Below are 66,859 nucleotides of genomic sequence, written 5' to 3'. Positions count from 1 at the left end.
ATGTAGGGGCGTCTGGGTGGCTCAGTCCATTAAGCATCCGCCTTCAGCTCAGGTCATGATCTCAGGGTCCTGGGATCGAGCCCCACATCAGGCTTCCTGCTCAGCGGGGAGTCTGCTTCTCCCTCAGCTTCTGCCTCTGCTCCTCTCCCTGGTTGTGCTCACTCTCTCTTTCACTCTCTCTCTCCCTAAAATAAATAAAATCTTAAAAACAAAAAGACTTAACTGTAGAAGCTGAAACCATAAAACTCCTAGAAGAAAACAAAGTTTCATGACATTGGTCTTCGAATGATTTCATGGATATAACCCTAAAAGCACAGACAAGAAAAAGTAAAATAAGTGAGACTACATCAAACTAAAAAGTATCAGCATAGCAAGGGAAACAGTCAACAAAATAAAAAGACAACCTACAAAATGGGAGAAAATATTTGCAAGCCATATATCTGATAAGAGGTTACTATTCAAAATATATAAGGAACTCTTACAACTCAAAAGCAATAATAATAACAACAACAATAATACCCATTTTAAAAATGGGCTAAAGACCTAAGTAGACATTTTTCCAAAGAAGTCATACAAATGTCCCATAGGTTCATAAAAAGGTGCTCAACATCACTAATCATCAGAGAAATGCAAAACAAAACCATAATGAGATGTCACTTTACACTTATTAGGATGTCTATTATTGAAAAGATGACAAATGTTAGCAAGGTTAAAAGGGAACCATTGTACACTGCTGTTAGGAATGTAAATTGGTACAGCCATTATGGAAAACAGTATGGAGGTCCTCAAAAAATTAAAAATAGAACTACCATGTGACCCAGAAATCTCTGCTATATTTCTGAAGGGTATGAAATCATTATTTTGGTTGATATGTGCCCTCCCATGTTCACTGCAGCATTATTCAGAATAGTCAAGATAATGAAACCATCTAAATGTCAACAGATAATGGGTAAAGAAAAAATATATATGCAATGGAATATTATTTAACCATAAAAAGAAGAAAATTCTGTAATTTATGAGAACATGTATGAACCTGGAGGGCATTATGCTGACTGAAATAAGCCAGGCAGACAAATACTGCATGGTATCACTTATATATGAAATCTAAAAAAAAATAAAGCTGAACTCACAGAAACAGAAAGTGGAAATGGTAATTGTCAGGGCATGGGGGTAGAGAATGAAATGTAAGGTAAATGATATCAACTTCTATTTGTAAGATGAATAAGTTCTAAGAATCTAATGTACAGCAAGGTGACTATAGTTAATAATAGGGTATTGTGTTACTTGAAATTTTCTGAGAATAGATCTTAATAGTTCTCACACACACAAAAAAAGTTAATTATGTGAGGTGATGAATGTGGTAATTAACTTGATCTTGGTAATTATTTCACAATGTATATCAAAGCATCACGTTGTACACTTGAAATATATACAATTTTGTCAATTATTCCTCAGTAAAGCTGGAAACAAAATCATGGAGAAGTCAAGTACTTTAGCAAAATCCCATCATGTTTTCAGGATCTTTAAGTTATAAGAGCAGTCAATTTTTTTGGTAAACTATCCCCCTCTTTTGTCAACATAGTATTCTTAAAACAGGAAAAATGATGCCACATTGATCTGGATATAACACATTTTAAATCCATTTATGCTATGTTCTTAGTGATTTCTCATACTTAAGAACTTAACAGTTTATTCCTTTAGATGTATCACTTTTATGTATAGAAGCAATTCTGCCTGTGAATCCTGAGCTATTTCTCTTCTCATGGAAGGGAAAATCTGTTGAAGAATCATTGTTCATGATTAGACTCTCACTTGCAAGTCAAAACTGAACCACTAAACATCATCATGGAATATGATCACAGAGAATGATTGAAACAAGCTCAGTGCCCTTCCAGACTAATCTCAACATTGTGATTAATAGTAGCATTATTATTATCATTAAGCTTCCAAATAAAGTACATCTAGGTGTTGGACCAATAAATGATAAAAGTTTCCAAAAAGACACTTATGTTCAATAAACCAAATCTCTAAAGAGATCACTCTCTGTGGTATTAAGAGATAAATGAAACAGTTTGTGCAAAGATAGAAAAATCTCTGAGTATTTAAACCAAAGTTTTTGAACACTTGTATTTTGTTCTTATGGATATATTAAAGTAAATTCCTTCTTCCAATTTGGAATTGACTGGAAAAAAATTCAGGGGCCTAACTCAGGGCTAGTTTGAGTGAGTGTTAGTTTTTCTTCTGTTTCATTTGCCCTTGCAAGTCTTTCTACCCACACACACACACACACACACACACACACACAAAAGTAGATATAAAGCAGAAAAATCCAGATAATTCAGATGTAGCTCACATTTTTTTTTGCAGAAAATCCCAAGGTTTTAGATGAAATAATCTAAGAACTCTAGTAAAAATAGAAATTAAAAAAAAAAACCAACGGAAGTAAAGTGATATATTAAAAGACCTTTAAAGGTCTTTCACAAGAAATGGAACAGATGGGCAAATACAATCTGTTTGCTCTTTTTGTCCTTGAACATAAGTCTGAGGGGGAAAAAAAAATAAAAACACAACGTGTGGCCTGGAGCCATTCACATAACCTATTTAGGAAGAAATAGTTGTGTTGAAAGGGTTTAGGTTCAAACAGCACCACTTACACTAGAATATAAGGTGATGTTTATTATTTCCTTATAATTGCAAATCTGTCAAATCCAACTCAATATTTTTCTTTGATATTTTTAAAGATTTTTGAGTCATGAAATAATTATATTTTCATAATCAATTCAATGGACATTTTAAAAACACCTCTCTGAACCTCAGTTTCCTCATCTATAAAAGGAAAGTAATATCTACTTTTTTAGTTTGGTGTATTGAATGAGAAATTGTATATAATACACTAACCACTATTTCTGGTTAAATGCACACTTCATCTCCTCAGTAAAGATGTGTCCTTAACGCTGAGGGCTAACAACTTGATACTCTCCTAAAATGTAACTCAAAAAAGGAGAAAAAAAATCCCACAAAACATTGGAATTGGAACAGAAAATAACATCTATTCTAATTTGAAAGTTTGCCAGGTTCAACCTATGTGCCGTTCACTGAAAGTTAGTTTACAGAAAATCCTTGTCTTGAATATAGTGTTTCTAATTCAGTTCTAGGTCCTGTATAAGATCTGTAGAAATTCCTCTATCAGAAACTTCAGTCTCAGCTTTGTATATTATAATCTTACATGTGTTATAAGAGCTATAAGTAAAGATTAAACAAATCTGTATGTTACAGTGAAAATGCACATCAGGGGGGGGGATGAACCATGAGAGGCTACGGACTCTGGGAAACAAACCGAGGATTTTAGAGGGGAGTGGGTGGGGGGATGGGTTAGCCCGGTGATGGGTATTAAAGAGGGCACGTATAGCATGGAGCACTGGGTGTTATACGCAAATAAAGAATCATGGAACACTACATCAAAAACTAATGATGTACTGTATGGTGACTAACATAACATAATAAAAAGATTAAAAAAACAAAGATTAGGAAAAAAAAGAAAATGCACATCAATCAATCCAACACATTAATTAAGTGCACAGCACTCTTTTAAGTACTTTGAAATATGTTACCCACGTTTAAGTACAAAGTATGGTTGGGAAAACAAAATATAACTACATGATACATTAATGAAATTAGAAGAAAATATTTAAAGTTATGCATAATAAAGTATGGATAATAGGTTGTTTGATTTCAAAGGGGGAAGATAATGCATGTGCTGAAATGGTCTGAGACAGCTTAATGGAAAAGGAAGGTCTTGATATGGGTAAGAACAATTCGTAAGGAAGAGAAAAGAGGCAGGGATATTCCAAGAAGAAAAAAGGCACAACAAAAGCACAAAGAAATGAGACTACATAGCAAGGAATAGATTAGTTGATTAGTTCTGGAGAGGGGGACTTATGGGATACTAATGGAACATAGGTTAGAAAGGTAAAGTAAGACTAAAAACAATACATTTTTCTCTCAAGACTTTCCTATTAGGTTTTATATATTGATATGAGCAATGACATTTCTGAATATAAAGGATATCACTATCTATGCAAGATAATGAAATTCTAGGAACTATCATTCCTTATATTAATACAGAATTAGTTTATTAAGTTTTAGTGTATAAACTTTATGGTTTGCTTCCCTCCTCCCACCATCTCCCAGCTATGTAGTTTAAGATTTTATTTATTTATTTATTTGACAGATAAAGACACAGCGAGAAAGGGAACACAAGCAGGAGGAGAAGGAGAGGGAGAAGCAGGCTTCCTGCAGAGCAGGGAGCCCGATGCGGGACTCGATCCCAGGACCCTGGGACCATGACCTGAGCCGAAGGCAGACGCTTAACGACTGAGCCACCGAGGCGTCCCTCCCAGCTATGTAGATTAAATGAAACTGAATTCTGCAGTCCACTAGCTCATAAGTCTGCCAGTCTTTGAATTTTTTCAGATTTGCATGAACCTGTATTTGTCAGTCTTCACTCCAGGCTTCTATTGTCATATGTTGAAATAATTGATTTTGAATGACAAACTGCTTCCTGCTTACTATTTTTACATGTTTGGGATGGAAATAATAGAACTATCTTGATTTAACTGTCAGTCAAGTGGTACCTCAAACATACTATAAACCAAACAAAGCCCCTCAATCTGCCAGGAACTAATGATTTTTGTAATACTCCTGGCTTTGTAGAAGAATGTTCATATATAAAATGCTTCCCTATAATATAATGAGTATTAATATGTTTTAAAATTAAAATATGGAATTATGTCCAGTAAAATTCCCCTTCAGTGAAAGTAAACCTATAATTTTCATTTGAGAGGAAAAGCATTTGGTATATTGTCTGCCTTTTATTCTAAAGGTAACAAACCAATGAAGAAATGTGTATGCATTTAACAAAAGCAGCTTAAAAAGGGTAGAAAAAAAGGACTGATATCTCAGTAGAAATTTTTCTTAGAAAGTGAATGTTTCAGCAAAATGCAGTGTTATTTTACAGAGGTTTAATTTTAGAGATACTATATGGAAATATTTTAGAGGTACTCTATGCAGGCTTAAATGCTTCCCAATATGTAGTACATTTTTCTGGGTCCTGGGGTCAAACTAAAAAGCAAACAAGAATAAGGAAGATGGAAACCAAAACATCACCTTTATTAACAAGCTGATATAGGAGAATGCAATTTGTATCAATGGGCAAGTGGCATTTCTAATGGTGAACCTAAGACTTAATTAGGCATTCCCACTCAACAGCCTGAAATGGGGCAGAGTTCTCCCAAAGAGATGAGCAAAGCATCTCTAGAAAACAAAAAAGCAGAATGTCTTTATCAGCAGAATATCTGAATTCCTCCCAAGGGAAAGAGAAGAAGGAGCTGGGCTACATGTGTCCAATATTTCTTTCCAAACATCAAGAAGATGCTACCCTCTTCCACTAGTGAGTGAAGTACCACAGTGAAGCCAGAGTGTTCTGTGACTGTAACTATTCCTTAGGAAAAGAAACAAGGAGTAGGGAAAAATCATATTCATGCTTTTTGGTATTTTAGAAGGGTAATAAGTATTTTATGTTAAAATCAACAATTTTAAAGGAGAAAAGAAGGAAGGAGAAGAAAAAATACGAAAAAAAATTCTGAATTATAGTTTCTTTCTCTATTCTTTCATTATTCTTTGCTAGTGACATTTTAAATAGAATTTCAGTGCTTTCTAGAGTAGTAAATTGCTTTTGAATTCCCCATGATTGTGGTTGGTCTTCTTTTGTTTTTTGGAACCCTCCTACCCTTATGGAACAAGAAGAGCATCCTGAAATTATACAATTTTACTCTCCAAAATTCTTTCATTAAAACATTTTTCCTTTTTGTTAAGTAATCTCAAAGTAACATGTTTGTCATTCAAAGGAGATTCTAACTTCATTATAGTAAATATAAAAAAGGGATTACTGAAGAGTGTTACAAACACATATTATAGACATTTTATTATTCCACTGAGAGTTATGCTTTGACTAGCACAGTACTCCAGTAAAAAGGGGCCCCCACTCCTAACAATGTGACATAAATATGGAGAGGTAAGAGTAGATAAGTGACTCTGTTAGAAAAAGTGGCTTCTGGAGTCCAGTTTCTGGTAATAGCTTTTCTCCCACTGAGTTTGCTCAGACCTGTGGTGTCAGCTTGTTGGTAAGCTATCAAAACAGAAGAAATGAGTCTTCAAAGAAAATTGAATTTATCTCTCTTCACTGCCTCAAAGATTTAGTTGATGTTAATGGCTTAATATAGTTTTTATTAAATAAATTAACTTTTTAACTGAATTAAATTTTAATAATTATTTAAAAATCTGGAGATAATGTCTTAACTCAAAGGTGTGACTTCAGTGGTAGTAATTATTGACATCATAATGGGGAAGATATGTAAGTAGGCTCTGGGTAGTCTTCCAATCTCTAAATGTCAATCACTCCCTACTATTTCATTTTCCACTTAAGGTTAAAGAATGCTCTGAATGTCAAAATCTGTCATAATCATTTCTACCCATACATCAACTGAAAAGTGGCATGAAAATATTTTTTTAATTTTTTAAATTATTAGTAGCATATATTTTCCACAGGTGTAGACCTTTCAGAGTGCAAATGACAGAGAATGTTTCATTTCCTCCCTCAAAAGTATCCTTCCCAAGGAATACAAATTTTTAAAATAGACCATTTTTAACCTGAGACATATTCTGGTAAAGGCATGATTAAAGGGGTGATAATAAAAACACCTGCTTTTCATAACATGATTATTTAGGCTGTGGGGGAAAAGAGGATTTCCTCCATGATGCACAATTTAGCATAATTATTTATTATTTTTAAACTATTTATATTTGGATTTAATTACAGTATATATAAACAAATTACTTTTACGAGTAGGGAGAAAAATTTTTATTTTTCTAGGTAAGATGATTGTGTAGTGAATAGATTACAAACTTGTTTTTTAACATAGCAGAAGAATTCCCTCCCCCTCCTTAAAAACTAAAACTTTATGTGGAATCTCAGTGTATAAAAAATCTAGCAATGAGATTTCTCTAAAGTTGCAGGGGGATGGGGTGAGGGACTGGATAGCTTGCCTCCATCTTCTCCCTCCCTATTCAGAACAGCTTGACAGCACCTAGAGGGGCACGATACATTGTTTTTAAACTTAAGTATGGGAAGAAATTTGTAAAATTCATTTTTTATATCTTTTAAATTTCACTATCTTATATGGAAATTGTTTTTGAGCAGTTTAAGAGTTAAATTGTGTTAAATCGTATTTTAAAATAAATGTTACATGTCAAAATTTTTTACTATTTTTAACAGCACCATTTTTTTAACAGCACCATTTTTATACAATATACTATGTTGAAAATAAGTGGACTATAACTCACAGGTAGTGTAGCAGGGAAGTTTAATATTTAGTTTTCTGCTGCAATAATGCTGTACAATCAACAGTTTCAAAATATCAGTAACTTAAAAACAACAAATGATTATTTTTCTTATCTGCAGGTTATTTGGGGAAACTGGTTCATGCTGCAATTACCTGGGCTTGACTCCAGGCTGTGAGGTAAAGTTAAGTCTGATCTATTTTCTTTAATCAGTGGCTACTCAAGGTATGTTCTTTTCATGGTACAAGGGACCAAGTCGTTGAAAGGACACTTTAGGCTTTGCTTGCCTCAATATGCAAAAATTCCACTGGTCAAAAGAAGACACATGAACAACCCCAGTATGAGTTGATTGAGTGGGAAAATACTCTGTATATTCCAATAGGAATTGCAAAGTCATATAGCAAGAGACATGGGTACGTATTTCTTTAACAGTGACAACTAAAGAGTTTGGAATAGCAATCCAAATGAAAAATATCAAAAGCAAACAAAATATAAAACCAAACTCAGGTTTTATCATGGATACTTCAGGACAAAAATGATTCTGAATTCTGAACATATTAGACAGCATTACATGCATGTACACACTTTCCACTACCATAATTCTAAGATTTTATAGTTCCCTTTTATAATTATTTTGGTTAGCAATAACTTTTGGTGATAGTATCTTCTAGGATCAACTGAACCAGAAGTTTTCAACATGTGCATGTGATGAATATTTATTTTTTATAGCTGTCAAACATCATTTCTTTACTGGTAACAGTACATCACCTTCCCGCTAATAAACCACCCAGAGACCATGTTTCACCCATGCTGGGAAGGCACAGTTGACCTCATTTCTCATCTCCAGGGGTAGGAACGTGATCTATGCTGATTGTTTTCACAACATTCCCTTCCCTTGTCACAAAGTTTGGGTTCCAGGATGGGCTTATAAATCGAGCCAAATCAATTAAGAGTCACCCTTCGGTCTTTGGCTTAAATTGTTGGGAAAGAGGTGCTTACTTTTTTTTCCCTGAGTTTGCCAATCTGTTAGGAAGTAAGCCTGACACTATGTTTGAACAGCTTTGCCACTCATGGGAAAAGCATGACCAAATATAGCCAAGACATAGGAAGGCAGAGCCAAGAGATGGAAAGAGAAAATGTTTTGAGGTTTTTCGGAGCTACTAATTCCAGTCTGAAGCCATCTGTATTCCTGTATTTCCCGGTTATAAAACTAACAAATTTTCATTGTGCTTGAGTCAGTTTGTTACTTGAAATCCATACCATTCATACTAACATCTCTTGCTGTTTTTTCTTCTGTAGTCTTTCTCCAAAATCCTCCTTCTCTGGACTCACTTGCCATTATCACCTTGCTTGCACACACATGTCCCTGTATCTTTCAAGAATCATCTACTTTCTTATGATCTTAATTTTTCACCATAGTCCTAATGTATTTGTTATTTTTCCTAAAAGTGCCGACTTGCTGAATAAAATGGCTATTTAACCAATACTTTCATTTCCTCAGTTAAGCATTCATATTAACCTCCAGATCTCAGTGAAAGTGTATCCCAAACTTTATGTACTTCATTGTATATCTTAGACTCTGACTATATCTTATTGTGTCATTGACAGCTTCCCTTCAAAGTCTCCTAAATTCTGTGTCTGGAAGACTTGATGCCATATCTCATGGCTGAACGTATTCTTCTAAACCATGTGGTACCTGCCATTTTTCTGGCTTCCTCAGTGCTTGTTAAGATACCATGTGAAATTGCTTTTTGATCAATATAGATGGCCAGCCCCTTCCCTGCTGATGCTAAGTCTCCTTGTAAAAAGGCCATGATGTAGTGAAGCCACACTTCTATGCCAAAACTACTAATAGAGCTCTTGTGCTTACTGATGGATGGGAGCTCTTGATGTGCCAAAGTCTTGTTTTGAATCCCTTTCTCCCACTCCCAACAATGATAAACATACCATAAGTCTCAAATCAGTATTGCCTTTTAATTAAAATATATCACAAAGATTATCAATTTACATGCATAGTTTCCTTCTCTAGACCTTACCAATTAATCTATGGGTACTTGTCAAAAAAACATTTGAGAGATGGAGGCAATATTATGGTACTCAGAATTATTCCTTTCCTTTAACCCTTTGATCAGGTTTTGCCTTTCTTTTTCTTTCTTGAGATTTTATTTATATATATATAGAGAGAGAGAGCAGGGGTAGGGGCAGAGGGAGAGGGAGAGAGAGAATCTTAAGTAGTCTCCATACTCAGCATGGAGCCCGATGTGTGGCTCGATCTCACGACCGTGAGATCATGACCTGAGCTGAAATCAAGAGTCAGATGCTTAACTGACTGAGCCATCCAGGTGCTCCAGGTTTTGTTTTTCTTTCTATGAGTTCTCTCCTCAAGCTTTCTTGATTTTTTGGGAAAGAGAGAGGACTTGCCCCTTGCAGTCTTCTTCATTGGTAGAATTCTATCATGATTACAGCTTCTGATTATGTTGAAAATCCACCACAAAAAATAAAACCTTTCAGATTGGATATATTGGCTTCATGGATTCTTACAGGCATTGAACTTACAGGCTAAATTTTCTTCATTATCCCATCCTATTCTCAGAATACAAGCAAATAGATCAATGCAGGTTAAGATCACAGAAGCTTAACACTAAAATATAATGGAGTAATGCAGGCAATCAGAAACACTTCAGATTTCTCAACGGATCCGTCATTCTTTGATAGAAATTAGGGAGCTATTAGAATTTATTTATTTATTTATTTATTTATTTATTTATTTATTTATGCACACGAGCCGGGGGAGGGAGCAGAGGGAGAACAAGACTCCCCCCTTGGGCAGGGAGCCTGATGTGGGGTTGGATCCCAGGGACCCTGGGATCATGACCTGAGCTGAAGGCAGAGGCTTAACTGCCTGAGACACCCAGGTGCCCTATTAGAATTATTTCGATCATCAGACTTACCCTTTGCTTCCTTTTTTGACTACCTGGGATGGTTATTTTGGAAACACGTTAGCACCTAACTCTGCTCCAAGCCCCCTACTCTTGAGCACATATATTTAAGTAATTCTACTGGGAATTGACTTGTTGTTTCACTTATTTTAATGTATTTATTTGGTTACCAATACAGTTGTTATAACATTTAAATACACCAATGCTTATATTTTGAAATATACTTTAACTCAGTACTGTGATAATTCTTAGCATTTAGTAACGTATCTTATTTAAACCCCAAATCTTTTTGCAATGACACTGTTTTTGATGGTACACCTATAGGTTCCAAACTTTTGTTCCTATGAAGTTCTGTGAGAGAGCAAACTAAGTCAGGAAAGATGTACAGTAAAACACTGTCACTGAGGGGCTTGCTCAGATGCTCTATAGTGCCATAGTGGACTGAGTGAATTAAAGTGTAAAGATCTTACCTCTGGTCAGATTTGGGCCCTGTGATAGTGTCCTAATGGAATAGAAGCCACAGAATTACCTTCTCTATATTTAGTGTCTTGTTGTAGCTGATATTCTGTAGTTGTATGTATTATTAATATCTATTAACCTCAGAATAAAATGTCATATTGAAATTGAAAAGGGATGTTGGGACTCTGCTAAAGAAGATTGCTTTTTCAGATGCAATGAGATGTAAAATGGAACCTCTGTTTCCTAGTGGTACATTTTGTAAGAATTGGGTGTTACTTTAGGAATTTTGCACAATTCTATCTTAGACACTTGTATTCTATCAATGTCAATCCTCTCTGTAATTTAATTTGACTGGGATATTTCTTTTTCTCTTTCTTTCCCTCTCTCTCTCTCTCTTTTCTTTTTTTTGACAAGTGTTATTTTGCTGAAGATTTTCTATTTGCCTTCCAAGAAAGAATAGTTTGTTTTCTTTTAACTCATTGAAAATAACATTTAGAGTCCATAGAGACTAATGAGATGGCGCATATGAAAAAAATACTGATGTTATAATTGACATATAACAATTATTGGAATAATGATAATAATAAAAGGATATTGTTTAAATATTTCTAGCACATTTTTTACAGCAGTTCAATGCACACATATTGGAAGAGTGACTACCACCAGCAAGATAAAATGCTAGGTTTGAGAGGTAGAAAGATAAGGTGCTCTGAAGAGCCTGTCATTTCCTGAAATCTGGCTAGTAGTTCCCTGCAGATCAAAGAATTTTGCATCTTATTCTCTTGTTAATGCAAAAATATATAGGAAGTTTAATTAAAAAAAAAAAGAACCATATAGTAAAATACAATATTTTCCACTGTATCCTTGAAATGAATTAAATCCCTTATTGCTGCAGATAAAATTTTACACTGTAGATACTGATTTGAAATAGTTGAAAATGAATCAAATTTTAGTTCTGTTTGCATTTATTTACCCTTATATTTGTCTGCCAATTATTGACAGGTAACATCCAAAAATTATTTTAAAATTTAAACATTTACTTTCCAAAAATTTTTTGCATATTTTAAAAGTTAAATTGATAGGGTTTTGTTGATTGTAAATTTTTAAAAACTGATTTACAAAAAAATCAAACACATGAGTTTGAAGCAAATTTTGTTTTTGGAAACTTCTTCAAATCATAGAACTTTGAGTCACAGCAATAGAAGGCTTTTAAGACAATATTTCATTTTCTTATGTTTGAAGATTACAAAGTTATTCCCACTCCAAACCTCCCCCCCTTGGTGAAAACAGAAAATAACAAGAACAAAAATCATAGGAAAAAAATCCCCTTCATCTCTAATAAAACTGTGGGATTTCCAGACCAAATAATAAACAATAAAACTGGCACAGAGATGCCAATCAAGTGGGATTTGGAATAACCTATAGAGGAAGTAGTACCACCAGATTTTGTGCATGGCACAAACCTCTTAGAAATCTAGTGGCCTCTGACCTTAAAGATCTAATCGAAGATTTCTTTCTTTGAACAGTGAGTTACTAGAATGTAGTGGGGGGTTTGAAACTATACACAAATCCTATTCCATTGTGGGAGAATAGAAGAAACACAAAGAGAACCTATCTTTTCCAGAAGAAGTTAATTAGATTTGCAAGTAGTAGCAAGGAACATGTCTGATGATCAGCCTGATAATTGTATCAAGTCCATTTAGGGCTGTCTAGAAGTAATTAAAGCAGTTCACCTGAAATCTATTAACTCTCTTGACTGTCAGATGCCCTGCGAGGAAGAATAGGAGGTAGGTGCCCTGGCATCCCTTTGCCAGCTATATTTCTGGGGAAAGATTCTACTGATATTTGGTGGGAGGAAGAAACCTTATCTTTGAAATGCCCTTTGTAGAATGTCTCTGGCTAAGGGTTACCTATAATAACTGGAATCTATAATCTATGAGGCATGGTGATGTCTTATAAGTTATACAATGCTCAGATTTAAAATGGAGATATTTTATATCTTAAAATCTCCTGTGTGTGACGTGACTCTATGATCCTTATTTAGAGACCTGATCTATCATTCTGATCCAGTGCAGGAAGATGGGACCTGGGGAGCTGTTGTGGATATCTGAGGCCTTTCTCTGTTTTGTCTAAACCTCCTGACTGACTATATCTTTGAAATTACTAGTAAGGGTAACGCTGAAATAAGATCTCTGACTTGATAATCCAGTTCTACATTTGACTTGGGGGAACAAAATGCACAAATACTACAGAGGAAACCTATAACATAAAAAACTTCATAATGAGCCATACAGATTTTCTGTTCATTCCAAAAACATATTTAGAAACAGGCAAAAGTACAAAGAAGAAAATAAATGATCTTAGAGCTGACACAGAAAAGTTGATGAAAAAAGTGCCCTGAAACAATGTACACAAAATGATGCTATCCCAGCTCACATGGGCCACCTAAACCCAAACACACACATGCAAAGCTTTAGCTAGATTGAGACCCACTCATAATAAAAATGGTTAATAATAAAAAACTAAATGACATATGGCCCATGTTAAATAATTATAAGAGAAGGAAAGGAATATAAACAAAAGACAGCAGTACAAAATCAATGGCATTCTTAAAAAACACCAAAAAATTTGGAAAAAGTACTTTAAAAACATGATTTACAATAACAACAAAACCATAAGGAATGTAAGAATAAATGTAACAAAGATGGAAATTGATACTATAAAGAAAATTCTAGAATGTTTTAAGATACACAAAAATGAAATGGAAATATATTTATACATATGAGTAGAAAAATTAAATTTTCAGAGAATTAAATATTTTGAAATTAAAAATGTGATAACTGAAATAAAAAACTCAATAGAATGTTGGAATGTAAAACTAAGGAAATATCTTAGGAAACAGAGGAAAAAGACAAGAGAGAGAAAATAAAATAAAGTAGATAGAAAATTAGAGGATTATTCCAGGAATTTCAGCATTTAATTATGGTGATTTCTGAAGAGACTATAGGGAAAACAGACAAAAGATAATTGTGAGTTCAAGCATATGAGCATATAGATTAAAAATTGAAATGTTGAAAGCGATGCATATTGTAATATTTCAGAAAATTAAGGGGGAAAAGGGAAACTTAATTTCTTTGGACTTCAATTTCCTTGTCTGTCATTAAGGATATTACTTTTTCATAAGTTTGTTGTAAGGAATGAACAGGCTAGTATAGAACTTGGAATAGAATTTAGAATTTAGGAATGTTAAATTAATGTTGGGTATTATTAGAAAACTTATTAACAATGGGTTAGCCCGGTGATGGGTATTAAAGAGGGCACGTACTGCATGGAGCACTGGGTGTTATACGCAAACAATGAATCATGGAACACTACATCAAAAACTAATGATGTAATGTATGGTGATTAACATAACATAATAAAAAAAAAAAACTTATTAACAGCAGCACTGGAAACTTGAACATAGTAGAACAATATCTTCAAAATCCTGAGGAGAATTTCTAACTTAGAATTTTGTAGCCAGCCAAACTATCAGTCATAACTTGTGGGAGAGCATAGATATTTATCACATGTGAAAACCTAAAAAATTGTAACTCCCATGTACTTTTTTTTCACCAAAATGAGGTAGTAAACTCAGAAGGAGGAAAATTTCTGAGATAGAATTAAATACCAAAAAGAGACTAAAGAAGTGTTCAATATAATGACAGAAAGTCTCCAAACAGTAGGGTTCCAGCAGGCTAGAGGTAAACAAGTAACTACTGGATCAGGACATTAGTGGGATTTGTGAGAAAGGTGTGTTTAGAAAAATAAACTTGATCCATTATCTGACAGTTATGGCCATGTGAATAATTTGATTAAAAGGCATTATATAGAGAACTGTTGGAAGTTTGAGAAGACTTTAGTGGATATTTGTGTTTTTTTGTTTTGTTTTGTTTTAAAGATTTTATTTATTTATTTGAGAGAGGAGAAAGAGAGCATGGGCGGGGGGAGGTCAGAGGGAGAGGGAGAAGCAGACTCCCTGTGGAGTGGTGAGCCTGACATGGGGCCTGAACACAGGACCCAGAGATCATGAGCTGAGCTGAAGGCAGACACTTCATTGACTGAGCCACCCAGGCGCTTCATTAGTAGGTGTTTGAAACTGTCAAACAAGTAAAAGTAAATTAAAAAATTAACCTGGAAAAGTAAAAATTATTGTCCAAGGAAGATAATGAAATGCTTGGCTCAGAATGAAAAATGTTTACATAGACATAATATTGGATTTAACTAATAAAACCAAATTGGGAGGATGGGAAACAGAAAATGTGCATATGTGAAGGATGTATCATATTGCTAAATTATAGTCTTTTAAATTTAGAAGTCAATGCATAATATCCACAATAGAGAGAGAGAGAGAGAATACAGACATTTTTGTAATAGGTATACCCTAAACAAATAGAAGAATCCTTATTTTCACTTCAGGTTTATTTCTAAATATCAAAGGCCACCTGAATTAGAGTGCTAAAGCCATTGCTAGATTCAAACTTTTGGAGTCATTAACTACTAAAATCATTTTGAAACCCACATTCCTTTGTAATAATAATTTTTTTAAAGATTTTATTTATTTATTTATTTGAGAGAGAGCGAGAGAGAGCACACAAGCAGTGGGAAGGAGGGCAGAGGGAAAAGCAGACTCCCCGCTAAGCAGGGAGCTTGACGTGGTGCTCAATCCCAGGACCCTGAGATCAGGACCCTGAGCTGAAGGCAGAGGCTTAATCACCTGAGCCACCCAGGGGTCCCTATGATAATAAATTTTTAAAAAGAAACAAATGAAATATTGAAGTGCATATAAATGCAAGGAACTCTAACAAAGTTATGGGTTTTGTATTATATTTAAATATTTTTCTTTTTAAAAATACAAATATAAAATTTTCCAAGCTATATATATATTTTTTCCTATTTCACTTTTTCCAAAGCCACAAGCATAGACTAATTTGCCTATTGCATGATCAGTCTTAGGTTAAAACCTAGGCAGTCCTGCTGTAGTCTCCTCAGAGTATTAAACAGACTTTGGAAAATTCTAGGGATCTATGTCACACTGCATAATGGGGATTTGGAAAAACATGCATTCTTAGAGCATGATCAACATATTAGACAGAGTTGGATTTTACTGAGTGTTATAGATCTGTAATATGGTACTTTAAAGAAATAGGTACTCCTCGTGAAGAGTTAGCTTGATGAATGGCTTAGTCTTTAAGAATGAGCCATGTCTGGGAAAAAACTCTGTATTTAGTGTTTATCTGGTTTCGTACCTTTTCTTTGAACTATGAGGAAAATCAAATTTACTGTCTTGAATTCTTCCTCTCCTATATTTGCTCTAATTTCTCCCACTCTTCAGTAATGACTGAATTATACAGGAGAGGAAAAAGGTTCAGGGCAATAACAGGCAAGTGTGGCCAGTCCTTACTTCTGCCATTTAAGTGGAAGGGGCAATATTCTTCAAAAGAATTCTGAAAGGATAAACATGAATAGTGGCCTACAATGGAGTTTGAGGCAGTAAGGATGAGAATTTGTATGGTGGACCATCCAGGGATAGATGTGGGACAACTGTTCTTTTCCTTTATATACCATAAAATGGTGACACTGGTATTTGGATGTATATTAGAATTATCCCTATAAGGATTTTGTATTCTCTCTTTTTCTCACATGTCTCAGACAATACCTTATATCATTTTGTCTTTGATGTGGAAGGAGGTGCACAAGCTAATATGGAGGCCCTGGTGTGGGTCCTAGACAATTCCCAAAATTGAGGGTTTCTCTGAAATCTCCTAGCTTAGGCAAAATTAAAGTAGGTACAAAAAGGTTTCTGCTCCTCTTGACCTTCTATCTCCCATCAAATTAACTGAAGTCATATTCGATTTTGGAACAGATTTGTATCATTTAGCTTACCCTTGATAGATGATTAAAGTCAAATCTGTATTTTAATACATGAGTTTAAAACTTTAAAAAATGACTACTTTATTTTGGAAAAAAAAGATTGATGCTGGGAATGTTGGCTGTTCATATAGTTAAATCATCTGTGTTACATGAGTGCTTTACATGCTGCTAGGTCAGTTATGCCCATGCTCTTACTGCTGCCGAGTCCCTCATTACATTCACCCAGAAAAATGCTGACATATTGCCAATTAGGTAGAGTCTTCCCGTCACCCCATCCTAGACTTTATTGCCTAAAGATGAATACTGTGCAAGTATGAACCAATATGTTAGGGACAGTCAAAAAAGCTAAGAAAATAGGTTCAATATAATTGGGTCCATGTACAGGTCAGGCAAAACTGCATTCTCATTATTCCAGAGATTTTGGGGAAAAAAAATTTAAATGAGGAACTGGCAAGGCTTATAAGAGGAAAAATATCTCAGACAGCTTAGAAAAAGATTTTCAAAGTTTATTATTGCATTAAGTATTTCTAGTTATCTATTTTAATAAATATATATAATTTGAGAAAAGCTCATAAAATGTTGTTAGGAGGACAAATCTTTATAATTATTTAAATACCTATATACATCTAAAGATATACTAAATCTCTAGCACCTAACATGATACCTGATACAAAATAGGTTTTGTATTATTTTTTTAAAGATTTTATTTATTTATTCGAGAGAGAGAGAGAGAGAAAGAGAGAGAGCAAGCACAAGTGGGTGGAGGGCCAGAGGGAGAAGCAGACTCCCCGCTGAGCAGGGAGCCCATACAGGGCTTTATCGATCCCGGGACCCGGGGATCATGACCTGAGCTGAAGGCAGACGCTTAACCAACTGAGCTACCCAGGCACTCCACAAAATAAGCTTTAAATAAATATATGTTGAGTGAATTGATGAGTAATTGAAAGAAAATATAATTCTTCATTAAATAATCAATTTTCACATTAGTAAAAGTGTGGGTTTTGGGTGGGACAGATTTGGGTTTGAATTTAATACCTTCTACTTTGTTTTGTGGCTGGAGGAATTTATATAACCTTTCTGAACTTAGTGTTCTTAGTTAATTATTCTTTTTTTTTTTTTAAAGATTTTATTTATTTGAGAGAAAGAGAATGAGAGCGAGAGAGCACATGAGAGGGGGGAGGGTCAGAGGGAAGCAGACTCCCTGCCGAGCAGGGAGCCCGATGCGGGACTCGATCCAGGGACTCCAGGATAATGACCTGAGCCGAAGGCAGTTGCCCAACCAACTGAACCACCCAGGCGCCCCTTAGTTAATTATTCTAAGTAATACTAACTTACTGAGAAGTTACAGAAATGGGATAATATATAGGACACAGAGTCTGCCTCAATGAATGTGCAACGAATTATAGTTATTATTATAATAAAACCTTCTTATCTTGACTAGAAAGAATAAATAAATAATTATATAGTTATATAAATTGAGTAGATACTAACCAATTTAATTTAGTTACTTCAATGGATTCTTTCCACTTAAACATCTTTTTAAAAATTTTTTTAAATTGAATTTACATATATTGAACTAAAAATGTAAATAAAAATTGACTTCACAGTACTGATGAATTTGATTTAGCAATTGTATTACTATGTGGCTTTTTTTTTTTTTTTTTAAGTAGGCTTCACGCACAACATGGAGCCCAACATGGGGCTTGAACTCATGACCCTGAGATCAAGACCTGAGCTGACTGAGCCACCCAGATGGCTCACAATGTGGCATTTTGAACTATGATTTGTAAGTGAAACTATGATTTAAACTATGATTTAAATCATAGGCATACATAATCAGTTTTTAAATGTAAACTCACAAAGAACATCTGGTCCATGAGTGGTTACTATCAATTTAAATATCAGTATCAAGGAAAATATAAGTTTAAATCTTCTTATTAAGTACTTTGAATTTTTATCATTTGATTAAATGAAGAAAATTCAGTGAGTTGCCTAAATAATGATTGCATTTATTTGGAATATCAGTGCAGTATGGAGTAATAGAAAGAACGCTGGAATGAGAATCCAGAGGCTCAAGATGCAGGATGGCTCTGATTAATAGTGGGATCTTGGGAAAGACATTTTCCTCTATAGGTCTCAGGATGTTGGACAAGATGATATTTATAATACTTGATAGGGCCTCCTTTCTATGGCCAACTTTACAGCTAAGAAATAACTTCCCAAATTATAGAATTTAAATAAAAAGACAGTTATAAGAAGGTGAAAATGTATTATTTTAGTATCTGGCATGTGAATTCTCTCATAGGTAAAATGTTCCTCTTTAAGAAGATATCTTGAAAATCCCCTGGCAGATAGAGAGGGAGATTCTGAGACAAGACCTCAAGAGTAAATATGGTTTTCTAGTCTGTACTAGAAAGGAGGGGATTTTTTTTTCTAGGAAAGGAAATGAAATTAGGGACTGAAGAGGGAAGAGAGTTAAAAAAGTCAGTGAAACACTGTGAGATGACCATGAGCATATTAAATCATTCCCTCCCTACCATCCTTTAACAGAAATCTTGATGGTTTGGATTTCCAAGGTAAGATGGATTGGGAGTTTTATCAAGTCTTACCTAGCTTTCAAGGGGCAAGCAAACCCTAAATGACATCTGGACCACAATTTGGGGGCTCATCCAGGATCATGTGAACTAAGGCTTTGAATTAAATCACCACTCTTTTTTTTTCCCTTTTTCAAATTTTTATTTAAATTCTAGTTAGTTAACATATAGTGTAATATTGGTTTCGGGAGTAGAGTTTAGTGATTCATCACTTACATACAACACCCAGTGCTCATCATAAGTGTCCTCCTTAGTACCCATCACCCATTTAGCTCATCCCCCACCCTCCTCCATCCATTAACCCTCCGTTTGTTCTCTATAGTTAATAGTCTCTTATGACTTGCCTCCCTTTATCTCCTTTTTTTTCTTCCTTCCCCTACATTCATCTGTTTTGTTTCTTAAATTCCACATATGAGTGAAATCATACGTATTTGTCTTTGACTGACTTATTTTGTTTAGCATAATACACTCTAGCTCCATCCACGTCATTGCAAATGGCAAGTAAATCACCACTCTTAAACTAAGCCAGGAGTAACAAAGTTTTGGACACATGGAACAAAGTAAAAGACTTGAGTTGTCTTTAAAAATGGAATAATTACCACAATTAAGTTACTTAACACATTTATCACCTAATATAGTTATTTTATTTTATTTTTATTTGTTTGTGTGGTGAGAATGCTTGAGATACACTCCCTTAGCAAATTTTTCAAGCATACAATATTCAAATACAATATTAACTACGGACACCATACTGTACATAGACCCCCAGAACTTACTCATTTTATAATTGAAAGTGAGTACCCTATAAATGACACCTCCTCATTTCCCCAGTCCTGGCAACCACCATTCTACTCTCTTTCTTATGAGTTTGATTTTTTTTTTTTTAAGATTCCATATATGAGAAATCAGAGAGTATTTGTCTCTCTCTGGATTATTTCAATTAGCCTAATATCCTTCAGTTTCATTCATGCCATCACAAATAGCAGTATTTGTTTCTTTTTTATGATTGAATAAATATACCGTATCTTTAATCCACTCATCCACTGATGGAAACTTGGGTTGTTTCCTTATTTTCGCTTCTGTGGGTAATGTTGCAATGAAAATGAGAGAATAGGTATCAATTCATGACACTTCGTTTCTTTGAGATATATACTCAGGAGTGGAATTGCTGAATCACATAGTAGTTCTATTTATAATTTTTTGAAGAACCTCCATACTGTTTTCCATATTGGCTGTGCCAATTTACATTTCCAACAACGATGTACAATTATTCCCTTTTCTTCATATCTTCTCCAACATTTGTTATCTCTTTTTGATAACAGATGTGAGGTAATACCTTATTATGGCTTTGATTTTCATTTCCCTGATGATTAGTATTGTTGAGCACTTTTTCATATACCTGTTGGCCATTTATATGCCCTTTTTGGAAAAATGTCTATTCAGATCCTTTGCCCATTTTTAATTAGGTTATTTGTGTTTTGTTTTGTTTCTGCCATTGTGTTGTAAGAGTTCCTTATATATTTTGACCTTATCAGATACATGGTTTGCAAATATTTTCTCCCATTCTGTAGGTTACCTGTTTCTTTTGCTATGTATACACTGCTTAATTTGATGTAATTTTACTTGTTTATTTTTGCTTTTTTAACTTACGTTTTTGGTGTCATATCCAGGAAACCATTGCCAAGACCAATGTCATGAAGCTTTTTCCTTGTGATTTCTTTTAGGAGTCTTATAGTTTCAGGTTCTACATTTAAGTCTTTAATTAATTTCTAATTATTTTTTGTGAGTGCTGTAAGATAGGAATCCAGTTTCATTCTTTTGCATGTGGATATCGTTTTCTAAGCACTATCTATTAAAGAGACTATCCTTTCCCCATTGTATGTTCTTGGCACTCTTGCCAAAGATTAGTTGACCATATATGTGTGGGTTTATTTCTGGGCTCTTTGTTTTTTTTTAAGATTTATATATTTATTTTAGAGAGAGAGAGCGTGCATGAGCGAGTGGGGGAAGGGCAGAGGGAGAGGAAGAGAAACTCAAGCAGACTGCCTGCTGAGCACAGAGCCCGATGTGGGACTGATTGCAGGGCTCAGTCTCACCACCCTGAGATCATGACCCGAGCCCAAACCAAGAGTTGGAAGCTCAACTGACAGACTCAGGCACCCCTGAGCTCTGTATTCTATTTCATTGGCTTATATGCCTGTTTTTATACCAGTACCATACTGTTGATTACTATAGCTTTGTAATGTAGTTTGAAATCAGAAAGTGTGATGCCTCCAGCTTTGTCTTTCTCAAGTTTGGTTTGGCTATACAGGGTCTTTGTGGTTTCACACCATACCAATGGGTCAAAGAAGAAATCAACAGGATGTAAAAAAATATCTTGAAACAAATGAAAATGGACAGACAGCATACCAAAACTTATAGGATGCAGCAAAAGCAATTCTGAGGGGAAAAATTAGCAATAAATGCTTACATTAAGAAAAAGGAAATATCTCAAATTAACAACCTCACTTTACACCTTAAGGAACTAGAAAAAGAGGAACAAACTAAGCTCAAAGTAAGAAGGAAGAAAATAACAAAGATCAGAGCAAAAATAAATAAAAGAAAGACTAGAAACACAGTAGAAAAAAAAAATCAATGAAGATGAGAGCTTTTTTTCGAAAACATAAAATTGACAAACCTTTAGCTAGAGTAACTAAGAAAAAAAAGAGATAATACTCAACCAAATAAAAACAGAAACGAAAGAGAAGACATTATAAATGATGCCACAGAATACCAAGGATATTCAGAGACTACTATTAACAATTATATGCTAATGGATTAGAAGAAATTTAAAAACCTAAAAGAAATTAAAAAATTCCTTGACATATACAACCTATCAAGACTGGGTCATGAAGAAATAGAAAATCTGAACATACCAATAGTAGGTAAGGAGTAATCAAAAATCTCCCAACATAAAGCTCAGGACCATGTAACTTCACTGGTGAGTCCTACTAAACGTTAAATGAATTACTATTAATGCCTCTCAAGCTCTTCCCCGCCCCCCCCAAAAAAAACAAAGAGAAAGAAACACTTTCAGACTCATTTTATGAGACCAGCATTACTCTGATACCACAGCCAGACAAAGACAATATAAGAAATGGAAATTACAGACCACTACCCCTGATGAACATAGATGCAAAAATTCTCAACAAAATTTTAGCAAAAAGAATTTAATAGCCCATTAAAAGGATCATGTGCTATGATCAAGTGGGGTTTATACCTGGTGCCAAAGATGGTTCAATATGCCAAATCAATAAATGTGACACACCACATTAACAGAATGAAGGTAAAAAATAAATTATCTCAATAAATTAAAAAACACATTGGTCAAAACTCAATATACTTTTATGATATCACATATCAACAAATTGGATATGGAAAGAATGTACCTCAACATAATAAGGGCCATATGTGACAAGCCAACAGCTAACATCACATTCAATGGTGAAAAATTGCAAGCTTTTCCTCTAAGGCCAGGAACAAGACAATGATGCCTACTCTTGCCACTTATTTTCAACACAGCACTGAAAGTCCCACCAGGACAATTAGGCATAACAAAGAAATACAAGGCATCCAAATTAGAAAGGAAGAAGTAAAATTGTCTCTTTTTGCAGATGCCATGATCTTATATACAGAAAATCATAGTGACTCCACCAAAATAACTATGAGCATTAATAAGCTAATTCAGTAAAGTTGTAGGATACAAAATCAACATACAGAAACCAGTTGCATTTTCTACATACTAACAGTGAACTATCTGAAAGAGAAATTTAGAAAGCAATCTCATTTACAATAGCATGAAAAATTATAAAATACCTAGGAATAAATTAAATCAAGCAGGTGAAAGACCTGTATGCTGAAAACTACAGAACATTGATGAAAGAAATGAAGAAGACACAAATAAATGGAGAGATAACTCATGTTCATGGATTGAAAGAATTAATTTGTTAAAATGTCCATCTCCTTGAAGCAATTTACAGACTTCAATGCTATCCTTATCAAAATTCCAATGCCATTTTTCGCAGAAAAGGAAAAAACAATCCTAAAATTCATATGTAACACATGTTTTCTTAACAGGTTAGAGATTTGCTCAAAGGTAGCCCATAACATTTTTGTTTGATGGCTTAAAGTCCCCATCACATTCCATCCATATTCTGTAGCTATAATATAGTTGATCATTGAAATTCTTTTTTTTTTTAAGATTTTATTTATTTATTTAACAGAGAGAGACACAGTGAGAGAGGGAACACAAGTAGGGGGAGTGGGAGAGGGAGAAGCAGGCTTCCCGCGGAGCAGGGAGCCCGATGTGGGACTCGATCCAAGAACCCTGGGATCATGACCTGAGCCGAAGGCAGACGCTTAACCGACTGAGCCTCCCAGGCACCCTGATCATTGAAATTCTAAGAGAGAGTAAATGCAGCTAGTAACTAGGGATGTTTGCAGAAATGCCACCAAAATGGTGTAGTAGTGGAATGCTTAAAAGCATGGCAAGTGAAGGAAAAATATAGATTGACATGGCCCAGCATTACAAATCAGACATGTTTCTAGGGAAGCCAGTATTTGTGTTTCTGTCACCAACTACATGACATCTGATTAGGTAGTGTAAAGATTCACTGTCAAATGTTTGGCAACACATGAATGGGAAAAGGAGAAGACCATTTTATTTGTGTTAGTTCTCCAGAGATTATTGTATTTTATATTTACTATATCTATGCCTTGATAAGGGAGATAGCAAGGAACTTTTATAAAAAAAAAGACAAAGAAAGCAATGGGTTGTTATTATTAGTGAGGATGATGATTTTGATGAGGTTGGGAAACTAGTCAGGTAGTTGCTAGTGAGAGATGGGGAGAACCTGAATATAGACAGTGTTATGAAGATAGAAATTAAGGAAATGATCTTTAAAAGTATTCAAGAAGTGGAATTAAGAGAATGGAATGAAATGTGGATGGTGAAGAAGAATGCTTTAAAAATAATCTATACATTTCTGATTTAGTTTAGGAGATAGATGGTGCCATTACTATATTGGGGAACATAGTGAATATGAATGGAGAAGTGGAGGTTAATAAAGAATTGAATAAAGGATAAAGAATGGAAGTGAATAAAATGAGATAAATATAATAATTAACTCAGATTTGAACACGTGAATTTCCAGGTAGTGACGTTCAACAGACAGCTGGCTTTACAAGAAAAATCTTTGCTATAAATATGTATTTGGGAGTTTTCAATATATAAGTGTGGTTGAGGCCTTAAGTGGAGTTTTACTTATATTTATAGACTAAAAAGAGAGGAGGAAAAGGGAAGGAAGGAAAGAAAAGAGGGTGGAAAAGATGGGAATAGAAATAGTGAAAGATTGGAAAAAGGAGTTAATAGAAGGAGATAAGAAATGGCTTTGGAGGTCAGAATTAGGGTTTATCAGTGTAATAAAAACAAAGGAGTTAAATCAGGAAAAAGAGTAATAAGAGAGACATAAGGAGCAGAAAGGTTGAAGAGACAACTGGTGACCTTGCTAGTGGTGACCTTAACAGTAGCAGTAGGGTGGTCAACTGGAAGCCTCCTCTCTAAGATTTATATGGGGAAGATAAACAACTTCAAATAACTGTGTTTAGAAATCCACAGCTTAGGGGCGCCTGGGTGGCACAGTCAGTTAAGTGGCCAACTCTTGATCTCAGCTCAGCTCATGATCTCAGGGTTTTGAGTTCAAGCCCCATGTTTGGCTCCACAGTGGACATGGAACTAACTTTAGAAAACAAAACAAAAAAACCCCAAAAAAACAAAAACCCTGAACTAAAGCTTAAATTCACTCAGAACGTAAGAGTAATTTGAAGACAATATGCATAATAGGGGCATTATAGAGTTTAAATGATTTTGTAAAAGAAATGTATATTTACAAGGAGATCAGTAAATGCTGGAAAACAAAGTTATTTTTATAGATTTTAATTTAATTGTATAAATTTTTGATAGTTTGTGTTTTCACAGTACTGTGGCATTTAGATTTTTAAGCTTTGTAGAATTGCTAGCTGAATTGAAATAGATAGCTTAGGTTCTCTGATTTCCATTTAAATGCTCAACAAACTGTCTCAAAGAAGTCGTGTTGCATGGTTTATAACAACTTTAAGAGATTTGCAGCTGTGCTATGAATACCTCCAATTATACAAATATGACTTTCAAAATTACTTTTTGCTATTACCTGGACAAGTTAGTATGGAAGGAAGTGGTTTGCCTAGATATAGGAAGCTAATATAGATTTGAACATTTGATATATTCAAATAACCTCCTGTACAAAAGAAGGAAAAATTGCAGCAACTATTTATTACAGATAAAACTTAATTAAAAAGAAAGAGTTGAGTTTTCAGGATTATTATTATTTTTTTTTTAAATTTCAGAGCCAGATATTTTTATTAAGTGGCAGGGAGGTCAATTAGAGTTCTCAATATTATCTATTGAATTTTAGATGACTCCATGTTTAGTTTTGGTAAGAAATTGATTGCATGGGAGGGCAGAATCTAGAATCATATAATCTTATATCAGGAAGATAGCTAGCTGTCATCTAGTTAGATCCAAACTCTGAAGGTGAAGAAATTATAGCTTGAAAAGTTAAAGAGAAACAAACAGTCTGGGAAGGTGGGTCTAAATCGAGTGCTGCAGTAGATGCGGAACAAAGAGATATTGGCTTCCCATCACTGGGTAACTACAGGATGTAGGGGATAAACCATTAGGGGAGATTGGATATAAAACGAAAGCAAAGGCAAAGCTCAAATACCATGAAAAAATTGCAAAACTGTAACAGAAGCAACTCTCTTAGCTACAGGGTAACATATTAGGTACTAGTTTGACGAATGCCAGTTCTTATTCTAGAATCACCAGATTTTATAAGATTTTAAATATTACAGGTTGTATAATTAAGAGATACATTTGGTATTTTTCCTTACTAAAAATAGATATCACTGTTTATGGAGTGCATTCTCTCCTATAAAATTGCACATTAATCGCTAACAGTTTTGTTGCCAAATTGAGAGACAGAGAGATGCATGGGTTTGGAGGAAGGAGCAGGGTTGGGGGAGAAAGAATAATTATCCATGAATAAAGATATTTATGTTATCTCTTAAAGTATCACTTTAAAGCTTAAGAGAGTTGAAAGCAGACTAAATTTCAAAAAACAAAAGAAAATGGAGTAAATAAATTAAAATCTAGCTTTATAGTGACCCATTATTCAGTCATTAAAAAGCATGGATTCAAAGAATTTATAATGACTTTGGAATAAGATAATTTATAATAAGCAGGAAACAGATGCTTAAACATATATATAATATAATGTAAGTAATACAGTATTACATAATATATGTGTATATAAGATGATACAGAAAAAGGGAAATCAAAAGCAAAGCTAATAATCTGCTATGATTCCACTTAATTTTGATGTTTCCCCCCCGCCCCATATCTCCCAACTTTTAAACTTCTTTCAAACAATGACTGTTTATTGCTTTTATTATGCTCGGTACTTGTATCATTTAGGTTTTAGTTACACAAATAACTTCAATAAGATGTATTTAATATAAAGAATAGCTAACCAGGTAAAAAGGGGTTAACTACGGAAAGGGGTAAAAGTAAGCTCTAAGTGTAATGGGTTAACAACTACAGGCGGCTGTGCCACCCCTAGGACTGGGGAAGTTTGAACTGTGAACCAACTCAGAATTTAGGGAAACTTCTCTCCTTTGCCGCCTCTCCCAAAGCTGAGATTCATGTCTCTGGGGAGTTGCTGCAGATACATGCCTTCCCATCCCCATCTCCCCCTGCAGTGAAGAATAGACTTGCTGGAGGCTGCTCTCAGATGCAGGAAAGCTGCCAAGAAGAAACTTTCTGTAGACCATCAGGAACCAGAAGAGCATCCTGTTGCCTCAGGGAACACACAGAGAACCATATTTTCAGCCATTTGTTGCTTGGGTGAGGGAGGGCAGGGAAAATGAAAGTCATTTTTCCTTCTCTAGTTTTGTTTTAAGTGATTTAGTACACAGTTAATAAATATGGAAAATATGAAAATGGGAAACATAGAAATGTGTCTTTTAATAATTTTTTTAATTAATGCATACAACCTGGAGTTACACAGTTTTAACTGTTATCTGGAGTTAACATCTGGTAGAGACAATAAATCGGTGCCTCGTACATTCATACATTGATATGACTATTCTCAGTCTAATGATTAAGTAGTGGATGCCTGCTGACTTCATTAAGGACGGATTAATGTGTTTCCAAATGCAAATCTAAAACTACAACTAAAAACATTGTGTTGTTTTTGTCCAATTTTTTCTTTTTCTGTTGCTACATTTGATATTGTTTTCATCCTAAAAATATGTATAAGCATTACTTGTGACATAGCTGATTCTCATGGCTAAAATTTTGAAATAGAAATCTAAAATCCTTGTTAATTTTGAACTGCTAAATAAATATTTCTCCAGTTTTTTTCCTTAAATCACATTAAAAATAAGCTGTAGTTTAATATTAACTTTGTTTTAAAATTTTATACATTGTTCTTTTACATTTGAATTTTTATATTGATAGATACAGTGCTAGATATTAAATAAGTATGTTTTTGATATGCGTGAAAACCAATAAAAAGAAACAAAAAAATTTTGAGGAAATCCAAATTGAAATGATTATAACCAGCCCCAATTCTTTACCCTCTAGGTTCATTCTTTGTCTTCTTGGTTTGTATATTGTTTCTTTTTTTTTTTTTTTTGTCTTGCTTCTGGCTTATAAATGTCTTTTACTGTCAAGAGGGAAAGTGCCTCATCAACGAACAAATTTCCAGGGGAAAAATGTTCTATTTTCTCACCAAATTTCTATGTAATGAGGAATTTCTTCTTTAATCTATGTAGTGAGGAATTTCTTCTTTAATCTCTCTCATTTCTACTTAATCTAGCCTAGGGGAAAAACATACTTCTTTAATTTTCTGTATTAAGATATCAAGGGATTTAGGAAAGGGTTTATATTCAGCAGTCTTGAGAGAGTAAAGGACCTCTTAGATTATTTTAAAATTATGAATAGACATGAATTATAAGCAACTTAATGTCTGAAAAATATCTATTTGTTATAAAAAATTTTTGTGGAGGATAAGGCTTTATTTTTAGGGATAATGATGGCTAAATTTCTTATCAACAGCATAATAAAATAGCTCCAAAGTGTTGAAATATACTGGGCTTAACAGCATTGATGAAGGAATTAAAAAATTTAATTTAATGAACATTTTTTTATTATGTTATGTTAATCACCATACATTACATCATTAGTTTTTGATGTAGTGTTCCATGATTCATTTTTTGTGTATAACACCCAGTGCTCCATGCAGAACGTGCCCTCTTTAATACCCATCACTAGGCTAACCCATCCCCCCACCCCCCTCCCCTCTGGAACCCTCAGTTTGTTTCTCAGAGTCGTCTCTCATGGTTCGTGTCCCCCACCGATTCCCCCCGCTTCATTTCTCCCTTCCTACTATCTTCTTCTTCTTCTTTTTTTTAAACATATAATGTATTATTTGTTTCAGAGGTACAGGTCTGTGATTCAACAGTCTTACACAATTCACAGCACTCACCATAGCACAAACCCTCCCCAATGTCTATCACCCAGCCACCCCATCCCTCCCACCCCCCACCACTCCAGCAGCCCTCAGTTTGTTTCCTGAGATTAAGAATTCCTCATATCAGTGAGGTCATATGATACATTTCTTTCTCTGATTGACTTATTTCGCTCAGCATATTACCCTCCAGTTTCATCCACGTCATTGTAAATGGCAAGATTTCATTCCTTTTGATGGCTGCATATGAACATTTATCATTGTTCAAGCCTACACTGGGTCACAGAGAACAAAATGGTCAGTTTTCAAGAAGCTTAAATTTTAAAAAAAGAAACTGTTTTTGCCCAGTTTACTTACCCTTTTGCTCTTGTTGATTGCTTTTTTGGTTGCTGAATTAAATATTGTAGAAAAAGATTAAATTAAAAGACTGATGACTGGGATGAAGAAGAGACCTAGACACAGTTGTCATTGGTATTGCTTCTTTTCCTCTCTCTAGTGTTCCAAAATTAGGGCTCTGTAGTCCAGCCAAGAGTCTAGTCTGGCCCCACAGATGGGAGAGTGATAGAGTTGGATTTTAAGGCAGAGGAATGGGCAATTTCCCTTGTTATTAGTTAGAATTTTGTAAAAGTAACTTGCACATCAGGAAGATAAAAGTACTTGTTATTCCTTTTATTGTCTAGTAAACATTCAATCTAATTGTTGATTTGGGTTGAATCATATGCACTAAACCTCATTGTAGTTTCCAGATCACTTTAGTTCATATTATATGATTTAAATATTCTGTAGATTAAAAAAAAATCTCCTTTTAAACATAACAACTGCATGCTGGGAGAAAAAAAATACACTGGAAAACATTAAAAAGTTTTTAGGGTCCATTAGTTTAGGCCTCCGGCACACAAACGTGCACACCCACACAAAATCCCACTGTATTGGGTCCTTTTCATTTTTTATAGAAATTTAAATTTTCAAAAAATTTTTGCATATTTTATCACTGGAAAAATGGAATAGAAATATAGAGCAAAACAAAAGTGTTAAGATAAAGGAAATGTCCTTTCCAACTAGCTTCTATTAAAATATCTGTTCCATTCTAAGTAAATGATTATGAGATAATAGAAATTTTCTCTCCTCTCCAGGATGCCTTTCTTGTTTGAGGTACTCTGACAAATGCTACTTTTCACTATTTAATTGATTTTCCATTTTTTTGTTTCTTGAGCCTGTTTTTGTCAGCCTTTCTATTTGCTTATGTTAGCAGTACTTAGAACCAATTACCACTTCCTTTACAAAATTTTGTAAAGCATAGAAAAATGTTTTAAATATAGTGGCTGTTTAAAAGTGCTGATGATTGTTAGTTTAATAAATAAAGGAAAGTTGACTCTTTTCCTTTAATAAGTGATTTTAAAATGTCCTAAAGGAATCAAAGTACTTTATTTTTCTCATTATATCTTTATATGGTATAGATCAAGGTGGGAGTGATGGGGTGACTGGGTGATGGACATTGGGGAGGGTATGTGCTATGGTGAGCGCTGTGAATTGTGTAAGACTGATGAATCACAGACCTGTAGCCCTGAAACAAATAATACATTATATGTTAATAAAAATAAATAAATAAATGAATGAATACATAAATACATAAATAAATAAATACATGGTATAGTCAAGAGAATTCGTTAAGAATAGCGAAATATGCATACAGTTATATTGAAATATCTTGTCACAAGATGGCACTGCTGTTTCATATATGAGGCTATCTATGCCTAGCACTTTTCTTTTTTTGGGTGATCTTTTAAAATGTTTAAAATGTTTTAAAACTACTTCATACTACTTTAAGGATCTTAGATCTCAGATAAACTTTTAAAGAGAAACATTCACAACTAAGGTTGCCTACTGGCTACAATTTTTATTTTTTGCAGATTTTTTTTTCCTTTTAAAATCAAGGCATGTTGAAGTTCCCAGTCTCAAACATCCAGCTTTGATTAAATTTAGATATACTAATATAATCTAATACCCTGGGGCAAAAAAATAAGCAGACGGACATTCCAGACCATAATACGTCTATTTTTTACTTTCATTTCTTTATCAACTTGTTAAGAAAATAATTGATTCCATTTTTCTAAATGTCATTATCAGGGTGTGACAATCAACATTTGTCCAAGTTAGTAATGATTAATTTTAGGAAAAAGGAAATATTTAAGATTCTGAATTGGTATTTTGGAAAAAAAGGAGTATCACAAGAGCTTATTAAACGTATCTCATATGCACAAGTTGAAATCAAAACCGAGTAAAGTAACATCATATGTTCTTATATTCTTTGTGAGAAACATTCATTTAGGCTTATTTTCACTCTATAAATAGTCACGGTTTTTATAGTTATAGCTATAATTACAGTGTATTTATTTTTTACATGAAAACAGTACTCTCAGAATAAAGTATCTGAGCTACAGAAGCCAAAGGTGAGAGGTGGTGCTCGTTAAGCAGCCTAGGAAGACGAATAAGGATAAAAGTTTGCTAAAGGCAAACAGTCACCTTCACAAGTGTAAAGAGAAAAGAATAATACCAAAAACAACCTTCCTGCCTGAAGTTACCAAGAGAGATGGAATTAGTTTAAAAATACAGTTTTAGAAAAGATAGCATAACAGCTTTTAAGCTTAGCAAATTGTATCTTCTCAAGGAATAATTAAGTTAGGTCTCAAATCCTGAATGAACCTGCTTGCCATATATAAAGCACTTGTGTTCTTGTCTTTGGATTTAATTCATGATTCAGTCATGCTAGCATTTGTGGACGATGGCAGGCTCATGTATACCTTCTGCAGTTAATCTGCAATGAGCCAGTCCTCTGAAAATTCTTTTTATTAGCTACTTGGAAGTAAGAAGGAGGAAGAGAAAGAAGAGGAGAAGACCGTATAGTTCTACATGAAAAGACAAAACCCTCCAGTTAGAGATTCCAGCAGTAATGTTACCTTATCAGAGAGCCCCTTCCTTGACTGCTGCTCGCTCCCTACCCCAGTGTCCTAATAGGGCAGATAGGGACTTGTATTTTGCCTGTCGCCCTAACTAGACTATAAACTCTGTGGGAGCAGAAATACTGTTTTGTTCACTGTTGCATCCTCAGTGTCCATTCAGCACATAATAGGTATCTCAATAAATATTTGTTTAATAAATGAATTTTTATACATGTGTGTAGGGATATGATTTTTTAAAAAAAAAATAAACAATCTGTAGTAGCTATTTACTAAGCATGAATTTGGCGTACTATTATTAGACAATGCCTAAAGTCTGCTTTTACATGACCAGAGCCTTGGAAACTTGTGTTGTTGTCGTTGTTTTCTCTGATTAATCTGTAACATAGAACATATAAGACATATGTAGAAGTTTGGTGAATCAAGATATTTGGGGTGTGGTCACCAAGGGGACTCACCAAGGGGCATTAACTTGGTAAATTCAACATATTTTTGGCCTGATTTCAGCCTTAGGCAAACAATCAATCAATCTTGTTATTCAGTCTTCTTACTGGAGATTATATTATTTCCAGAATAATAATTTAAACTACTCTAACTTCTCAAACGGGCATACTTGCTCCTGGGGATAGCTGACTGAGTGCTACAGCCAAAGTACTCCCGGGTGGGGGTCGGGGGGGCGACTGAAGAAATGTATGGATAAAGTGAAGCAGAGTGCTTCAGCCTAGGCCTAAGCATAAGTGTGGCTTCCAAACATTTTCTCTATATGCCTCTATGGACAGAGGTTGGATATCATAGCTTGAAATAATTTACCTTGAATTATAAGACTATAACTAAAATATGTTTACACACTTTATAGTTTATAACATATCTATGTTTCTTTTATAATAAAAATAATGTTCTGACCTTCTTACTGTCCAAAGATGATGCTCTGGATTGCTGTTCTCTCCTGTGGCTTCATACCCCACTGACACACAGCACTCAGCTTGAAATGCGGCTTACACCATCATTCATCCATTTATGTATTTGTCCACCTATTATGTGCCCAGTACTGTGCAATATGTTTGGGAAACAAAGATAAGCAAGACAAATTTGGGAGACAAACTAATAAACAAATTACAATGTGATAAATGCAATGATAGAATTGGATACAGGCTGGTATGAACATTGGAGAGGGGGGTGGTATGTAGCCTCACTTAGCAGAAATTTTATCAGGAAAACCTTAGATGAGTAGGATTCAAGTGGAGAGAGACAAATAAAGGAGAATAAAGGAGGCATGCAGAGAAAAATTAAGTGTATTTGCAAAATCCATCTCCAAAGAGGTATGCATGTTATTGTGATAGATACATCAAGAGTCTGAACCAGAATATCCCCGGAAAATGCTTAAATGAGCACTGTTGAAGTCCGCTTCCCCCATTTTTTTGTCATTTCAATTAAAAATCTGACATTGTTAAATGGCAATTTTTTTTTTTTTTTTTTGGAATGTTAATACTTTAGTCTTGCTGGCTAGGAGTTATTTAGCATTTTCTCCATTGATTGTAAGATACTCTATCAATATCTTAACTGTTCTTTTTTTTTTTTTTCTGAAAAGACAGAAGCCACTTTAAATGTATCTGTCAGTTGTAAGATGCCCCAGATTTAAGAATGTTAAAATGTTTAAAGGGTATCAAATAATGAAAGAAAAAAATGATGCTCCTACCTGAATTTATTACCAGAGCATATTTCTGCCCTGATTATATATGGCTAACTTTCAGAGGGTAAAAGTACTTAATGCTACTTCTACACACTAGGCTTTTATTTGTCATTGCTAATATGCGTTTATCTTTCAAAAATTCTCCCTCTATAACTGCATCTTTTTGTGTGAAAGCATTGAGAGAGACAAAGAGGAACATATAAGGAAGTAAACTTATGTTGAAATTTGGAAATTTGCTGTCTTGAGATTATTGTTGGTTCTTCCATATAACATTATGTCATCTTAAGCATTAAAGGTAATGGAATTCAACATATAAGGCATAAAATTAAGCGTATATGGAAGTAACTACCTTTTCTCCCACCCACCTTTCCCAGTTCACTGATGTAGTCAGTGTCACCAAATATGCCTTCAAGAGACTCTGATTATCTTAATAAGTCCCAAGCCAAACCCTAGTAAAGGATATAGCATCACCAGAAGAATTGCTGGAATAAAAAATCTTAATATCTGATCCTCAAATAAATAAAAACAGTCTAACTCATTGGATTATCATTGTGTTATGTCAGATTCTAAAATGGTCTCCCAAGATTTTCTCTCCCTAAAATAGCGACATATGGATATTATGGAATAGTCACTCTCATGATTAGGTTATGTTATATGCCACAGTTGACCTTAAGAAAGCAAAATTATCCTGGAGAGAATTGATCCAACAGGTAAGTCCTTTTTCATAAAGAAAGATTTCAATGTGAGAGAAGAATTTGATGTGAGGGGGATTCTCTCTTGTTGGCTTTGAAGATGGAAAGGACTATGTGCAAGGAATGTGAGGTCTTTAGGAGCTTAGAGCAGTCCCTTGCTGATCCAGGAAGGAAATAGGGACTTCAGTCCTATTACTTCAAGAAACTGAATCCTGCCTCAGCCACATAAGCTCAGAGGAGATCCCTAACCTCCAGTTGAGCATGCAGCTCAACTGAAACCTTGATTTTAGCTTTGATTTGAGACCCTGAATGAAGAGCCCAAACTTGAACAACTCACCTACAGAACAATAAATGCATATTTTTTTAAGTTTGTGGTAATTTGTTATGCAGCAACAGAAAAATAATATAATCATGAAGACCAGTCTGAATAATTTACTTATACCTCCTCCTTGATGAGTACCAGCATCTCATCACATGCAGCCACTTCTATTAGGATTTTCTCAACCAAAATTCTTTTCCATCTTAGAATAATAATAATAGTTACTCTTGATTGGTCACTTTCAACATCCAGTACTGAAATATTCATGGATTATTTCAATCAGTTGTTTCATTGACCCTATGTTCAAGATGCTATTTACTATTACAATTTTATGGAAGAGAAAACTGACAGATTTTTGATGTTACTATTGTTTTGGGGTTCTGTGAACCACACCCATATAAGATGGCAAACTTAATTGATAAATATTGTGTGTGTGCTGACTGCTTCACTGACACACACACACACACACACCCACACACACACACCACACAGACTTTCCTGAGCATATATATATACACATATATGTGTGTGTATAATTTCTGAGACAGTTTTGTAAAAATTAAGTCATTTTGTATAAAGTTGTTTCTTTTCTTTATCCCTTCAATATATAGCAAAACAGAATCTTGTGGAATATATTAAGGGTGTATTAAGGTCTTTGGCCTTTATTATGAGAACAGTGAAGATTATTAAGCTGAAAAGGTGACAAGATCAGCTTTGTATTTGAAAAGTGACCTTGGTTGCAGGATAGAAGAGAGCTAGAGTTGGTACAGGAAGACCAATTAGTCACTTACTTCAGTGATCCAAGCAAGGGATGACAATGATTTAGATTAGAATAGCAATAGGTGGTGATGGTGGGAAGTCAGTAGATTCAAGAATGAATATATAGGAAATAAAGTCTAAGTTTTCCTACGTTTTGGCTTGTGGAACAAGATGGATGTTTGTTTCATTTGCTGAGTTGGTGCTATTTTCTTTCTATTTCTCCCCCTGCTCCAAAAAGGGCCAAGTTGGAAGGGAAGATCATGAGTTCAGTTTCATTGTTAGGTAACAGGAATAGTAGCACAATCTGGTAAGAGGGCCAACTCACAGGTGGTATGGCCGGCTCTTCATCTACTGTCACTCGTAAGCATTTGAGGAATTCTTCAACTGCCCTTAAGTGCTCATTCTTACGGGCTTCCATTGATTTTTAACTTCTCTCTCCTTGAGGAAAGAGATGGATTTCTGTCCTCTCTGTACTGGATGCTATCTCATCTTAGCTCTGCTTGGATGATTTTCTATCCCAACCAAAATGATCTTGCTATCCAAACTGTAATAATGTTTTTAAGAAATACATTACAGAAGTCTTTACTTAAGATTTTATACACTTTTTCTGACTATAAAAGCAATACCTGTTTAATTAAGAACATGTGTACAATATAGAAAAGAATACAGAAATAAATAGAAACCATTATAGTTGTACTATCCAGTCACACGTCTGAATGAAGGCTCCTTGAATTGTTTAATTTGGTATCCTAGATTGATATCTACTATCAATTGAGGTTTTTCCTCCATTTTTTAAAAACAAAGCACTGAAGAAAAAAAGAAAATATACTGTATATGTATTCATTTATACATATTTTCGCCAGTGAATACAGTTTGAAAATCTCCCCAGTTTCATTTAAATTTAGCTACAACAAAGAAGCTTTAGAGGAAAACCCATATACTTAAAATGTACCAAAGTACAAGTGATAAAAATCCTATTTTTACAAATGAAATATTTCCATTTCCTATGCCTGTAAAAGTGTGAGTCAAAAAGTGAAATTGCAATAAAATGCATTAAAAATGTATCACAGAAATTGTCAGATTGTGAAATGGTCAAATAATGAAAGAGAAAAGTGGCTAGAATTTGGGACTAGCTAGTAGGAAATCTGAACTTTAAAATTCCTTCTATTACTTACAGTTCAGAAAGCAAATGTACCCAGGGTTAGCAAGTAAGGCCTTTATTTCTGTTAGCTACTCTTATTTCTTCTTATTTTTTTCCCCAAAATTGGACTATGGGGCTAGAGATAAACAGTATTTAGTGAGAATCAATAATATGTGAGATAATATGATATAATTTTAAAATAGTTTTATAATAAAAAATGTCCAGCACACACCGAAGAAGGGTGAAGAGTGTAATGAACTCCATTTACCCATATCCCAGCTCTAACAATTATTATTATTTTACTAATCTTGTTTTAGGTATTGCTGCTTCCTCATTTTTTTGTGCTCTAGAGTATTTTAAAGCAAATTCCAGATATAATGTTATTCCCATTCTGAAAACCACCCAATTGTGTTAAAAGTTACAAATATAGTATATTAGTTTATTACTTGAGACAAACTTCTACTGAAGACAGTGCAACAGGGGCGTCTGGGTGGCTCAGTTGTTTAAGCATCTGCCTTTGGCCAAGTCATGATCCCGGAGCCCTGGGATGGAGCCCCACATTGGGTTTCCTGCTGAGTGGGGAGTCTGCTTCTCCCTTTCCCTCTGCCGCTCACCTTCTCTCATGCGTGCATGCTCTCTCTCTCAAATAAATAGATACAATAAAAAAAGACAGTGCCACATAAGTCATAAATGTATATGAAATGCATCAAAATATTTCCAAAATATTTTATATTTTATAATGTCCTATAATAACATATGAAATATAATATATAATAATCTACTTGATTCCGCAGAAATTTATTAGTGCCTTTTACTGGTCTGGGAGACAGTGTGGCTTCCAAAATAAATTTTGAGCTGGTTTTGAAGCCGTGGGTAAGTTACTTAACCTTCATGGTACTGTGTTAATTAGGGTTCTTTGTGTGGCAGTGACCTATCCTAAACTTAGGTCAGCCAAAGCAAAAGAGGAAATTTATTTGAAGGATGTTGGGGTATTTAATGGAATAAACAAGCACTGGGCAAGAGGTTCAGGGACTCAGGGGTCAGAGACTTGAGTCCTGATGGAGCTTTCATCTCTGTTTCTCTTTAATGGCCTCTCTTGTTGTCAAGAAGTTTTCTCTTAAATGATAGAAAACACTGATGTTAACAGTTTTATAACTTAGAGTTTATAAAAATCTAACACTCTTCATAAAGATACCAACTTCTGGAACAATCAACTGTGGTCAGGGGTAAAATGAAAAAATTTAAAAATACAGAAATAGAAATCATGTTGATGGGGCGCCTGGGTGGTTCAGTTGGTTAAGCGACTGCCTTCGGCTCAGGTCATGATCCCGGAGTCCCCGGATCGAGTCCCACATCAGGCTCCCTGCTCGGCGGGGAGTCTGCTTCTCCCTCTAACCCTACCCCCTCTTGCGCTCTCTCTCTCACTCTCTCTCTCTCTCAAATAAATAAATAAAATCTTTAAAAAAAAAAAAAGAAATCATGTTGATGGAATAGGTGAAATGTAGTTCTCGGGAAAGCTGGGAGAAAGGATGTTGTGCAAACAATCACATACACATTCTTTGTGGGGACTAAATGATTTTATCTGTAAAATGAAATCTTTAAATTACATGATTGCTGAGGTACCATCTAGTTCTGAATATATACCTCTTCCAAAGTCCCTAAAAATATCTGTAGGAAGTTTGTTACTTTGGAAGGACAGGAGAAACTATAGATAAATAATAAAATGTTGTGTAATATGAGTTTATCTAAAGTTCAAGACTACAATGTGACATTTTAAAGCATATATTCTAAGGTGACAAGCAATTAATATGAAACTCTAATAAGAGAAGAACCCAAAATGAGACAATTTCATTTGGCACTAAATACATATGAACTGTGCTGTCATACTGACATTCCCCAACATTGAAATCATGGCAAAGTAAAATAAAGAATGAGATATTTTTTATGTAAAAAACAAGAGCCTATTTCTCATCTCTAGTATTTCATATTTTGAAGTCTCAGCTTTGGTCATTTTTAAACTTATCTAAAGCTTCTTTATAAGCTTAATGCTCATAACATAGCCTAAAAATTTATTATGTTTTCACATTGAAACCCCAATATGATTTTTTTTTGTATAGACATTTTATTTTATGTTACTTTATTCAGTTATTATTTGTTGAGTGTCTAGTGAATATGTTAGGCTCTGATAAACAAAAAACATCTTCAATGTATATAATATTTCTCTTTATTTCTTTAAATTTTAGTATGGAAACTTCAAACTAGCACAAAAGTAGAGAAATTGCTATAATGAACTCTTATATACCATCACCCAGCTTCAGTGATAATCAACCCAAAACTCTTTTAATCTGCTAGACACAATGCAAACATCCCATTTTCCCTGTCAAAATGTTATCAGGGAAAGCCAATAACAAAAGAAGGTTCAAATAAAATCCAGAGTCTCATAACGATACAAAGATGTCCAGATTTCAATAGAAAATCATTCATTGTACCAAAAAGATCTAAATTTTAGAAAAAAAGATGTCAATAGATGTCAACAATGAGATGACAGAGATGATAAAATTATTTGACAAAATTTTAAGCTTTTTTAAAAAGATTTATTCATTTGAGAGAGAGAGAGTGCGGGGCAGAGGGGCAGAGGAAGAGAATTTCAAGCAGACTCCCTGCTGAGTGCAGAGCTCAGTGCAGGGCTTGATCTTATGACCCATGAGATCCTGACCTGAGTTGAAACCAAGAATCAGATGCATAACTGACTGAGCCACACAGGTGCCCCTATTTGACAAAATTTTAAAGCAGCCATGATAAAAATGTTTAAACAAGCAACTAAAAACACACATAAGACAAATAAAAAAGGAGAATGTTCAAACTATATGAGGCAAAAACTGATAAAATTGCAAGGAAAAATAGGTGAATACACTATCATAGTTGGAATCTTCAATATCTCTCTATCAGAAATAGACAGATTCAGCAGACAGAAAAATCAGTAAGGACATAGTTAAACTCAACAACACCATCAATCAACTGGGTATAATTGACATCTATAGACTACTTCATCCAACAAGAGCAGAACACACATTTTTTTCTCAAGCTAATGTGGAACATTCACCAAGATAGACCATTATCTGGGTTACAAGACATCTAAAAAATTTAAAGAATAGAAAACTACAGACCTATATTTCTCATGTATATAGATGCAAAAATCCTAAACAAAATATTAGCAAATTAAATCCAACAATCAAAGGCAATAATATAATACAGCAAAGGCAATAATATAATACAACAAAGATTGTCTCCTTAACAAATGGTGCTGGTACAGCTAGACATCCACATGCAAAAAAAAAAAAAAAAAAAAAAAAAAAAAAAGAATGTAGATACAGATCTTACACCCTTCACAAAAATTAACTTAAAAAGAATCATAGACCTAAGTGCAAAATAAAAAAAGTATAAAACTCTTAGAAAATAACATAGGAGAAAACCTAGATGACCTTGGGTATGGCATTGCCTTTTTAGATACAACACCAAGGAAGGATCCCAAGGAAATAAATAATTGATGAGCTGGACTTCATTAAAATGAAAAACTTCTGGGATGTGGAGAAAAGGGAACCCTTCTGCACTGTTGGTGGGAATGCAAACTGATGTGGCCCCTGTGGAAAACAGTATAGAGATTCCTCAAACAGTTAAAAATAGAACTGCCTTACAATTCAGTAATTGCACTGCTGGGTATCACCCCCAAAATACAAAAACCCTAATTCAAAGGGATACTATATTTATAGCAGCATTATTTACAGCAGCCAAGTTATGAGGCAGCTCAAGTGTTCATCAAGTGATGAATAGATAAAGAAGATGGTATATATATCTATATATATATAGATATATACACACACACACACACACACACACACAAAATGGAATATTATTCAGCCACATAAAAGTATGAAATCTCATCATTTGCAATGACATGGATGCAATGACATGGATTTCACATAATGCTAAGTAAAATATGTCAGTCAAAGAAAGACAAATACGATATGATTTCACTCATATGTAGAATTTAAAACAAAACAAACAAGCGAAGGGAAAAAATAAGACAGAGAGGGAGAGAGAGAAATCAAGAAACAGACTCAAATATAGAGAACAAACTGATGGTTACCAGAGGAGAGGTGGGTGGGGGCTGGGTTAACTAGGTGATAGGGTTTAAGGAGTGCTCTTGTAGTACTGAGCACAGGGTGATGTATGGAAGTGTTGAATTACTACATTGTATACCTGAGACTAATATAACACTGTATGTTAACTAATTGGAATTAAAATAAAAACTTAAAATAAAAAAATAAAAGTGCACTGGTGTAAGATTGTGATTTGGCTTTTTTTCTCTATTTTTCTTGAATTGTTGGTCTGCTCTTGGTAAAAAATTGTAAACACAATTTGTCTTTATCTGCCCAGAAAACAAAGTTTCCATATTTTGTCTTTATCAACCATCTGACTACTTAATAAGGTTAAGTCTCCTCAATATTAAAGAGCTAAGTTTTGCTAACAAGTATGTACCCTTCTGTATTTGCCTTTAGAATCTCTTATTGACACCTTGGTTAAACAGATAACTAAGTTATCTCACCAGAAGATGTACCTTAAAAGAATAGCTAAAGGAAGTTCTCTAACAGAAAGGAAATGATAAACTAATGTAACTTAGAAAATCAGGAAAGAAGAAAAAACACAGTAAGCCAAAATTAAGGATAAATACCCTGGGCTTTTCTTCTCCTTTTGAATTTTAAAAAGTATAGTTGATGCTTTTAGCAAAAATTATATCTGATGTGGTTTTAAACATGTACAGAGAAAATATTTAAAATGATATGCTATAAATGGAGGAGGAGGGTAAAAGAACAATAAAAGAAGTAATATTTCAATACTGTACTAGTAAAATTTAACACCTACAGCAAAAATTACAAAAACTATGTAAAGAAATAGATTTAAAAACATAGATAAAAATGAAATTCTAGAAAAGGGTCATGTGACCCTCAAGGAGGCAGAACAAAATGAGGCAATTTCTTGAGTCTCTGAATTGAGGCAACTAGAACAATGAGAACCAGAATGAACAGAAAACAAAAATAAAATGGCTAACTTAAACTCTAATGTATTAATACTTACTTAGTATAAGTAGTCTGAATACATCAATTAAAAGAGATTTGCAGAATGGATTTAAAAACATGACCCAACTCTGTTGCCTACAAACAACTCATTTCAAATACAAAAATATGGGTAGAGGAAGATGGCGACAGAGTAGGAGGAACCTAGGCACGCCTTGTCCCAGGAACACACCTAGATAACTATTAAATCATCCTAAATATCACAGAAATATGTGAAACCTGACAGAACAAACTCCACAATGAAAGCAAGAGAAGAGGCCATATTGAAGAAGGTAGGAAGGGTGAAAACTGGGTTTAGGGGAGAAATGGATCATGGGTACTGTGGAGGGGAAGGAGCTGTGGTCAGGGAAAAGGGTGAGAGAGGGAGGAGCACTGATGGGAAGGCACAAGAATGTTACCCCAAAACCACTGGCTTGTAAAATAAGAGGGGCTGAATTTCATGAGTTCTTGCAACAAGTAGGGTTGAAAGCCTAGAATTTAAAGGTCAGCAGGCTTGGCTGGGATAGAACCCAGAGGGCATCCTGTTGAACCTGGAACAAAGGCAGGCAAACAATGTGGGGGCAGAAAGCATGGAAACAGTGATCTGAAGAATGTCTGGGACACACAATGGGGAAATTATTCGCTCTTTTCAGAGCACATCACTCAGAGGTAGCGTTCACAAAGACACCTCTCTGGGAACAAAGTTGCTGGCTGGTGTCATTTCCCTCACCCACCCCAGCATAAACACAGAGCCACCTACAGGAAGCAGCGCATCATAGACACTGGCTGCCTAACTTGCATACAAGAAGCCCCACCCCCCTGCATGCCAGTGGAAATGCCTTCCTCAGTCACACTTGCTTCAGTCCCAGCACACTGGGTTCCACCCAAGAAGGCACAGATAATTCATATCTATCAATAATCACTCTGAATGTAAGTGGACTAAGTGCTCCAATCAAAAGACATAGGGTATCAGAATGGATTAAAAAAAAAAAATAAGACCCATCTACATGCTGCCTACAAGAGTTTCATTTTAAACCTTAAGACACATGCAGATTGAAAGTGAGGGCATGGAAAAACATTTATCATGCAAATGGATGTCAAAAGGAAGCCAGAGTAGCAATACTTACATTGGACGAACTAGACTTTAAAACAAAGACTGTAACAAAAGACAAAAAGGGCACTATATTATAACAAAGGGGACAATCCAACAAGAAGATATAACAATTATAAATATTTATGCATCCAGTATGGGAGGACCCAAATATATAAAACAATTAGTAATGAACATAAAGGAACTATTTGATAATAATACAATACTAGTACCCCTACTAGGGACTTTAACACTCCACTTACATCATAAAACAGATCATCTAAACAGAAAATAAATGAGCAAACGATGGCTTTGAATAACACACTGGGCCAGATAGACTTAACAGGATTTCACCCTAAAACACAGAATACACATTCCTTTCAAGGGCACATAAACATTCTCCAGAATAGATTACATATCAAGTCACAAAACAGGCTTCTACAGATACAAAAAGATTGCAACCATACCATGCACCATTTCTGACCACAACACTATGATATTACAAGTCAACCACAAGAAAAAAATCTGAAAAGGCCACAAATACATGGAGGTTAAACAACATACTATTAAACAATGAATGGATCAATCAGGAAATCAAAGAAGAAATTTAAAAAATACATGGAAACAAATGAAAATGAAAACACAAGGGCCCAAAACCTTTGGAATGCTGCAAAAGTGGTCCTAAGGGGAAGTAATAGCAATACATGCCTACCTGAAGAAGCAAGAAAAATCTCATATGAACAACCTAACCTTACACTAAAGGAACTAGAGAAAGAACAACAAATGAAGCCTAAAGCCAGCAGAAGGAAGGAAATACAAAAGATTAGAACAGAAATAAATGATATAGAAACTAAAAACACAATAAAACAGATCAATGAAACCAGAAGCTGGTTCTTTGAAAAAAAATTGATAAGCCTCTGGTCACACTTATCAAAAAGCAAAGAGGACTCAAATAAATAAAATCACAATGAAAGGAGAAATAAACAACATCAGAGAAATATAAGCAATTGTAAGAGAATATTGTGAAAAACTGTATGCCAACAGATTGGACAACCTGAAACGGATAAATTCCTAGAAACATGTAAATTACCAAAACTGAAACAGGAAGAAATTGAAAACTCAAACGGACTGATAACCAGCAAAGAAAGTGAATCAGTAATCAAAAACTCTCAACAAACAAAAGTCCAGGACTAGAAAGGCTTCACAGGTGAATTCTACCAAACATTTAAAGAAGAGTTAATACTTATTTTTCTCAAACTATTCAAAAGATAGAAAAGGAAGGAAAACTTCCAAATTCATTCTATGAGGCCAGCATTACCCCGATACCAAAACCAGATAAAGATACCACTAAAAAAAAAAAAAGAGAACTATTGGCCAATATCCCTGATGAACATAGATTCAAAAATCCTCTGTAAAATACTAGCAAACCGAATCCAACAATACATTAAAAAAATCACTCACTACGATCAAGTGGGATTTATTCCTGGGTTGTAAGGGTGGTTCAATATTTGCAAATCAGCCAACATGATACATCACATTAATAAAAGAAAGTGATCATTTCAATAGATGCAGAAAAGGCATTTGACAAAGTACAACATCCATTCCTGATAAAAACCCTCAACAAAGCAGGTTTAGAGGGAACATACCTCAACATTATAAAGGCCATATATGAAAAACCCACAGATAACATCATACTGCATGGGGAAAAACTGAGAGCCTTTCCCCTAAGGTCAGGATCACACACACACTCTCACTTGTATTCAACATAATACTGGAAGTCCTAGCCACAGCAAAACAGACAACAAAAAGGAATAAAACGCATCCCAGTCAGCAAGGAAGAAAACTTTCACTATTTGCAGATGACGTGATAATATATTTCAAAAACCCAGAAGACTCCACCAAAAAACTGCTAGAACTGATAAATAAATTCAGTAAAGTTACGAGATATAAAATCAATGTATAGAAATCTGTTGCATATACACCAATAATGAAGCAGCAGAAAGAAATTCAGGAGTCAATCCCATTTACAATTGCACCCAAAACCATAAGATTCCTAGGAATAAACCTGACCAAAGAAGTGAAAGATCTAACTTCTTTGACATCATCTATAGCAACTTCTTTCTTGATATGTCTCCTGAGGCAAGGGAAACAAAAACAAAAATAAACTATTGGGAATTCGTCAAAATAAAAAGCTTCTTCACAGTGAAGGAAACAATCAACAAAACTAAAAGACAACCTTCAGAATGGGAGAAGATATTTGCAAATGACATATCTGATAAAAGGTTAGTATCTGAAATATATAAGAAACATAAAATTCAACACCCACAAAAATGAATAATCCAGTTAAAAAATGGGCAGAAGACAGGAATAGACATTTTTCCAAAGAAGACATCCAAATGGCCAACAGACACATGAAAAGATATTCAACATCACTCATCATCAGGGAAATACAAATCAAAACTACAATGAGATACCACCTCACACCAGTCAGAATGGCTAAAATCAAAACAACACAAGAAACAGGATGCAGAGAAAAAGGAACCCTCTTACACTGTTGGTGGGAATGCAAACTGGTACAGCCACTCTGGAAAACAGTATGGATATTTTTCAGAAAGTTAGTATAGAACTACCCTATGATCCAGAAATTACTCCACGAGATATTTACACAAAGGATACAAAAAATACTAATTCGAGGGGATACATGCACCCTGACAATGTTTATAGCAGCATTATCAACAATAGCCAAATTATGGAAACATCCTGTGTCCATCGACTGATGAATGGATCATGAAGAAGTGGTATATATAAAATGGCATATTACTCGGCCAAATACAAAATTACAGGCTATCTTACAATAAAAATAAAATAGATAAAAGAAGGGTGCCTAGGTGGCACAGTCAGTTAAGCATCTGTCTTCAGCTCAGGTCATGATCCCAGGGTCTTGGGATCAAGCCCTGTGTTGGGGTCCCTACTCAGCGGGGAGCCTGCTTCTCCCTCTGCCTCTGCCCTGCCCTCCATTCATGCTCTCTCTCTCTTTCAAATAAAAATAAATAAATCATGTTTAAAATAATTGAAATCACACAGAGTGTGTTCTCTGAACACAGTGGTATCAAATTAGAAATTAATAATAGAAAAGTAACAGGAAAATCTATAATAATTTGGAAACAAAACACATCTAAATAATCTACGGGTCTGAAAATGAAAGTCTCAAGGGAAATGTAAAAAAAAAAATACATTGAACTGAATGAAAATGAAAATACAACAGCATCAAAATTCATTGGGAAAGCTAACTTAGTGCTGACAGGTAAAATTCTCAATTCAATAATCTAAGCCCTACCTCAAGAACCTAGGAAAAAGAAGAGGTAAATAAACTGAGAGTCAGCAAAAGGAAGGAAATAGTAAATATAAAAGCAGCAATCAATATCAATAGAGAAAATTAATGAACTAAAGAGCTAATTCTGTGAAAAGATCAATAAAATTGACAACTATAGCAAGACTGACAAAAAAGAGAAAAGATAAATTACTAATATCAGGAGTGAAATAGAGAATGAAACAGATCCTGCAGGCATCCAAGTGATAAAAGAATACCATGAAAAATGCTGCCCCTGTAAGTCTGACATCTTCGACAATTACAGACTAGGTTTTTGAAAAACATAGTTTGCAACTCACCAAATATGAAATAGATAATTTGAATGGCTCTCCAACTATTAAGATAATTGAATTTATAGTCAGAAAGAAATCTTCAGGGCCAGGTTATTTCACTGGAGAATGCTAACAAATATTTAAAGAACTAACATTGATTCTACACAATCTTTTCCAGAAAATAAAAGAGGAGGGCATACTTCCCAATTCAATTTTTAAAAAGAGTAATATTAACCTGATTCCAAAACCAGACAAGAAGAATACAAAAAAAGAAAAAAGAAAGCTACAGACCTAAATCCCTTATATACAAATAGATGAGAAAGCCCGTAATAGTGTTTTAGCAAATAGAATTCAACAATACTTAAAAATAATTATACATTATGACTACCTGGGATTTATTCCAAGGTTGTGAGGCTGGTTCAGTATTTGAAAATCAATCACTGCACTACCCCATATTAAGCAGGCTAAAGAAGAAAACTCACACAGACATATATAAATCAACGCAGAAAAGTCATTTGACAAAATTCAATACCCATTCATGATAAAAAAAGTCTGAGAAAATATGAGTAGAGCGGAATTTCAATTTAATAAAAAGCAACTACAAAAATCTATAGCTAACCTACTTAATGGTGAAAGATGGAATGTCTTCCCCTTTAAAATCAGATACAAGGTGGGGCACCTGGGTGGCTCAGTCAGTTAAGCATCTGACTCTTGGTTTTGGCTCAGGTCATAATCTCGTGGTTCTGAGACGGAACCCTGGTCTGTACTCAGCATGGAGTCTGCTTCAGATTCTTGGTCCCTCTCCCTCTGCTTCCTCCCCACTTGTGGTCTCTCTCTCTCTAAAATAAATAAATCAATAAAAGCGAAGGAAAAAAAAATCAGATACAAGCCAAGGATGCCTACTCTCACTACTCTTCTCCAACATGGCGCTAAACATTCTAGCCAGTGCAAACAGGCAAGAAAAGAAAAAGCATACAGATCAAAAAGGAAGAAATAAAATTGCCCTTATTTGCAGATGACATGATTATCTACATAGAAAATTCCAAGGGATCCACCAGAAAATTTCTAGAACTCATAAATGAGTTCAGCAAGGCCATAGAAAACAAGATAAACACAAAAATCAGTTGTATTTTTATATACTAGCAATGAGCAAGTGAGCAATACCGTTTATTGTTGTTTAAAAAAAATTTGTGAAATATAACAAAACATGTCCAGAACATGCATGCTGAAAACTACACAGTGCTAATAAAATAAATAGAAAAAAAATCTTTAAAAAATGGAGAGTCATACTGTATTCAGGAGTTGCAAGACTAAAAGTAGTAAATATATCAATCTCTCCAAATTGATAAACAGGTTTAATGCAATTCCTATCAAAATTCCAGCAATACATTTCATTAATATAGATTACATTATTCTAAAACTTATATACAAAGACAAAGAATAGCTGAAAACTGTCTTGATAAGGAAGAATAAAGTGGGACTAATTATCTGACTTTAAGATTTTTTATATACTACATTAATCAAGACTCTATGGTATTGGTGGAAGGACAGACACATTTAATGTCTATTCAACAGAACAGAGAATCCAGAAATATCTTACACAAATATGCTCAACTAATTTATGATGAAGGTGAAAAGGCAATTGGATGGAAGAAAGTCTTTTCAACAAATGGTGCTGGAACAATTGGACATCCATAGGCAAAAACAAATAAACAAGTAAATCAAAGAAAGAAAAAGAAAAGAAAAAAAGAGAATTATCTCAGGATGGAACAATGACCTAAACGTAAAAATGCAAAACTACAAAACTTTTAGAAAGACATTAAGAACAAAACCTAAGGCTCTAAAGCTAGACATAGAGTCTTTAGATATAATATCAAAAAGACAATCCATGAATACAGATTTGGTAAGTTGTCTTCATTTATTTTTATTTATTTATTTATTTTTTAAAGATTTTTATTTATTTATTTGACAGAGAGAGAGAGAGAGACAGCTAGAGAGGGAACACAGGTGGTGGAGTGGGAGAGGGAGAAGCAGGCTCCCGGCTGAGCAGGAGCCCGATGCGGGGCTCAATCCCAGGACCCTGGGATCATGACCTGAGCTGAAGGCAGATGCTTAAGGACTGAGCCACCCAGGCTCCCCGGTAAGTTGTCTTCACTTAAATTAAAAAAACTTCATTCTGGAAAGACCCTGTTAAGGGAATGAAGCGATGAGCTACAGAGTAGAGAAAATATTTACAAACAAATTTCCAATAAAGAATTACAATGTAGAATATATAAATAACACTTAAAACTCAAACAAATAAATAAACAAAAAAACAACTCAAAAGTTAAAACAAACTCCAATTAGGAAATGGGCAAAAAAAAAAAAAAAGAAAGAAAGAAAAGAAAATGGGCAAAAGACATGGAGAGAAATTTCTTTAAAAAGGATATGCAGAGGGGCGCCTGGGTGGCTCAGTTGGTTAAACGACTACCTTCGGCTCAGGTCATGATCTCAGGGTCCTGGGTCCTTACTCAGTGGGGAGCCTGCTTCTCCCTCTCTCTCTCTACCTGCTACTCTGCCTGCTTGTTCTCTCTCTCTGTCAAATAAGTAAATAAAAATTCTTAAAAAAAAAAGGATACACAGAGGGCAAGTAAGCACAGAAAGAGTTTAACACCATCATCTATTAGAGAAATGCACATTAAAACCACAGTTAGAGATCACTATATGCCTACAAAAATATCAAAAATAAAAAATAGTGACAACACCAATGCTGGTGATGATGCAGAACAACTAGTTTGTTCGTATATTGCTGATGAAAATAAAAAATAGTACAGCCATTCTTGAAAACAGTTTAGTAGTTTCTTATAACATTAAACATGCAACTACCATATGATCAAGCAATTACACATGCCTAGGCATTTATCCTAGGGAAATGAAGATTTACGTTCATACAAAATCTGTACAAAAATGTTTATATCATTTTTATTCCTAATAGCCCCAAACCAGAAACAATGGAGATTGTTCTTCAATGGGTGGTAGTGAAATGAATTGTGATACCCCCATGCCATGAAATATTACTTAGCAATAAAAAAGAATAGACTATTGATAATAAACCTACAGAGAATTATGCTGAGTGAGAACATTATTTATGAGACATTTTTGAAATGACAAAATTATAGAATGAAGAACAGATTAGTAGTTGACAAAGGTTAAGGAGTGAGGGAAATAAATATGGTTATAAAAGGACAACATGAGAGATCATAGTAGTGATAGAAATATTCTGTATCTTGACTGTATGCATGTTAATATTCTTGTGATATTGCATTGTAGTTTTGCAAGAGGTTACATTAGGCAAAAAATGAAAAGAGTACACAGGAACTCTTTGTATTATTTCTATAAAAAGTTTAATAAAAAAAAGAAAAAACCTGAGAAAGAGAGGAAATCCTGTCCTTGGAAAATGAAACCTGATTGGTTTGTTGTTTTACTTTCAGGATAAGCCACATAGTATGGGCAATCTTTTTTCATTCAGTAATATTCATTTATTCTTGTCCTTGATAGGGTAAAAATGTCAAAACTATTTTTGCATCTCCTAAGAAATAACATTTATTACTAAAGAGGTTTGGATTTTGTTTTTCCCTGCTGAATAAAGATGAGTAAAAGGTGATTCAAATGAACTAAAAATGGATTTTTTGTTTGTTTGTTTGTTTATAGTCTTCTGTGCGGTATAGAGCGTAACAGTAGCTGAATTTTATTTAGTAAATAGGTCACTGGGAATACTATACCTCCAGAACTGAACTGTAAGTCATCTGCATTTTTCTATTAAATTTTATATGAAATGCATATTATAAAAGTCTATTTGTGTCACTAAAATAAAGTAGTTTGATAACGAGTAATTTCTTAAATAGCAAAACTCAGGAAAAGGCCTTATAAAATCTATTGGAAATTTAGCATTTAAAGTATTTGGAGGCTTGGGGTGCCTGGGTGGCTCAGATGGTTAAGCGTCTGCCTTCGCCTCAGGTCATGATCCCAGGGTCCTGGGATCGAGTCCCACATCGGGGTCCTGACTCAGCGGGGAATCTGCTTCTTCCTCTCCCTCTGCCTCTCCCACTGCTCATGCTCTCTCTCTCTCTCTCTCTCTGTATCTCTGTGTCTCAAATGAATAAATAAAATCTTTAAAAAAAAATAAAAAAAATAAAATAAAAGTATTTGGAGGCTTAAAAATGTAAATTAGGATTAGACCATTGCATTTTCAAGAAGTTTTAGGACTCTTCAAATTACATATAGAGCAATAAATTCAAAGGATTAGACCTGTTTCCACTTCTTTATCTTATGTTTAAGGCTCAAAGACCAAATGGTTTGTCTAGTGTCACAAGGAGAGGAAATGTCAGAGGCTGTCCTCATACACAATGTTTTACTATCTATTTTAGAATTTTTTCTAGACCCAGATTTTTGTATTGTCTAATTTAGAATCATTTCTGGATATTTTTTGTTGTTTTGTTAGAATTTAACGTACATCAAAAAATTGTTACTAAGTTTCTTATGTCTTACTACTGTTAACTAAGCAACATTTTGAACAAAACATTTAATAACAAAAGAATGAATCAGCCTTTAAGAGATTATTATTGGTTTCAAATAACAAGGAACTTATAAAAGGCTTAATGGGGTTATCTTGATAACTATGCTTATTAGTTTATTTTCTGTTTTAAGATGCAATTTTATTTTATAGTGATGGGATCATAATAAAGAAAGATTGCTCTGAAGGTCAAGTTAAAATAAGTGGGTATTTGGTTCAGATTATAGATTCTACATTGAAAGAACATTTTAAAAAAGTAAAATAGTTTTAGAGATGTAAAATCTAAAAAGTAAGCAAAGGATAGTTTTCCCAAGAGCACTTACGCATTCCTTCCATTCCCCACAAACCTTCTCAAAAGATGCCAAAGAAGAGTGTGGAGAAGCCCTACAAAACACAGATGGCAACGCTAAGGAAGTAAGGATGTCTGTGAAGCTAGCTATTTACCTTGGAAAAGGCTTATTTGAGCTCCTCTTATTTGAGCTGACTGAGATTAATCAAAAAGGAAAACGCAGTAAAACTTTTCTCTCTCTTCTAAGCTCAAAGAAAGAGCATTTTAAGAGAGCTTTCCCCACCTTTGCATATGATCAGAAAAGGGCATTGCAGGAGCTTAAGCAAAGTAAATTACTGGCTCTAATATTTTTCAGAATATTTGCATATCATTAGGTGCTTCCTGTCCATTCTAAAATAGCTTTCCTCCGATCTCAGAGAAGAAGTTACCTGCACTTTCCCAAGGTTTACCTTGGATGCCACTTAAGTGTTTTAAAAACTTTTTATTGTGAAATGATTTTAGATTTATAGACAAGGCACAAAAATAGAGCAAAGAATTCACCCAGGTAAAATGCCAAATGTTAATATTTTACCACATTAGCCTTATCATTCTGTCTCTCTGACTCTCTGTATGTGTGCATGTCTATATATGTGTGTATGTTATGTTTTTGTCTGAACCAAAGTTCAGTAGTTCAGTAGAGAGTAAGTTGCCATTTTTCCCATTATTCTTGCATGCTTCAATATTTCCCAAAAGGCTAGGACATCTTGTATGTAGCAACAGCATAATCATTCAAATCTGAAAATAAACACTGATGCAATACTACCAACAAACTCACAGGCTCCATTCACATTTTACCAATTATCTCAACACACTTCATATAGCAAAAAAAAGTTTTTCTTTTTATCCAGGATCTAGTCCAGGATTATATATTGCAATAGTCCAAATGTCTCTTGGGTTCTTTCAATAGTTCCTTAGCCTTCCCTTATCTTTCATGACATCTAAGATTTTTTTTCAAGATTTATTTATCTATTCTAGAGAGTGAGAGAGAGAGATCACACCCAAGAAAGGGGGGAAGGGGAGGGGCAGACGGAGAAGGAGAGAATTCTCAGGCAGACTCCCTGCTGAGTGCTGAGACCAACCAGGCCCAATGGATCCCAGGACTCTGAGATCACCCCAGAGTCCAGGGCTCAACTGACTGAGCCACCCAGGCACCCCCTCATGACTTCTAATATTTTGAAGAGTACAGGCCAATTCTGTTGTAGAGTGTTCTTCATTTGGGGTTATCTAATATTCCCTCATAATTAATTCAACTTTTGCATTTGAACAGGAATATCACAGAAGTGATTCTTTGTTTTCTTTACAACATATCAGCATCATGTTGATTCCATTACTGGTGATGTTTGTTACCTTTGATCACTTGGCTGGGGCAGTTTTTGCTAGGATTCTTTGTTACAAAGTTACATTTTTCCATTTGTAATAAATAATTTTGCTACTTGTTTACCTATTTAAATATCTTTGTCCTCAGCAAATTTTTACCCAATCATTTTAGTAGTCATGGATGATTCATTCTTGTCTGAATAAATTATCATTATAATGATCACAAATGGAGATTTTTCTAATTCTTCTACATTTATTAGTTGTCAGTCTAATGTAAGGAAGAGCTTTCCCTTTCCCCTCATTTATTTATGTATGTATGCAATCTATCCGTGCACTGATATCAGCATAGATTGCAAATTAGAAGAAAAAATTAGGGGTGAGAATCTGGGAACTTGTGTATTTGACGAGACATTATAATTATAAAAATATCTGGGTTGGACTTCTTGCCCTTTTAGACGTAAAACATATATAATTATTTTACTCTGTCAAACATTAGTTTTAGAAAGAAATACAGTATTTTAGATTGTGTTTAAACTACTCACAAGATAATGGATAATTAAAGAGTTTTCCCTCTCAACCAACAAAATAAAAAAAGATATATTTTCTTTTAAACTAGCCAGATCAGGGCGCCTGGGTGGCTGAGTCGGTTGAGCGTCTGCCTTCGGCTCAGGTCATGATCTCAGGGTCCTGGGATTGAGCCCCACATCGGGCTCCCTGCTCAGCGGGGGGTCTGCTTCTCCCTCTCCCTCTGCCTGCAGCTCCCCCTGCTTGTGCGTGTGCGCGTGAGCGCTCTCTCTCTCTGTCAAATAAAAATAAAATCTTTAAAAAAAATAAACTAGTCAGATCAGTGATGTCCAATAGAAATATAATGTGAGCTGCATATATAATTTCAAATGTTTTAGTAGTCACGTCAAAAAAAGGAAAAAGAAAAAAGTAAAATTAATTTTAATAATATATTTTATTTAACCTAATAGGTTGAAATGTAATTTCAATATCTAATCAATATAAAAACTATTAATGAGCTATTTTACAATTTTTGATTAAGTCTACAAAATCTCTTTTTGTACACTTACAGAACATCTGAATTCATACCAGCCACATTTCAAGTATTCAATTGCCACATGTGGTCTATGACTACTGCATTGGAGAGCACAGATCTAGATAATTGAAACCAAAGGATTTTTTAAATCTAGAATATATAGACACTTGTTTCAGTTATCCACTGTACTTTGCATGTGTAGACACAGTGTTATTTAAAAATAGAAAAAGTAGAAAGCATAATAAAGTCATAATCATAATACAATAAAAATTCCACTAAATATATTCACCCTCATAACACTATAAGCATAAAATTAGTAGAAATATCTATAAGGGAGTAAAATGAATGGAATTGTTTAGTTAAACTCTCTTTTAAATATATGTATTTTATTAATACTTATGTATTATATTAGTTTGTCCAAATCAACATTTTTAAAAATTATTTTATTAGATGGTTCCTATGACTAGAGTTTTACAACTATGAAATACCAGTTTTTAGCATATATATCCCTCTTCTCACACACTTGATTGAAAAGTACATACAGAGACACATACGTACATGCATAAGAAAAGCTGTATCTGTTGAACCCTTTTGCCGAGATACATCCCTTCTCATGACTTTAGGATTCAATTATTTATAAATAAAACTGAGTCATTAATTATAGAAGGATCCCACTTACATTTAATTTAGACTAAGATCAGTGGTGTTGGAAGAGCATGCGGGAGAAACTATAGCCACCTATTTCGTACCAGGCAGTGTCCTAAATATACTGGTTCACTTATGCATGTAAATCATTTAATTTTCACAAAATCCTATTATTAGCTATTATTACAATTACAGTCATTTTACATATGAGGAAAGTAATACACAAAGAAGTTAAGTAACTGTCTCAAATTTGCACAGCTAGTAAATGTTAGATTTGAAATTCAAACAAGTAATCTAAAAATGAGTGGAAAGAAGCCCTGGCCACCTCAGACAGGATGAAGCAACGGATGAAATTAGATCCATTTACCTTGCACAGAGACAGTATCTTGTAAATGGAAGGAGAGAGTCGGACTTTATGCAGAGATATAAACAACCCTGATAAAATATTTAACCAGTCCATACATTTAACAATTATGTATTTCTTTTTTTTTTTTTTTTAAAGATTTTATTTATTTGACAGAGAGAGACACAGCGAGAGAGGGAACACAAGCAGGGGAAGTGGGAGAGGGAGAAGCAGGCTTCCCGCAGAGCAGGGAGCCCGATGCGGGGCTCGATCCCAGGACCCTGGAATCACGACCTGAGCCGAAGGCAGATGCTTAACGGCTGAGCCACCCAGGTGCCCCGACAATTATGTATTTCTCTGTGCTAGATACTGTGCTGGGCATGTGGAGTATGGTGATGCACAGGACATAGAGTTTACAGTTACAGAGAAGCAGGGAAAGAAAACAAATAATTACAATACAACAGGCTTTCCTAGGAATAAACACAAAATCATGTAAGAATAGAAAGAAGGGATACTGAACCCAGCCTTGAGCATTAAGGAAGGCTAAGAGTCCTGAAGAACTACTAAGAGTTGAATTGAAGACTTGCAAATATATTTAAAGATAGCCTAGAACCTACAGTGTTACTTTCTTGAGGGTAACATCTCCACCTGGATGACCTAGACACATTTCAGCCTCAAAATATGATTAAAGATAACCAGGAAACCCAACCTGAAAATTTCATGTGGAAGAACAAATGAGTTTTAGCAATTGTCGTGTACCTACTCTGTAGCAGATGCTGGTTATGTGCTTTATACACATTATCTTTACATTTCTTTCTTCTGTATGTGCAATGAAGCTTCGTAGTGTAGGCAACCGGCCCAGGATTAATGTGTCAGAGCTCTCTGACTTCATAGAGTCTGATTCTTCTTTCTCAATTGAACACTGATTCCCTCTTTTCTATAAAAAACTGTCACCTGAGAGAAAATGATTTGTTTACTACTTTGGGGTACTCAAAGAAAGATAAGAGGTTTATGAAATATTCAAACAAGTAACATTTTTGAAATAGTTACTAAAAGTTTCATCATATAGAATGGTAATGATATTTTGTATTTGAAGAACAAAGAATTTTTGTGGTCTATAAAGCTCTTTCATTTCTCTTATCACATTAGCTAGCATAAGTAATTATAGACAAGGTAACTTAGAGATGAGAATGCAGATATCTAAATAAATCACAAATTTAAAAGCACTTAGGTATATACCAAGCATATCCTTTGATACTTCTGTTCAGATTCAGATTTAGACGCAGATTTTTCAAGGTATCATTCTGTTCTTGTTTAACTCTCTCATGATTTTTATTTACATATTATTTGAAAAATAGATTATTTGTAATTATAAGGAAAATTAAACTTAATTGAAGTTTTTGAAAGTAGCAGCAGATAACTGAAAGATTTATCTTAATAGCTGGCACAATCGTTTCTCAATTAATAATGTAAAACAATTATGTTTTTATATAGGCTAACCCAAAATATTAAATATTGAATATATTTTTATTTAAGCAAGTATTTACTAGAAATCTTAGAGATTTATATTTTGCAATGTGTACCAAATATTCTCTGAATCTCCTGTTGTGAATGATCATATTATTTTATACATTTATGAAATGAAACTTTGTAAGGATTTTTTGCTGAGCTGATATATATTTCCTGGATTTTCTTCTCTTCTAGGAAGCATTACTCAATTAGACCAACAAATAAAGTACAACAGCTCAAATAACTTTTCTGTTAAAACTGAATTTATGAAAACAAATGTCAACTTCATAAGATCATAGTAAAGTATCAGTTTTTTATAACCTTAGAATAAAATTAATATGAATACTAAAACATGCAATTTCTCTGACTTTTTACTATTATTTTCAACATTGACTTATGTTACACTTAAAATTTTCAAACAAAAAATTTCTTGGCAGCTAAATATATAAACCAATTAATAACAAAATTAAAGAAACTCATTGATAATAATACAATAATAGTAGGGGACTTTAACTCCTCACTCATGGCAATGGACAGATCATCTGAGCTGAAGATCAACAAGGAAACAAGGGCTTGAATGACACCCTGGACCAGATGGACTTAACAGATATATTCAGAGCATTTCATACACATTCATCTTGAGTGCACATGGAACATTCTCCAGAATAGATCACATACTGGGTCACAAATCAGGTCTCAATTGGTACAAAAAGATTAAGATCATACCATACACATTTTCAGACCAAAATGTTATGAAACTTGAAGTCAACCACAAGAAAAAATTTGGAAGGACCACAAATACATGGAGGTTAAAGAACATCCTACTGAAGAATGAATCGGTTAACCAGGAAATTAAAGAAGCATTAAAAAAATACATGGAAGCAAATGAAAATGAAAACACAACAGTGCAAAACCTTTGGGATGCAGCAAACGTGGTCCTAAGATGGAAGTATATAGCAATACAGGCCTTCCTCAAGAAATAAGAAAAGTCTCAAATACACAACCTAACATTACACCTAAAGGAGTTGGAAAAAGAACAAAAAATAAAGCCTAAATTCATCAGGAGAAGAGAAATAATAAAGATTAGAGCAGAAATCAATGACATAGAAATAAAAAAAAAAAACCAAACAGTAGAACAGATCAATGAAAGCAGGAGCTGGTTCTTTGAGAGAATTAAGATTGATAAATCCCAGCCAGACTTATTAAGAAGAAAAGAGAAAGGACCCAAATAAATAAAATCGTAAATGAAAGAGGAGAGATCACAACCAATATTGAAGAAATGCAAACAATTAAAATTAAGAAATGTTTGAGGGGCAACTGGGTGGCTCAATCAGTTGGGCGTCTGCCTTCGGCTCGGGTCATGCTCCCAGGGTCCCGGGATCCCTGCTCCGTGGGAAGCCTGCTTCTCCCTCTCCCACTCCCCCAGCTTGTGTTCCCTCTCTCCCTGTCTCTTTCTCTCTGTTAAAATAAATAAATACAATCTAAAAAAAAAAAAAAGATGTTTGATAAATTTCTTTTTTTATTTAAATTCTGGTTGGTTAACATACAGTGTAATATTAGTTTTAGGTTTAGACTTTAGTGATTCATCACTTACATACAACACCCAGTGCTCATCACAAGTGCCCTCCTTAGTATCCATCACCCATTTAACCCATCCCCTTGCCCACCTCCCTTTTAGTAACCCTCTGTTCTTTATAGTAAAGAGTCTGTTTTATGGTTTGCCTCTCTTTTTTCCCCCCACTGTGTTCATCTGTTTTGTTTCTTAAATTCCACATATGAGTGAAATCATATGGTATTTGACTTTCTCTGACTGACTTATTTCGCTTAGCTTAATACTCTCCATAATATGCTCCATCCACGTTGCAAGTTACAAGATTTCAGTCTTTTTGGTAGCTGAGTTATATTCCACTGTATATGTATATACCACTTCTTCTTTATCCATTCATCAGTCGATGGACATTTGGGCTCTTTCTATCATTTGTCTATTGTTCACAATGCTGCTATAAACATTGGGGTGCATATATCCCTTCAATTCAATATTTTTTAAACTTTGTGTAAATATCTCATAGAGTAATTGCTGGATCATAGGGTAGTTCTATACTAACTTTCTGAAAAATCTCCATACTGTTTTCCAGAGTGGCTGTACCAGTTTGCATTCCCACCAACAGTGTAAGAGGGTTCCCCTTTCTCTGCATCCTAACCAACACCTGTTGTTTCTTGTGTTGTTGATTTTAGCCATTCTGACTGGTGTGAGGTGGTATCTCATTGTAGTTTTGATTTGTATTTCCCTGATGATGAGTGATGTTGAGCATCTTTTCATGTGTCTGCTAGCCATCTGGATGTCTTCTTTGGAAAAATGTCTATTCCTATCTTCTGCCCATTTTTTAACTGGATTATTCATTTTTGTGGGTGTTGAATTTTATGTTTTTTTTATATATTTTACACACTAACCTTTTATCAGATATGTCATTTGCAAATATCTTCTCCCATTCTGAAGGTTGTCTTTTAGTTTTGTTGATTGTTTCCTTCTCTGTGAAGCTTTTTATTTTGATGAAGTCCCAATAGTTTTTGTTTTTGTTTCCCTTGCCTCAGGAGACATGTCTAGTAAGAAGTTGCTTTGGCTGATGTCAAAAAGGTTACTGCCTGTGTTCTCCTCTAGGATTTTGATGGTTTCCTGTCTTACATTAGGTCTTTCATCCGTTTTGAATTTATTTTTGTGTATGGTATAAGAAAGTGGGTGTTTCATTCTTCTGCATGTCACTGTCCAGGTTTCTCAGTACCTTTTATTGAAGAGACTTTTTTCCCATTGGTATTCTTTCCTGCTTTGTTGAAGATTAGTTGACCATATAGGTGTGGATTCTCTTCTGGGTTTTGTATTCTGTTCCATTGATCTATGTGTCTATTTTTGTGCCAGTATACCATACTGTCTTGATCACTACAACTTTGTAATATAACTTGAAGTCCGGAATTGTGATGCCTCCAACTTTTCTTTTCTTTTTCAAGATTGTTTTGGCTATTTGGGGTCTTTCGTGGCTCCTCTACAAATTTCAGGATTGTTTGCTGGTGGTATTTTGATAGGGATTGCATTAAAGAAGTGGAAAAACATTTCATGATCATGGATTAGAAGAACAAATATTGTTTAAAAATGTCTATACTACTCAAAGCAATCTACACATTTAATGATAAATTTCTAATGAGATTTCATAAGGTGATGATGCAACTGAAAATGATCAAAATTATTAGTCAGGCACTTTATTTTGGCAGGATGCTTAACAGGTTTTGTTAGTTAATTGCTTCACAACTGCCAGTATTGGGGTGATCACCTCTCTTAATTAGGTAAATAGGTCACAATTCATTGCATATCTAGCAGATTTTTTTAAAGCCAGATCCTCCATTTATCAATGAATTTCTTTATGTAGAGAACTTTGGAAAATTCTGCTTAGATCATTAGGAATTGCACTTGCACTCTGTTACATCTTAGTAGGAAAAACAAAAAGAATTTGCCTATTTTCACTTATTCAAGTAGTTTAGGAAACTAAGAAAACTTCCATGTAAGGAGTTTTTCAAAATAAGTTTCAGTTATCTATTGCTGTGTGACAAGCCACTCTAAAATTTCGAGACTAAGTACTAATTAATTATTTCTGATCATTCTGTGTGTTACATGGGCTCATCTGGGTAGTTTTACTCTCCATATGATATAGTTAAAATTACTCATGTGGCTGCCTTCAGCTGGACTTTCTTTGGGCTAGAAGGTCCAAGATGGTTTCTAGTGCTTTAGGGTTTATCCCAATGTGACCACTAAAGATCCAGTAGCCTGGTTTATACTACCTTACAGCTAGATGACTAAGCTCTTAGTAGGAATATTCCAAAAGGACAAGCTCCAAAATGCAAATGCTTATCAATCCTCTGCTTGCATCAATTTCCAAATGTTGCATTGGCCAAATCAAGTCATAGGACCAAGCCTAGGTTCAGTATGGGAGGGGATTACACAAGGGCTGGTACTGGGAGTTAGACTCATTTAACATTTTACCATGATCTCTTCTGGTCCATGATGATCCACCCCTTCCACATTCAAAATAAATTCATGTCATTTTCAAGGCTCCAAAAGTCTCATCTCTTTATGTCATCAGGCCTAAGCTTGAAGTTTAAGAGCCCACATCTGAATAATGCTCAGTGTGATCCCTCACATGCACTTACTTGGGCTCAGTTGTTGGGTGTAGAGGCCTATAAACTAGAAAAGTAAATTACCAGCCCTTTACACACGGTCCATACAATGGTAACATAGAAAGAAGATAATCACACTAGATAGTGTCACTCAGAAAGGAGGAGAGGAAAAAAGACACATAGAAATTTTGAAATCCAGTCAGGCTCATGCAACCAGTTTCCCTACAGGGAATGTTTCTTGATTAAACTCAGTTCTTCTCTTTATGAGTGGTTCCCCATTACCCTTGGCTCAGCTTGCTGGGCTCTTCTTCTGCCCTCTTTTTCAGTTAAAAAAAAAAAAATTGCTTTTGCTTGTAGCTGAGTAGCTTTATCATCCTACAGGGCTATGCAGTAGCGACTGAAGCCTCTTGTCAACAGCTATGGGAGTGAGCGGACAGGGAAGCAGATCCTTTAACTCTAAATGACTGCAGCCCTGGTCAACAGCTTGACTGCAGCCTATGAAAGACCCAAGATTGAACCGTCCTGTTAAGCTTCATCAGAATCTTGACCTCAGAAACTGTGTGAAGTAGTAAGTGTTTGTCACTATAAGTTCCAAGATTTAATTTGTTTTGTACCAATAGCTAACTAATGTATGAACACAAAATACCTTTGCCTTATATTTTATGGAAACAAATTGTGTGAACTCTGTTTTTATATAATATATCCCATTTTAATATAAAAATGATGCTTTAGATTTCTCTCCATAAGTTAGATTGATGTTTTAGGAAGATAGCCTTTTTTATCCTTTTTTTTTTTTTTTCCTTAGGGGCCCTGTTAAAAACATCTAATTTAATATAATTACAATGGTCTAATATGAAGGACAAAATACCCAGGATTATTTTTAATGAGAAATGTCTTGCCTCCATGGATAAGAAACCCAATATTTTTTTCTGGAAAACCAAAATGAAGATATGAAATAGAGAGATAAATCTTCCCAAATTTATTCATAAATCTAAAGTAATTCCAGGTGTGCCTGGGTGGCTCAGTTGGTTAAGCATCTGCCTTCGCCTCAGGTCATGATCCCAGGGTCCTGGGATCAAGTCCCACTTTGGGCTCCCTGCTCAGCGAGGAGCCTGCTTCTCCCTCTCCTTCTCTGCTCCCCCTGCTTGTGCTCTCTGTCAAATAAATAAATAAAATCTAAAAAAGAGAAATAAGTCCAAACAAAATCCTAAAGAGGAGGTGGGATAATATAATGCATAAAAGTGCTAGTGCTGGGGGTGCCTGGGTGGCTCAGTCAGTTAAGCGTCCAACTCTTGATTTTGACTCAGGTCATGATCTCAGGGTCATGAGATTGAGCCCCACATCAGGACCCTACACAGTGGGGAGTCTGCTTGAGATTCTATCTCTTCCTCTCCCTCTGTTCTTGCCCCTGCTTGTGTGCACTTTCTCTCTCTTTCCCTTACTCTAAAATAAATAAATATATCTTTAAAAAAAAAGGGAGTGATGGCTTTAAAACCAAATGGCCTGAGCAAAATACTGACATTTACCAGCTCTGTGATAGCAAATTATTTAACTCCCTGTGTCTCAGTATAGTCACCACTATTGAACTGAATAAACAAAACAATCAAAATGGAGAGTCATCATTTTTATTGTGATCAATCTAACCTAAGAAATACTTTCACATTTACATAAAGACATATGTATAGAAGTACTTATTATGCTGTTCAAAATAGCAAAAAAATCAAAACAATTTTAATTTCTATTATTAGGGCAATTGCTATAGGGATTAAAAGATCCCTCACATAATGATATACTGTGCAGTCATTACAAAGAATGGGTTTCCTATTATGTATAGCGATATGAAAATTGCCCATCTTACATTGTTAAGCGAAAAAAAAGCTTGATGCATATCATTGTGTACACTATCATCCCATTTATTAAAATAATAATAATAATAACTACATCAAAAGAGCTCTCTCACTCTGTGTGTGTGTGTGTGTATGTATATATATATAGTGAGAGAGGCAAATCTATTTTTGTATGAATAGAGACAAGATGTGAAAGATTTCATATACAATAATAACAATGATTACCTTAGGGTTGTACGTTAGGGAGGTAGAAGGAGAGACTTTCACTTTCTGCTTTTTATCAATCAGGATTTTCAGGTATAAGTGACAGAAAACTGAAAAAAAATTCGCTTAAACAATAAAGAAGTTTATTAGCTCATTTAACAGGAAAGCTAGAAAGAAACTAGGCTCCTGGGCTGATTGACTCACTGGCTCAATTATGTTACTGAGGAACCATGTTCTTTCCTATTTTTCTGTCATCTACAATTCACACCACCCCTCATGATTGTAGAATGATTGCCAATAGCAGAAAGGGCTTTTTTTCAAGGATGGTAGAAATTCTCTCAACGAAGAACAAGGATTCCAATAGTCCTCTTTTTGTGTTTCAAAGCCAAAGTTTGACAACATAATGAATCTTCAGCCAATTACTGACAAGGCTAATGCTTTTGCAGTTCAACCCATCAGGCTCACCCCTTAAACTCAAGTCAGTTTCATAAACCGCATTAGTGCTATTCAACCAACATGTCTGTGATAGTATTGCTTACTACTGCTATTATTAGACGATAAGATGAATTACTTTTTAAACTAAAGTTTAAGAAATATTGCAAATCTTGAAGATAATTTTCTGTATGTTTGACTTTCATCCAATGTCTGCTAAAATTTTATTTAAATCCAGAGAATAGTTCTAAAATTTCTTAGATTATGATAAAGTGAGTACAATGTGGTAAGAAAAGATATTTATGACAGTTTATCATGAAAGTGAAGATATTTTATAATCTGCTTTGTGTAAAATAGTATTACTTTCATAGTTTATATTTGCTTTAAAAAATAGGGAAAGGCACTAGTATACTATTACTTATAAAAGCATAAGGAAGGGGGGTGCCTGGGTGGCTCAGTCGTTAAGCATCTGCCATCGGCTCAGGTCATGATCCCACGGTCCTGGGATCGAGCCCCACATCGGGCTCCCTGCTCCGCGGAAAGCCTGCTTCTCCCTCTCCTGCTCCCCCTGCTTGTGTTCCCTCCTTGCTGTGTCTCTCTCTGTCAAATAAATAAATAAAATCTTAAAAAAAAAGAAAAAAGAAAAAAAAACATAAGGAAGGGATATTTTTTAATACTAGAAAATAAAGAGATGTAAGGTAACAAGTTTCTTCTCACCTTATGTAAATCTAAAAGTTCAGAGAGGAGCAAAAAACCAAACCAAAACAAAACAAAAACCCAAAACCAAAAACTAAAACAAACAAACGTGATTCAAAGAGAATTTAAAAAGTGATATAAATATCAAATTTTTCAATGCTAATTAAAAAAAAAAAACACTCTCAATGTAGTTAAGAAATACTATCAATTAGATCTTTTAATATCTAAGAAGTAATTTCTTTTTAAAAAAAATATTTATTTATTTATTTGAATGAGAGAGAGCACATGTGAGCGCATGCTGGGGAGGGAGAAAGAAGGAGGGGGGAGAGAAAGCTTAGCAGACTCCGCACTGAGTGCAGAGCCCAAAGGGAGCTCCATCTCAGGATCCTGAGATTACGACCCAGATAACAACCCAGATCACAACCTGAGATCATGACCCGAGCTGAAACCAAGAGTCAGACGCTTAACTGACTGTGCCACCCAGGTGCCCCACTAAGAGGTAATTTCTAATAACTTACATATCTTTCACTGTAGTTGAGCAGATAATAAAATTCAGGAGTTGAGAAGGTCAAGATTAGTCAGGAGATTTATCATATAGGATATAATGCTAAGCATTTGTTTGAAAATTCATTTGCTGCTTTCTATGGTAAAGTGGCTTTTAATGAATTACCTACCTGTTTTCTATAGCTAAGCCACAGCTCTACTACAAAGATCTACAGTTATGGTAAATTAAAACTGATTTCTCAGCTCTTGGGAGACTATGGAATGCCAATTAATAATATTATTATGTGGAATGTGAATTAAGGAAACATTTTTAAGTGGTTGTCTCATTTCCCAATAAAACCAACAGCCATATATGTTACAAAAACCAAATGAATTTAATCAGGTTTATCTCCCCAGTTACCTCTTCTAAAAAACAAAATGATTTTCCCATGATGAAAATTTGCTTTGAATTTGTAATAAGAAATGAAAGAAAACAACAATACTGTCAAGTTCTCATTTCTAGTTTTGGTTTTGTTTGAGCATGGTTAAACAGAGAGCATAATTTAGGAAAGCCTGCATTAATAAAATTGCAAATTATTCCTTAAGATAGTAGTTGGTGAATGTGGCAGACACAATCATCTGTTTGCAAATGTTTAGCAGTGTTAGGCAATATGACCTTAATGCATAGAAATCTAATCAGAGGGGCACTTGGGTGGCTCAGTCGGTTAAGCGACTGCCTTCGGCGCAGGTTATGATCCCAGGGTCCTGGAATCGAGCCCCACATTGGGCTCCCTGCTCCGCGGGGAGCCTGCTTCTCCCTCTCCCTCTGCCGCTGCCTCTGCATGTGCTCTCCTGCTCTCTCTCTGTCAAATAAATAAATAAATAAATAAATAAATAAATAAATAAAAGAAATCTAATCAGAATCTACTAAGCATTTGTGGGTAAGACTAGACTAAATTATTCTATATTCTTCACCTGGCTTCTTAAATTGATACTTTGTTAATAGTATTTCACAAATACATTTTCAAATAAGAAAACATCCTCAGCAGGGAGATGTCTCCTTGTAAGGGAACTCTTGAATGGAAGACATCATTAATACTATTTTAACTGCTTCCTTGCTTTCTTCCCCACAGATCTCTTATTTCATAAAGTCCTCCTGAACCTACACCTTCCACCCTCATCTGGTTTACATGCGCCTGCCCTTGCTTCATAAAATGCTGAGAATGTATCTATCACTGGGCTACTAGGTAGATCTAAAAGAATACTTTTCTATATGAGCCTGTGAAGTGACTGCTTCTGAGTTTGGAATGGTAGGATTTTTCTATGAGAATAGTCAAAATAGATTTTAAAGTAGAGACTTTTAAAAGCAAAATAATTTTCCTACAAATTACATGGCTACTTTGTTTTTGGAGAGGTTGGAAAGTAAAACACTGCATTTCACAGACTTGCTCAAGAGGGTCTAGCTAGATATATTCTCACATGATTTGGACAGTGAAACCTAGGTGTCATGGCAAGCAAAACCATGGGCTTTGGAGAGTATAAAGTCATTTGAGGAAAGCCACACTCAGCTTCCCAGCCTTTAGCTGTCAACATTATGTGGATGAGGCAGTTTTGGCAACAGGAGCAGCCTGTTTCCTGGATTCCAACCTTAGTGATGGGCCATTGAATTTAGGAATCTAGTGGCTGATCCTGACTTCCATTCCTAGCCTGGTCAACAATATTCTAAGCTACCATTCCCTGAATTAGAATTCCTTTCTGCTTGACATACTTTGAAAAAGATTTTGCCTCCTTACAAAAGATTTAAACCAGAACTGATACATACTCCTTGTTATAGTCTTCACTTGCATGTCTTTTCCCCTACTAGACATCAAATACTCTCCACGGATAGAGACGGAACTTGTCTTTGTTCATTCTTTCATTCATTCCTACATTCATTTTTCATACCTACTCTTTATATTTGTATGTTCTGCAATTACATGTTTGGCACAGAGATGCACAACAAATACCCTCATAACTAATGAATTAGTAAAGTGTCAGGTCAGGAAATATGTAAGGTACTAGAGATATAGAGATGAGACATCCTTAGCAACAATAAAATGATAAATTACATTTATTAAGCACTTACACGTCAGGCTCTGGGTACAGCATTTTATGTGCATTGATTTGATTTTCATTTTTTTTGCTTGTTTGGTTTTATATTTGTTTGTTTTCTACTCTTTATAACATTCCTAAGATCTAGATACTAATTATCACTTCCCATTTTACACATAAAGCAACAGAAGATAGAAGAGGTTAAATAACTTGCCCAAAGTTGCATAATATTGAAGTAGGTTAAATTAGAACGTAGGCGATCTGATTCAATAATTCTTACTCTTAATATTCTGAGATTTCTAATATAGTTTGCAAACAGATTCATAAACAGATTTATGATACTCCTTGATAAATTCTACAACACATCAATTGGCAGGATCAGAAGAGGCTTAGGTCTGAAGAGAAACTTAGGCACTGAGGTACAAAGGATTAGCACAAGTTAGGGATAAGTGGAATGATAAAGGAGGCTATTTTAGGTGGAAAGAAGTACACATACTCCAAAGAAGCAAAAGAAAAAATGGAAAGCATTGCTGAAACAGCATAGCTATTATTACGAGGCTTAGTGAAGAGGGGTGAAAAATAGTTAAAGAGAGGCAAAGACATACCGACCACAAAGAGTCAGGTATACATTTTTAGGGAATTAAAGGGGTGTGTGTGTGTGTGTGTGTGTATGTATGTACGTATGTATGTTTTAATGGGGGCCACAGCATTTAAAAACCTTTGAGAATATTTCCATTATAAAGAGATCACTTTGGAGCAATGTGGACAATTTAGAAATCATTGTGTGGGGTGAGATTGGAATTGGGAATTACAGCAACTCAAGTAGAAGTAATTCTCATTTTTGGGCTCCCAGAATTGAACACAAGGACTAGCACCTAATATGAGAACAATACA

General features: G+C 34.6%; 1 long non-coding RNA gene across 2 annotated transcripts; it reads left to right on the top strand.

The window, feature by feature from the left end:
• The first annotated feature begins 7,518 nt into the window (after positions 1 to 7,518).
• LOC144381758 (uncharacterized) lies at positions 7,519 to 34,097 on the top strand. 2 transcript variants are annotated; one of them, XR_013447542.1, is made up of 2 exons: positions 7,519 to 7,577; positions 32,789 to 34,097. It is a non-coding gene; the product is annotated as an uncharacterized LOC144381758 (long non-coding RNA). The 2 variants fall into 2 exon arrangements; XR_013447541.1 differs by lacking the exon at positions 7,519 to 7,577 and adding an exon at positions 18,414 to 18,495.
• The last annotated feature ends 32,762 nt before the right edge of the window (positions 34,098 to 66,859 follow it).

The sequence above is a fragment of the Halichoerus grypus genome, chromosome 5, assembly GCF_964656455.1.
Source record: "Halichoerus grypus chromosome 5, mHalGry1.hap1.1, whole genome shotgun sequence".
NCBI lineage: Eukaryota > Metazoa > Chordata > Mammalia > Carnivora > Phocidae > Halichoerus > Halichoerus grypus.
Note: the sequence above shows the minus strand (reverse complement) of the source record. Positions and strands in the feature narration are given on the sequence as shown.